This window comes from Capricornis sumatraensis, chromosome 3 (genome assembly GCF_032405125.1).
Source record: "Capricornis sumatraensis isolate serow.1 chromosome 3, serow.2, whole genome shotgun sequence".
NCBI lineage: Eukaryota > Metazoa > Chordata > Mammalia > Artiodactyla > Bovidae > Capricornis > Capricornis sumatraensis.
Genome location: NC_091071.1, coordinates 176,347,189 through 176,417,875, shown reverse-complemented (window position 1 = coordinate 176,417,875; position 70,687 = coordinate 176,347,189). Strand labels below are relative to the sequence as shown.

General features: G+C 50.3%; 3 protein-coding genes across 3 annotated transcripts; all 3 read left to right on the top strand.

Annotated features, from left to right (window-relative positions):
- The first annotated feature begins 6,686 nt into the window (after positions 1-6,686).
- Positions 6,687-7,658, top strand: FAM43B (family with sequence similarity 43 member B). Its single transcript, XM_068966958.1, has one exon. It carries the CDS (start codon positions 6,687-6,689, stop codon positions 7,656-7,658), a length of 972 nt encoding a protein of 323 aa, XP_068823059.1.
- Positions 7,659-17,558: 9,900 nt separating this feature from the next.
- On the top strand, positions 17,559-18,391 carry LOC138076821 (acireductone dioxygenase). Its single transcript, XM_068969146.1, has one exon. It carries the CDS (start codon positions 17,560-17,562, stop codon positions 18,097-18,099), a length of 540 nt encoding a protein of 179 aa, XP_068825247.1. The 5' UTR covers position 17,559; the 3' UTR covers positions 18,100-18,391.
- A 24,725-nt stretch (positions 18,392-43,116) lies between these two features.
- Positions 43,117-70,262, top strand: CDA (cytidine deaminase). The gene is made up of 4 exons (XM_068967738.1): positions 43,117-43,270; positions 54,659-54,770; positions 58,930-58,987; positions 65,875-70,262. The coding sequence occupies exons 1-4, from the start codon at positions 43,117-43,119 to the stop codon at positions 65,989-65,991; spliced, it is 441 nt and encodes a 146-aa protein (XP_068823839.1). The 3' UTR covers positions 65,992-70,262.
- The last annotated feature ends 425 nt before the right edge of the window (positions 70,263-70,687 follow it).

Genomic DNA, 70,687 nt, shown 5'->3' with positions numbered 1-70,687 from the left:
ATAAGAAGGCATATGGCAGAAGTGCCATCTAAAATGTGTAAGAGAGGGGCTGTCTTTGAAAGTGAGACCTGAGATTGGGGAAAGGATGGGGCAAGCGACTGATTTTTTAATTATACGCCTACAATAAGTCAGTTACCTGACTTCTTCAACTAATACAAGTGTAAATATGATAGATGGGTTTCCCTGGTAGCTCAGGGATAAAGAATCCACCTGCCAGTGCAGGAGACACAGAATGGTTCTTCTGGTTTGGAAAGATCCCACAGGCGGCGGAGCAGCCACGCCTGTGGACCACAACACCTGAGTCTGTGCTCTGGAGCCCTGGAGTGGCCACAACTGAGGGTGGGCGCCTAGAGAAGCCACCGCTACGAGCAGCCCATGCAAGCCACTAGAGAGGAGCCCCCACTGGCCACACTAGACAAAAGTCCCTGCAGCAGTGAACACCTGGCACAGCCCAAAATAAGTCAATTATAGAAAGAAATTGAAGGTAGAGATTGCTTTGTAAAAAGTTTAGATGCTCAAGCAGCAGACAGCTGTAAAAACAGTTACTTTTCCTATAAACACTTAGATTATCACTGTCATCTGTAAATCCATTTACAAAAAAGCACACATTACTTTTTTATTGCTTAGAAAATAAAATTATGCTCTATTAAGTACAAAAAATTAAACTGAAAAAAGAAAAAAAATTCCAACTACACGCATGTCTATGAAGCAGTGATGATACTGCTTTGAAACCTGTATGCAGGACAAGAAGCAGCAGTTAGAACCAGACAAGAACAACAGACTGGTTCCAAATGGGGAAAGGAGTACGTCAAGGCTCTATATTGTCACGCTGCCTACTTAACTTCCACGCAGAGTACATCGTGAGAAGTGCTGGGTTGGATGTGTAGCACAAGCTGGAATCAAGATTGCTGGAAGAAATATCAACGACCTCAGATATGCAGATGACACCACCCTAATGGCACAAAGCAAAGAAGGACTAAAGAGCCTCTAGAGGAAGGTGAAAGAGGAGAGTAATAAAAATTGGATTAAAACTCAACATTCAAAAAACTAAGATTATGGCATCTGGTCAGTCACATCACTTCAAAGCAAATAGATGGGAAAATAACGGAAACAGTGACAGGCTTTATTTTCTTGGGCTCCAAAATCACTTTGCACTGTGACTGCAGCCACAAAATCAAAAGATGCTTGCTCCTTGGAAGAAAAGCTATGACAAACCTAGACAGCATATTAAAAAGCATAGACATCACTTTGATGACACAGATCCATAAATCGAAGCTATGGTTTTTTCCAGTAGTCATGTATGGATGTGAGAGTTGGACCATAAAGAAGGCTGTTGTTCTTCAGTCCCTCAGTCATGTCCAACATTTTGCAACCCATGGACTGCAGCACATCAGGCTTCCACTCATGTCCATTGAATCAGTGATGCCATCCAACGAGCTCATCCTCTGTCATCCTGTTCTCCTGCCTTCAATCTTTCCCAGCATGAGAGTCTTTTCCAATGAGTCGGCTCTTCGCATCAGGTGGCCAAAGTACTGAAGCTTCAGCTTCAGCACCAGACCTTCCAATGAATATTCAGGATTGATTTCCTTTAGGATTGACTGGTTTGATCTCTTTGGAGTCCAAGGGACTCGTAAGAGCCTTCTCCTGCACCACAGTTCCAAAGCATCAATTCTTCGGCACTCAGCCTTCTTTATGGTCCAACTCTCACATCCATACATGACTACTGGAAAAACCATAGCTTTGACTACATGGATCTTTGTTGGCAAAGTAACATCTCTGCTTTTGAATATGCTGTCTAGGTTTGTCATAGCTTTTGTTCCAAGGGGCAAGTGTCTTTTAATTTCATGGCTGCAGTCACTGTCTGCAACAATTTTGGAGCCCAAGAAAATAAAGCCTGTCACTGTTTCCATTGTTTCCCTATCTATTTGCCATGAAGTGATGGGACCAGGTTCAATTATCTTAGTTTTTTGAATGTTGAGTTCTAAGGCAGGTTTTCACTCTCCTATTTCACCTTCATTAAGAGGCTCTTTAGTTCCTTTTTGCTTTCTGCCATTTGGCTGGTATCATCTGCATATCTGAGATTATTGTTATGCAGATAAAGAAGGCTGAGCAACAAAGAACTGATGCTTTTAAACTGTGCTGTTGGAGAAGACTCTTGAGAGTCCCTTGGACAACACGGAGATCAAATCAGTCAATCCTAAAGGAAATCAACCCTGAATATTCACTGGAGGTGTTCGGTTCAGTTCAGTCACTCAGTCATGTCCAATTCTTTGCAACCCCATGGACCACAGCACACCAGTCCTCCCTGTCCATCACCAGCTCCTGGAGCTTACTCAAACTCATGTCCATTGAGTCAGTGATGCCATCCAACTGTCTCATCCTCTGTTGTCCCCTTCTCCTCCTGCCCTCAATCTTTCCCAGCATCAGGGTCTTTTCAGATGAGTCAGTTCTTTGCATCAGGTGGCCAAAGTATTGGAGTTTCAGCTTCAACATCAGTCCTTCCAATGAGCACTCAGGACTGATCTCCTTTAGGATGGACTGGCTGGATCTCCTTGCAGTCCAAGGGACTCTCAAGAGTCTTCTCCAACACCACAGTTCAAAAGCACCACTGGAAGTGTAACAGGAGGGAAAGGGGCAGGGCACAACTTTTGGAAGAATGACAAAGCCCAAGGACACAACATAAACTGATTAGGATCAAATGGGACCAAGATGGCAGATAAGACTAGACCTTGGTCCTCAATCAGCAGGTGAAATGACCCACCCAGAGGTGCCAGTTCTAAGGCACTGTCAAAAGACCAAGAAGCGGGTGGTGGCCCAAATCCTGGAAATCTCCACCCCTTCCCCAGAATAGTTGGAATAATCCTCCCACTCACTTGCATATGAAATTACCCAGCTTATTAAAAAAAAAAAAAAAAACCTGTGGCATTGGAGAAGATTCTTGAGAGTCCCTTGGACTGCAAGGAGATCCAACCAGTCCATCTCAAAGGCAATCAGTCCTGAATATTCATTGGAAGGACTGATGTTGAAGCTGAAACTCCAATACTTTGGCCACCTGATGCAAAGAACTGACTCATTCAAAAAGACTCTGATGCTGGCAATGATTGAAGGCAGGAGGAGAAGGGGACAACAAAGGATGAGATGGTTAGATGGCATCACCAACTCTATGGACTTGAGTTTGAGTAAGCTCTGGGAGTTGGTGATGGACAGGGAAGCCTGGCGTGCTGCAGTCCATGGAGTCGCAAAGAGTCGGACACAGCTGAGCGACTGAACTGAACTGATAAAAACTAACCACACTCTGTCTGTGGAGTGTATTTCTCTCTGCATCTGAATAAATCCACATCTTACCTATCACTTTGTCTCTCACCGAATTCTTTCTGTGATGAGATATCAAGAACCTGAGCTTCATTAAGACCTGAAACCAGGTACTGTGGCTTTTGGCTGGGTTCGAGTCCCAGCCAGGTGGGTTCAAGTCTCAAGCAGGGTTTTGTCTGCTGAATCAGCCCAGAATATTCACTGGAAGGACTGATGCTGAAGCTGAAGCTCCAACACTTTGGGCACCTGATGCGAAAAGTCGACTCACTGGAAAAGACTCTGATGCTGAGAAAGACTGAGGGTAGGATAAGAAGGGGACGGCAGAGGATGAGATGGCTGATGGCATCACTGACTCAATGGACATGAGTTGGAACAAACTCCCGAGAGATGGGGAAGGACAGGGAAGCCTGACATGCTGCAGTCCATGGGGTGGCAAAGAGTCAGACACAAATTAGTGACTAAAGAACAACAGCCAGAGACAGGAGAGAAGGGAAGGAAGACTTAAGGGGAGAGACAGCCTTGAACTCTGCCTGGATGAATGGGACCAGGCTGGCCTCTCCAGCCTTCTGAATACAAAGAACGGTGGAAGTTCTTGGGCAACTGAGCCCTTCCAAGGAACAAGTTTAGAGGCGGAAGAGCTGAAGGAGGGAGGCGGGGCGGACACCAAGCTCAAGGGTGTAAGAAGGCCCCTGAAGGGAGGAGAGGTCCCAAGGAGGCTGTGGGAGGAAGGAATCCCAGCCATGGAGGCCAGGGTGAGTTGTGCACAAGGTAGCAAAGTGGCTAGCGATGTCAAATGCTGCTTTGTGGCCCAAGGACTTAACACAGAAACAGAGCACTGCCTCTGTGATCTCACACCAGCCCGGGTGACTCCCCCCCCCGCCCCACAGGAGGCTGTTCCAGAAGCAACGAGAAGGGACAGGACCAGGTGAGGGCGTCTACACTCAGCTCCCAAGCGCAGCACACTTTCGCCTGCAGCGCCCCATTCCTTCTCGGGGAGGCAGGACACTCAGCTACTGGATCAGAGGCAGGCCATGCTTGGGATACACTCAACGTTAAAACAATGGTTGGTTAGAGACCTAAACTGAACTGGGCTTCCCGTGTCACGATAGGGGAACTCCAGCCACCCCAGGAGGCTCTGCCTTCCCCAAAGCCTGTGGAGTCACCAGCCTCCCCGCACAAGTGGAGACTGCTGCCAGCTGCTCCCACCTGCCTCATGATGCTCGTGGGGAAGAGGACCCCAGAGGCAGCGAGGTTCACGGGGTGGCTCCTCCTGTCTCCCAGAGCCTGTTCTCTCACAGAGAAAGGACAGAGGGGGACAGTAGGAGGCTCCCATGTCCTTCTTCAGTGATTTTTTTTTTAACCACAAGCACATTTTACTTTTATAATGAGCAACAAAGAATAAAGACATTTCCAAGTTGAAAATAAAACGAGGCTGCAGGAGACCAGCCCATCTCTGAGGCCCCCTCCAAAGCTAAGATGCTGCAATTCCAAGTAATTTCCTGTTCTTTATTTGCACATCCTGTATGTGAGGAGCATTTGGTGAACCAGTCTTGTGTGGGGGGTGGCGGGTACGCTTGTATTCCCGCCACGGATGCTGAGCCCAGCCGGCTGGCCCCGAATGTATGTTGCCAGGCTGTGGGACATATCATCTTCCCAATGTCCCCACTCTGGGAGGTCACCTGGTGTGACCGGGCCTAGTCCAAAGCTCTGGGCTCATTCCTGGCCTGGAAGATTCCCCAAATGACCTGTTCTAAAAACCACAGAAAGGGCTTGGGGGTGGGCTCTGTGGGAGACTCCTGGACCCTCATTGGAGCAGTCCTGGGGTTCTAGGGAATTTGTTGTGGTTTAACAAATCCTGGAAGAGGGGAGATGTGGCCCCACGCCCAGGGACCACTGCCTCTTTCCCAGTGCAGGAGAACCCCCTCCTTAGTAATAGCCCCCACTGGAGGGTCTCAGGGCAGGATAGAACATCCCCCATCCATATCCAGTATATGATGAACTCACAGAAGAGTGAGGGCCCCCACATGGGTCACTCAAGCCTGAGTGGAACTCTAGTTCCACCTCCTATCAGTCCTGTGACCTTGGGCAAACCGCTTAGCTGAGGCTAGGCTATCCTAAGATAAAGAGGTCATGAATGCAACGCCCACCCACCCACCGTTCCCCCACCCCCACCCCGCCGCCCTGCCCAGGTGGTGGGGAGCAGGAGAGGTGTCACAAACCGCAGTGTAATCTGTTTAATCCTGGGAGGGTCCAGAGGCTGCCCTTTGGCGAAAGGAGCTTTTAATCTGCAATTCCCCCCACAGACCCCGGCCGGCTCTGGAAGGTTCCATACCCGCAAAGCGTACCCTCCGGCCTTAGTCCAGGCGAGGGCCACTACCAGCCGCTGCAGCGGGGGGACTGATCTCCCAGCTCCGGCGCGCCGGGCTGGCCCACGACCTTGGAGGAACCCGGGAGAGAAAGCTTCACCGAGAGACAGTACTTTTCCACTGCACTGCTCGGCCACCTCGGCTGGCTTTCTGCTCTGCAGATAGGCGAAGGGAGCCAGGCCGGCCCCGGGAGGAACCCACCCGAACTCGCGCTCAGAGATTCAGGGAGGCAGGAGTTGAGGGTGAGGGGCAGGGGGCATCCAAGAAAGCGGAGGGAGGTACCGAACCCTCCCAGAGGGGCTGAGAGACCACCAGGGCGGCCTGAGAAACTTGCACTGGCAAAGCCCTTGGGTCGATTTCAAGAGCTTCCTGCTCCTTGATCTCCGACAATAATGATTAAACCCGATCCACCGCGCCTGTGCTGGGTCTCGGGCGAAGAGCCCCGCTAGCCGGCGCGGGGGGAGGAGACAGAGGAGGGGACGAGAGAGCTAGCGGTCCCGCCCGGTGATGTAGGCAGCCGGGGGAGGTGGAGCCGCGACGCCTGGAGGAGTCCCCACCGCAGTCGCGGCTCTCGGTCTACCCCTCCGAGCAGCCAGCCTCCAGCCCCGGCTCCGGCGACCTCCCTGCCGCCGCAGTTTGGGCGGCAGGGAACCGCGGGGTGCCCCTCTATTCGGATCTGGAGGGGGCGCGTCTCCACCCCGCCCAGCCCCTGCCCCTCCTGGCTTCCCGGACGGCTGGAGAGACTCCCGGGGGAAGCTGTTCCCGGAGGCTCGGGGCCGTCGCCCGGGCATCTCGGCTGCCAGCCCGGCTGGGCACCGGGCATCTGCGAAGCCAGCTAGCCCTGCCTGGCACTGGGGATCTGCGGGCACCGATTGTCCCCGGCGCCGCCCAGCTTCTCGAACGCCCTGGGCCGCGGGCTTCTGGGCGCGCTCCCCTCCCCCGGCCGCTGGGCCGGCCGCCCGCGAGCTCCCGGCGCCCCCAGCCCCTCGGGCCGCCGCCGCCGCCGCTATGCTGCCCTGGAGGCGTAACAAATTCGTGCTGGTGGAGGACGACGCCAAGCGCAAGGCCAAGAGCCTGAGCCCGGGGCTCGCCTACACGTCGCTGCTCTCCAGTTTCCTGCGCTCCTGCCCGGACCTGCTGCCCGACTGGCCGCTGGAGCGCCTGGGCCGCGTGTTCCGCAGCCGGCGCCAGAAAGTGGAGCTCAACAAAGAGGACCCGACCTACACCGTGTGGTACCTGGGCAACGCCGTCACCCTGCACGCCAAGGGCGACGGCTGCACCGACGACGCCGTGGGCAAGATCTGGGCGCGCTGCGGGCCGGGCGGGGGCACCAAGATGAAGCTGACGCTGGGGCCGCACGGCCTCCGCATGCAGCCGTGCGAGCGCAGCAGCTCAGGGGGCTCCGGGGGCCGCCGGCCGGCGCACGCCTACCTGCTGCCGCGCATCACCTACTGCGCGGCGGACGCGCGCCACCCGCGCGTCTTCGCCTGGGTCTACCGCCACCAGGCGCGCCACAAGGCCGTGGTGCTGCGCTGCCACGCCGTGCTGCTGGCGCGGGCGCACAAGGCGCGCGCCCTGGCCCGCCTGCTCCGCCAGACCGCGCTGGCGGCCTTCAGCGACTTCAAGCGCCTGCAGCGCCAGAGCGACGCGCGCCACGTGCGCCAGCAGCATCTCCGCGCAGGGGGCGCCCCCGCCGCCTCGCTGCCCCGCGCCCCGCTGCGCCGGCTCCTCAACGCCAAGTGCGCCTACCGGCCGCCCCCCGCCGCCGAGCGCGGCCGCGGGGCGCCGCGCCTCAGCAGCATCCAGGAGGAGGACGAGGACCAGGACGAGGACGCGGGGCCGCGCGAGCGGCCGGAGGTGCTCAGCCTGGCCCGCGAGCTGAGGACGTGCAGCCTGCGGGCCGCCCCGGCGCCTCCGCCGCCCTCGCAGCCCCGCCGCTGGAAGGCCGGCCCCCGGGAGCGAGCGGGCCAGGCGCGCTGAGAGCCGAGGTGGGGGCGCGGGGGAAATGGACAGGCCTAGGCCCCAGAGCCGGCCGGCCTGACGTAGAGCCTCCGGCCTCGGCCCTGCCCGCTAGGGCTCCCCCGTGGTCCCCTCACCCGGCCCTTGCCTCCCTCGTGGTCTCTGTGGCTGTCCGCCCCGCGCCTCATCCTGGCTCAGGGTGACGCCTGACATGCCCTTGAGTATGCGAGGCGGCGAGCTGGGGGAGCAGCAGTATTCCGTGTTCGACCCCTACCCCCGGAGCCTGTCGGTGCCCTCCACTGTGGAATTGCCCCTGATGCTTAACACCAAGTTGCTTTGCCCATAGGCCACGCCCTCCCTCCCCAAACATCCTCTCTAGAGAAGGGGACTTGGGGAGGAGACTCTTCCAGAAAACCAGGAGGGTGGCCTTGGATCTTGGCCCCTGGGGAAGACAGTGGGTCTGCCTGTAGCCAGGCTAGCCTTCCTGGGGAGACCAGCCCTGGGCAGGCATTCTTACAGCGGGAAGAATAGTCGCCCCGGAGAGCTGAGGCCAGGCCCCAAGTGGCATCTGAGTCTACTGCCAATCCACATAAGGAAGAGTGCCCAGCCTCTACGCCTGGCCTCTCCACCCCTTGGAGGACTTCTGGGACTTCGCTGCTCTGCCTGTGGAGAAAACAGGGATGTTCCTACCACCCCCAACAACAGATGGCCCGGGGAACAGCTCTCTGCACAAGGCCGCTGCCCAAGCCTGTGTCCTGGCACCCGCAGGACTCCTCACCCACTCTGTCTTTCTGCATACAAATGTGAGTCCCTGCTTGGTGCCCCACAGCTAGGACCAAGAAGTGGCCTCCAACGGAGGTAAGAGAGCATCTGGCAGGTGTTTGAGGCACTGACCACCCAGCAAATGGACAGGGGAGAGATGTCCCCAAGCCAAGGCTTGTCAGAGCCGGAGGGTCCTGACAGCACCCGTGTTCTCACAGGAAGATGAGGCCCGAGAGTGTGGTGACCCCACCAAGGGAGCGGGCCCCTGCCCATGCGTCTTTTAACAAGGTCACTAAAAGCCCAAAGATCTATGTGTCACCAAATGATCACTGTAAATAAACCATTCCTGCTTTTTCAGCCTGTCACCACTCTTGTGTTGTGCTTGATGCCAGGCCTGCGGACGGTGAAAAGATGATCGTCAGGCCCTTGAAGGGCAGGAGAGGTCCCAGGAACCGTTCCCTGTAGCAGCTGGGGCCAACTCTCAGGTGTGGGGGGGACGAGGGAGTTGCTGCCAGGACGCTGTTCCCCGCATGTCAGGAGAGGAGACAGTAGCAGGTGCCTTGCCTGCAAATCACATGGGCTAAGCCTGGGAGGGGTGTCAGCTGTCTGTCTCGGCCTCCCGGAATGTCTGTCTGCCTGGGCACCAAATGCGAGTGTCTGGAGCATTTGGGCAGGGATGGGGCAGGGGGCCAGGGCCTTCTCATGAGCCGTGTACCTTTGAGAAGATTCGTGTGGGTGTGTGTCTAGGCAAATGGTATTTGCTGGGTCTCCTTGGGGATGTAAAAGAGAGGGGTGAGCAATTCAGTGTGCTTTCAGAGGAGCTGGAGAGGTCTAGCCAGACCTTTAGGACAGCCTGAGTCCTGAGCTTGGATATCTTCTTTATTTCTGTGCTGAGCTGGGCACTGATCCCAGGGTTGTCCAGAGCCGAGACAAGCGGCCTCTGCAGTCACCCACCATCAGGACAGTTCTGTGTCCTGCTGCTGCTGGAACAGAGAGCACCCCTGTCACTTCAGCCTGGCGGGATGCAGGCAGGGTCAAGGGACTTTGAAGGGGCAAGCTGGGCTTGACTTCATAACACGTTTGGGGAGAGACAGGGGCCCGCTGCCACTCACTACATGTTCATTGCTTCCCTCTTATCCACAGCTGAGGATTTGCTGGGGTTTCTCCCCATAAGGGGAAAAAGGAAAGACAGGGGAGTGGAGGAGGGGCTGCAAGGCAGCCTCTGGTGTTGGGCGCACTCTCACCCAGAAACAAGGTCACAAGCACACCCTCTTTAATCAGATGTGTGCAGCAGAAATTTACTGAACGCCTGCCTTGGGACAGACACTGAGCTAGGTCCTAGCGGTCCCTGAGTCCCTCCCCCATGGCTCATACATTCTCAAGTGAAATGCACATAATTAAAGGAACAGTTGCAATGTAATAATTCACAAGCAGACTCCCACCCTTAGCCTCTGCTCCTCCTTTTGTCTCTGGCAGCCTCCCAATTGACACACACACACACACACACACACACACACGCACACACACACACACGACTGCCCTCCTTCCCTCGTTCACGCTCTGTTCTCTAGATCTGGAGTTACAGGACCAGACTGAAAGGACTGTCTCTGCCTCCTTCCAGCTGGGTGATGCTGGGTAACTCATTCAGCCTCTCTGGGCCCCGCCTTTATCGATGGTAAAGTGGGAGGGGGCTGATTCCTACTTCACAGTCTGATTGTAAGAATGAAACAGAATCACGTCTGTAGAAAAGCTTTGGCAAATAAGACAATGGCCATGTGAAGAAGCACCATTTTACCCGTTTCCTGCTGTTCAGTCACTAAGTCGTGTCTGAGTCTCTGAGACCCCAAGGCTCCCTGGCACGCCAGGCCTCCCTTTCCCTCACCATCTCCTGGAGTCTGCTCCACCTTGTGTCTGCTGAGTGGGTGATGCCATCCAACCATCTCATTCCCTGTCGCCCCTTCTCCTCCTGCCCTTAATCTTTCCCAGCATTAGGATCTTTTCCTATTTCACCCATAGGATTCTTCTGTTTAGGTTAGGATTTTTAGTCCCGTCCCGACCCCTACTCCACTCACCCCTGGCGATGGTGATTACAAGTTGTTTTTATTTCTCTCTCTCTCTTTGCCACACTGCATGGCTTGTGACTTCTCAGCTCCCCACAACCAGGGATTGAACCCAGGCCAAGGCAGTGAAAGCACGGAATCCTGACCACTAGGCCACTAGGGAACTCCCACACCTCCACTCCCAGTGTGTGTGATGGAGGAAGGCTCTGGCCCACCTTCCCTCTCCCAGTCGAGGATGAGATAAGCCACAAGCTGGCCAGTACAGTGCCAGCGGCCACCAGGCCACAGAGGGGGTGTTGGGGGCAGCTCTAGCCCCCCAGGCCCCAGGCCCTATTGCTCCCAAGGGAGGGAGATCCAGCCTAGGAAACACCCCCTCCTTCTCTGCACTGACTTTGCCTTCATCCCGTGGGCTTAGATGCAAGCTCAAGAAGATCCCTGAACCGTGGAGCAAGCCACCCAGCGCCCCCGTGTCCCGTTTCCGGCATCCTTTCCCCCGCCTATAAATAAAAATGGGAGTGTTCTCTGAGTTCTGGGTTTCCCAGATGTGCCCGAGGAGCTGCCGTGGGGAGTGATGGGGAGATGGAATGGGGAGGGCACCCCAACCTGCTGTAACTGGAACGTCTTCTCTGTTTTCCCTTTGGGGTTTATGGGGTTCCAGTTGAATAATGAGAGCCCACGTCGCCACATCACGTCCAACTCTTTGCTGCCCCGTGGACTGTAGCACGTCAGGCTTCCCTGTCTCTCGCCATCTCCCAGAGTTTGCCCAAGTTCATGGAACCCTACAGGTTTTTCTCTTCTGAGGTCTTTTTTGGGGGGAGGGGGTGGAGGTTGGCCATACCGTGCAGCATGCGGGATCTTAGTTCCTCAACCAGGGATGGAACCTGTGTCCGCTGCATTGGAACCATGGAGTCCTAACCCCCTGGGCCTGAGAAACAATGCTGGGATGTGAACGTGGCAATAGAGGGCTTTCCAGAAACAACACGCAGTCAGGGACAACTCAGGCAGCATGTCCCACCAGGTCCAGCCTCTTCCCAGGACCTCTGGGGCCTTACCTCCATCTCTCCTGACCCCACTGGGGAGGGGCTGGGTCATGACTGGCGTGACTGGGCCACAGCTCACAGCTCCAGCCACCCGTGCCGTCCTGACTCCTGCTCCTCCCCTTCTTACACAGACGTGCTCCCAGGTCCCCAGACCTCACCGTGTGCACCCACGTCCAGGCCCGGGCCCTGCCATCCTCACCACCTCGAATGTCCTTTCCTTTGCCTGCACGTGTTCAGCCCTACCCTCTCACAGGCTCAATCCCACCTCCTTGGAACTTTCCCTAATGCACACCCCTGCTCCGCTCCTGCCAGAGCCACGGCCACCTCTCCTCTCGGCCGCACAGAACGGGGCCTGCGCTGCGCTCGTGGCCCTCATCAGGTGACGCCTCGGATTCCTGTTTGTACAGAAGCATCTCACCTCTCATGCTGCTTCCTAAATTTGTATTCGTTTCCCCGCCCCTTCAGTACTCCTTGGCAGGAAAGTTATGACCAACCCAGACAGCATATTGAAAAGCAGAGACATTGCTTTGTGAACAAAGGTCCATCTGGTCAAGGCTATGGTTTTTCCAGTGGTCATGTATGGATGTGAGAGTTGGACTGTAAAGAAAGTTGAGTGCTGAAGAATTGATGCTCTAGAACTGTGGTGTTGGAGAAGACTCTTGAGAGTCCCTTGGACTGCAAGGAGATCCAACCAGTCCATTCTAAAGGAGATCAGTCCTGGGTGTTCATTGGAAGGACTGATGCTGAAGCTGAAACTCCAATCCTTTGGCCACCTGATTCGAAGAGCTGACTCATTGGAAAAGACCCTGATGCTGGGAGGGATTGAAGGCAGGAGGAGAAGGGGACAACAGAGGATGAGATGGTTGGATGGCATCACCGACTCAATGGACATGAGTTTGGGTAAGCTCCGGGGGTTGGTGATGGACAGGGAGACCTGCCGTGCTACAGTCCATGGGGTCACAAAGAGTCGGACACGACTGAGCGACTGAACTGAACCTTGTACCACCTTCAGTACCTTGACCACCGCAGAGCAGAGAGTGAGGCTCAATATTAACTTGTTGAATTAATGCGAGAATGAATGAGCCAGATGGAAGAGTCATCACGGGATAGAAGACCGAGTGGGTGGAGGAGCGCTCCTTCTGCCAGGCTTCTGCCTGGGGAGGCTGAAGGGGAGCTATCCTCAGATGCCCTGCTCAGAGGGATGGCTGTTCTTGGGGAGGAAAACCGTGGCCCAAGAGATAAGGCCCATGGAAGAGACTGCAGCCCCTGTCCCTGGGGTCCGCTCTGAGCTCCAAAGCCCCAGGTTGGGGCCTTCTCGCTCTCGGATCTAGTCCAGCCCCGGCAGAGGGCTGCCACTCACAATACAGAGCAGCTCCTGGCAGACACCAGCCACCCTCCGGGTTTGCAGTCTGGGCAGCCGGAAGATGATCCAGACAGATGCCGTCTCTGATTTAACACAGGCGGTCAGACCGGGCTTGGGCACAGGATGGACCTGACTGCCAGTCCCAGAGCTGCCACTTGATGATGGCTTTATAACTTGGAGCAGGTTTCTGAAAGCTTTCGGCGCCTTGATTTTCCATCTGTAAAAACAGGGGTGGGTGAGCTCTAGATTTTAGACAGTTGTTGGGAGAATGAAAGCTTTGCACATTTGAATAATTTAGCACAGAGCCCAATGCATACAATAGGTTGTAACTGCCGCTCTTGTGCTGACTATTGTCATTTTTACCTGGCGCTCTCCTTACTGACAGCCCTGGGATGAGGAGATCAGGTCCCTGAAGCCCTGAATGTGCCGCTTGTTCGTGCCCTGGGGTGGCATCATTTCTATATCAAGGCAGAAGATCCAGCTTCAGCTTGTCTTAGTTTTCATCTCCAGTTGTCCAGCCACATGAGTGTGACTGCCTTAACACTGGATTAGGTCTGATATCTTATGCTTTTGCATCTCCTTCTCGCCTGAGCACCCGGCCCAATGCCAGGCGCACAGAGAGCACGTCAGAGGTCAAAGAATGAATGAATGAATGATTAGCTGCTGCCAACAGCAGTGTTGGCACATAGCCTTCCCAGTTAAGCTCTTCAGAAAGCTGGGATGCCAGTCCTTTGTGGTGATGGGTCAACTTCCCTCCAGCTCCTATCTGCCCTTAGCTATGAGCTGTGGGGCAGAGGAGGGCTTCGCAGGTGGCAGCTAGTGGTAAAGAGCCCACCTACCAATGCAGGAGGCATAAGAGACACGGGTTCGAGCCCTGGGTCAGAAAGATCCCCTGGAGGAAGGCACAGCAACCCACTCCAGTATTCTTGTCTGCAGAATCCCATGGACAGAGGAACCTGGCAGGCTATACAGTCCATGGGGTCACAAAGAGTCCGACACGACTGAAGTGACTTAGGACGCCTGCAAGCATGGAGCAGAGGAAAGTGCTGCTGGCTTAGGGACCAGTGAAAGTGAAAGTGAAAGTGAAGTCGTGTCCGACTCTTTGCGACCCCATGGTCTGTAGCCTACCAGGCTCCTCTGTCCATGGGGTTTTCCAGGCAAGAGTACTGGAGTGGGTTGCTATTTCGGGTAGCTAACAAGGATTGAGGGGTTGACACGTGGATCTGAGGAGTCTCTGAATCAAAACCGTTCTCTCTGTCCCTTTGTTCTACTGCCTGCCTGTCCGCAGAGAATCTATGGGCTTGGCAGCTGATCCGGAATAAAAAAGCCTCCTCACCACTCAATTTAAGAGCGCAAAGGAGGTTGGGTATGCGAGGGATGAAGGGGGCAGGTGGATCCAGCCATCACAAAGGAGACCTCAGCCGGGAAGATTGGGCCGGTCCGGCTGCATGCTGGGGACAAAGGCTGAAGGACTTGGACTGAGCTAGAAAGCACAGGTGGGTCTTGTTTGCGCCTGCCCAGGATTCACTCACCCCTCTTTTAAGGTACAGACTGCCTCCCCTTTCTCCCTGGCACTGACATGTGCCAGGTTATGTGACTAAGCTGTGGCCAGTACAATAGATGAACGCCTCTCCCGGGGCCTGGATTAAACAAAATGTAACCTTTGCTTTATTCTCCCACCAACCTATTGGATATCATCAACCCAGGCTGTCCTTGGAAACTAAGTGTTGAAGGTGACAGAGCCTCCACCAGCCTGGATCCCTGGATGAGCATAAAAAGTAGAGCCCCAGCCCTGACACCAATGGGAGCAAGAAATGAAATTGTATTGTGTTAGCTGCTGACATGTTGGGGTGTTTATTGCAGCACGTGGCTTACCTGGACTAACGCACTGTTGAGACCCACTCCCGTGATGCTCCTGGTAAAACCATCATTCTCTGCTTTTGGTCTCTGGGATTCAGGTGGAGTTTGACTTCACACATATGGGCTCCAGAGAAGGACGTGTGATCCAGGCCTGACCCATCAGAATGTCCCATATCCTTAGCCCCAGAGATCGGTTCTGGGAAGAGCATATGACTGGTCAGAGCCGCTAGAACTTCATCCTGGGACTTCCGTTGGAAACTCGTGGGAAGAGAAACGCTTACTTTCTGCTGGAGTTGCTGAGAGGTAGGGAGAAATGTCTGGTGGTGCTGGCAGCTATCTTGTCACCATGAGGAGAGAGAGAGAGGCGGAGAGGCCAGCAGGGAAAAGCAGAGTGGGCCACAAGCCCCACGGCATTTGTTTGAGGCCCTGGATCTCACCAGGCCTGCCCAGGTCTGCCTCTGGAGTTTCAGTGCCTTGAGCCAATTGTTGTCGATGTTATTCAGTCACCAAGTCATGTCCGAGTCTTTGCGACCCCATGGACTACAGCACTCCCGGTTCCCCTGTCTTTCACTGTCTCCGGGAGTGTGCTCAGATTCATGTCCATTGAGTCAGTGATGCTATCAAGCCACCTCATCCCTTGTCGCCCCCTTCTCCATTAGTCTTCAGTCTTCCCCAGCAACAGGGTCTTTCCCAATGAGCCTGGAACCAATGAGGTCTACTTTTTGCCTAAGCCCGCGGGAGCTGGGCCTTCGCCTGTTGCATCTAAGATGGCTCTGGCCCTGACAGCTGTTCCCTGTTCTCATCAGGTCAGCAGCTCTGGAAACGGGGGAATGTGGAAGAGCTGCAGGGTCTGTCGTGATGCCCGACTGTGTGACATCCAGCCAGCTCACCGGATCCAAACGTTCCTGGCTCTTTCCCTCTCAGGTCACTGGGTCGTCCACCAGGACTGCCCTGTGCGCACCTTCCCAGGCCCCCTCCCCGGAGCAGCCTCCTTTCCTGCTCACAGCGCCTGCCCCTCCGCGCCACCAATCAGCATGTGTCTGACCCTGACCCCACGTGCCGCTGCACTCAGTCTCTCTAGTCTCGGCCTTCATTCAGATCCTAGAGCTCGAGGCTGATCGCTCCAGCCCAGAACGGTCACCCCAGATCTCGAATAAACCCTGGGCCGCTCTCTTGAGACTGGGGAGTCGGCTCATCAGATGTAAGTGTGGCTGATTAAGCCAGTCTCCCAGGGGACCTTCCATGGTAGAGGTTCCTTTCCTATTTTTTTGGCCACACTGTGCGGTTTGTGAGATTGTGAGATCTTAGTCGCCCTATGAGGGATCAAACCTGCATTCCCTGCAGTGAAAGCTTGGAGCCTTAACCACTGGACCTCCAGGGAGGGGGCATCTCTGACAATAGCGCAAGGTCTCAACAGGTTGATCTTTGCAGTCAAAGGCCTGGAAACGCCTATTACTCATTGTGGGACACAGACAAGTCACTTGACTGCTCTGCACCCCCATTTTCTGTGTAACACGGAGGAAACACTCCCAGCCGATCCTGCCGCAGAGGACTATTGCAAGGGGCTGTTCGAGTGGGATGCGGCATGAGAGGGCTTTGAAAAGCGTCAAGTGCCCCGCAAGCGGCAGGGTGCTTCTTTCCTGACGAGTTGGAGGGAGGCCACTCCGCAACATCCAGGCTGAAGGGCTCCTATGTGGGGAGAGAAGCCCACAGCCAAGGAGGTGGACACAGACCGCAGCAAAGGAGATTTAAAGTAGACATCTGCAGGGGTTCCCTGAAGGAGAGAGTGACATAACACGGAAGTGGCTTCTGGAGCCCAGACAATAAGCTACACACACATCTCCCCGCAGGGCAGCCTTGAGGGAAGGCTGGTTCCAATCAGCCTGCAACCAGAGGGGTGGCCGGGGAGGCCCCAGAAGACCCTTACAACCCAAGCTGCCCCTGAAGCCCTTAAGCAGGGGCAGGAAGGAGCAGGAAAGAGCGGGCTGGAGGCATCCGATTCTCGTGGTGTCATCACACCTGTGGTCTCAGATCCCACAGGCCCTGGGCAGCTCCCACGCATCTCCGGGCACCAAAACCAGCTTCAGATTATGAGTGATCAGCAGCCTTTGAAATAGAGGCCCAGATGCCAGGAGAGGAGAGGGACATTCCAAGGTCCAAGTGGATACTGCCCAGGCCTGTCCCTCCCTACCTGCCTCAGTCTCCAAAGGACATAAGCTCAGAGATTGACATCACAGCACCCCTCTGTCAGAATCTCAGTGATATACAGGCTCAGATGGTGGGCTGGGTCCTGAGAGGTGTGCTGTGGTCTTTAAGGAAAATGTGCACACTCATGCGCGTGTGCGCACGCACACACACACACTAGATAACTGATGTTACAGACTGCAGCTTTTTCTCTCCCACCTCTCTCCTGACTTGTGAGCACAAACAAACCCACATATGTACATACAGAGATCTTTGTTGTTTGGTTTTCACAAAAACAGAGTCTTTCTCTAACACGTCCTGCAGCTAGCTTTATCACTTACATCACGCGCCTCCCTCCAGCTCAGTGGCGGGCTTAACTCATTCGTCTTTTAAAAGCTGCACGATGTATCTGAGCACCCCCTGCCAATGTCTGTGCAAGTTGTCTCCTGTTTTCAGAAACATCTAATATATGTCTGCTGTGTGCAGATCCTGGATGAAGGAGCAGATGTGTGCTGAGAAGATCCATAAGTGGGCTGAAAACAGGATCAAGAAGAGTTAACATGAACTCCCGGAGCTGGGCTCTCTCAGCCAGAAAGGCCTTTAGAGCTTGTGGTCCAATCTCCTGGTTTAAAGATGAGAAAGGGGTCCCGGCCATGGTGGAGGCCTGGTACATGGACGAGGCGGCCGACGACCCGCGGCTGCCGCACCGCGCCGAGCCCGCGCGCCCTGTCGGCCTGGAGCAGCTGCGCCGGCTCGGGGTCCTTTACTGGAAGCTGGATGCAGACAAATACGAGAACGATCCAGAATTAGAGAAGATCCGAAAAGAGAGAAACTACTCCTGGATGGACATCATAACCATATGCAAAGACAAACTACCGAACTACGAGGAGAAGATCAAGATGTTCTTTGAGGAGCACTTACACCTGGATGAGGAGATCCGCTACATCCTGGACGGCACCGGGTACTTTGACGTGCGGGACCGGGAGGACCAGTGGATCCGGATCTCCATGGAGAAGGGGGACATGATCACCCTGCCCGCCGGCATCTACCACCGCTTCACGCTGGACGAGAAGAACTATGTGAAGGCCATGCGGCTGTTCGTGGGAGACCCTGTGTGGACGCCGTACAACCGGCCGTCGGACCACCTCGAGGCCCGGACGCGGTACCTGGAGTTCCTGGCGCAGACGGCCTAGCGGCCCCGCGGGCCCCTCATGAGGCAGCGTGGAGTCTGTCCCTTTCCCCTGCTTCAATGCTGCAGGCGCGAGGCTGGGGAGCCTCTGCAAGCTTGTCAGATCAGAACACTATTTTTTTGATCAGAACATGTTTAATGGACGGAGCTATGGAGCTGGTTGGATGTGCAACCAGCTGGAAATTTGGGCAGGTGATTCACTTCTCTGATTCGGGGTCAGGGGTCAGTGGCCCCGCACTAGCTCGAGCCTTCAGCTCTGACCAGTGAGTTTCATCTCCCCAAATACAGCCACTTGCTGCCTGATTCTCGGGCTTTTAAACAGGCGCCAGGCGAGGCCATACCTGCCCTGTGCAGGCATGTGACAGTGGGTGACAGGACGGGTGGAGAAGTCACCCACTTTTCTCCCAAGACACAGGGGTGCTGGGGGGAAGCTGGCATGTTGGGTACACGCACTCGCTTGCACCACTTTCTCGAGCTGCCTTGATGCTCTGCTGGCGGCTGGGAGCCGCCCTATATTCTGGTGCTTGGGGTCCCTTCAAGCCGCCCCGTTCGCCTCCATCACCTGATGCGTGTGCGCAGCTGTGTCTGTGTTTCCTGGGTCAGCGCTGCTCCACGTGTGGTTTCTAGGGTAAACTTGAACAGTAAATGTCTTTTGCAATCAAGCCTTTCAATTTTAACAAGAATTGGTACATCATTTGTATTTTTGATCAACAGTTTTGAGATACAATTATATCTCATTTGTTATAATCATAGAAAAACCCCGAATTAGCCTCAGATTTGGTGGGCAGTTTGCTTTGGGTATTCTTTTAAGCTGGATTAAAAATCTTTATGTGGAAATGGATAAAAAAAAAAAAAGATGAGAAAGGGGATTTGTCCAAAGTCACACCGCTCACTACTGAAAAACCTGAGGCCACAATTCAGGTCTTCTGACTCCCAGACTAATAATATCCTGACTTCTGTACAAAAGCCATTAAAATAAAAATTTGAAATAGGGCCAAGAAAGGTTTGTTTTAGCTTGTTGGTGGACACTCTAAGTTGTGTCCTACTCTTTGTGACCCCCATGAACTGTAGCCCACCAGGCCATCTCTCCATGGGATTTCCCAGGCCAGAATACTGAAGTGGGTTCCATTTCCTTCTCCAGGGGATCTTCCCATCCCAGGGATCAAACTCGCATCTCCTGAATTGGCAGGCGGATTCTTTACCACGGAACCACAAAGTTACAGATGCCTAAAATTTAGGGGTTGAATAAGGAGATAAGACGTACTCAAATCCCTTAGAGATAATGACAGAGTGACAGGGCCTCTTTTTATACTCTGCCTCTTGCCCTTCTCTCCAGGCAAATTTGCCCAAACACAAGCTCATTTCCGCCTCAGGGCCTTTGCACTTGCCACTGCCCAGGGAGGGACCACATTTCCCTCAGATTTTTGCTTGACTGCTGCCTTCTCACACACAGATCTCAGCTCCACCATCCCCTCTTCAGAGAGGCCCTCCTTGTTTCCACCCTCCCCACAACTAACCAAGCTGTTCAGCCATCGTGTATCCCATTATCCTGCTTGCTGTCATCATCTGTAAAGACCTCGGGCGTGTGAGTATTTGTCTGCTCATTAACAGTCTCTTATATTAGAAGAGAAGCCCCATGAGGCAGAGAACTTGCCTGCAGAGGACAATGCCTGGCACGTGACTGGTGATAGTAATGATTTGAATTGACAGAGCCCAAGTCTCCTGGCTGCTTGTCCAGGGATGCTCCCACTGTACCCAGAGGTGTCTGGGCTACATCGGGGCTGCAGAAGCTACTGGCCTTGCCTTCTGGAGAGAGTGCTGGCTGCCAGCTTCTGTGAGGAAGGGCACAGGGATCCTACAAGGATTCAGTTCAGTCCCTCAGTTGTTTCGAGCTCTTTGCGACCCCAGGGACTGTAGCACTTCAGGCCTCCCTGTCCATCACCAACTCCTGGAGCTTGCTCAAACTTATGTCCATTGAGTCAGTGATGCCATCCAACCACTTCATCCTCTATCGTCCCCTTCTCCCGCCTTCAATCCCTTCCAGCATCAGGGTCTTTTTCAATAAGTCAGCTTTTCGAATCAGGTGGCCAAAGGATTGGAGTTTCAGCTTCAACATCAGTCCTTCCAATGAACCCCAAAGACTGATCTCCTTTAGAATGGACTGGTTGGATCTCCTTACAGTCCAAGGGACTCTCAAGAGTCTTCTCCAACATCACAGTTCAAAAGCATCAATTCTTCAATGCTCATCTTTCTTTACAGTCCAACTCTCACATCCATACATGACTACTGGAAAAACCATAGATGGACTTTTGTTGGCAAAGTAACATCTCTGCTTTTTAATATGCTGTCTAGGTTGGTCATAACTTTTCTTCCAAGGAGTAAGTGTCTTTCAACCTTATGGCTGCAGTCACCATCTGCAGTGATTTTGGAGCCCCCAAAATAAAGCCTGTCACTGTTTCCACTGTTTCCCCAACTATTTGCCAGGAAGTGATGGGACCGGATGCCATCATCTTAGTTTTCTGAATGTTGAGCTTTAAGCCAACTTTTTTACTCTCCTCTTTCACTTTCATCAAGAAGCTCTTTAGTTCTTCTTTGCTTTCTGCCATAAAGGTAGTGTCATCTGCATATCTGAGGTTATTGATATTTTCCCCAGCAATCTTGATTCTAGCTTGTGCTTCTTCCAGCCCAGCATTTCTCATGATGTACTCTGCATACAAGTTAAATAAGCAGGGTGACAATAGACAGCCTTGACATACTCCTTTTCCTATTTGGAACCAGTCTGTTGTTCCATGTCCAGTTCTAACAGTTGTTTCGTGAGCTGCATACAAATTTCCCAAGAGGAAGGTCAAGTGGTCTGGTATTCCCATCTCTTTTAGAATTTTCCACAGTTTGTGATGATCCACACAGTCAAAGGCTTTGGCATAGTCAATAAAGCAGAAATAGATGTTTTTCTGGAAATCTCTTGCTTTTTCGATGACCCAGTGGATGTTGGCAATTTGATCTCTGGTTCCTTTGCCTTTTCTAAAACCAGCTTTAACATCTGGAAGTTCATGGTTCACATATTGTTGAAGCCTGGCTTGGAGAATTTTGAGCATTACTTTACTAGCATGTGAGGTGAGTGCAGTTGTGCGGTAGTTTGAGCATTCTTTGGCGTTGCCTCTCTTCAATCCGGCAAGGATTAAAAGGTGACAGATCTGGATGACTTCTCCACCTCCAAAGCCAGGACCAGAGCCCCTCTCTGCTTCCTCTACCCTCCTCTCTGCTTGGTCGCTGACCCCACCACATGCTTCCAGCTGGAGCTCAGAGTGGCCTCTTCCCAAGCCACCTCTTCTTGTCTCTTTGTGCCCCGGCTTCCCATTCTCCTGCTCATGGGCATTCCTGGTGTTGTGCCCAGGGAAGGCGGGAGGTCAGAAGGGGGACCCAGACACCTTGGCCTCTGGGAGTCCTCAGTCCCCAGAACACTGGGCAACCTTGGCCAGGTCTCTTCACCTCTCTGGGCTTTGTGTCCTCCTCTCAAAAATGAGACACAGGAAGGCTCCCAAAGCTGGACATCTCTATCGCCCAGGCGCTCTGAAGTTACCACCAGAGGGACATGTTTGTCCCCCATAACTGGAGAAGAAGAACCGGGCTCCCTTTTGTGGTTTACATTTTTTAAAATCAGGCTCTAGCGAATTCCCTGGCTGTCCAATGGTGAAGACACCGCAATTTCACTGCAGAGGGTGCAGGCTCAATCCCTGGTCTGGGACCTAACATCCCAAAAGCCGTGCAGCACAGTCAAAGAAATTCAGAATTTAAAGTAAAATACATTTTTTTAATTAAGAAAAAATCAAACCTTCCCTGGTGGCTCAGTGGTAAAGAATCCACCTGCCAAATACAGGAGACAGGGGTCCAATCCTCCTTGGTCTAGGAAGATCCCATGTGCCGAGGGGGATCCCAGCTAAGCCCTGAGCCCACATGCCTGGAGCCTGTGCTCCACAGCAAGAGCATCCCCCACAATGAGAAGCCCATGCATAGCAACTCGAGAGTGAACCCACTCACAGCGACCAGAGAAAAGCCTGTGCGGCAATCAAGACCCAGGGAGCCAAAGATAAACAAATAGGGACACCTGATTTTCTAAAAATCAGGTTCTGGCTGGGGAAGCCGACTGGTACAGACCGCCCTGTGCATGAGGACTGCATGACAAGTGACTCAGCAGCCACGGCCTCTTCTTCAGAGGAGTGAACCTCTTGGCCTGAATGGACTCAGGGGTCCAGCATCCTGGGCGTGGACCGTGTCGGGGAACAGGGCCGCTGGCCTGCACAGGTCACCTCCCATGACCCTGGCAAAGTTCACGCACAGCGCCCTTTCCCAGCCAGGCCTGGCCATTCCCCACCCCCAGCACAGGCTTCCCAGTAGGCAGAGGAGAAACTGACCGTCGGTCTAGGGCTGACCGTGCTCTCACCATCAGGCTGCAAGCCAAGGACCCACACCATTCCATGTTCTTCTGATAAATGTCAAGTGCCTTCTGCAGGCCAGGCCCTGTCCAGGATCCTGAGGAGACAGTGATGAACAGAACACCAAAGCTCTGTGCCAGTGAGGAGAGGCCAACAAGAAATAAGAAACATCGGGAATGAATAAATGTCTGTTAGAAGGAGGCATTTGTATGGACAAAAAAAAAAAAAGCAGAGTGGTACAAGGAAAGTGGGTGCTGTGAAATGGAAAATGACAAGGTTATAAAATCTCTGGGCTGGAAATGGTCCTGGCAGACTGGCAAGATGCTCCTCAAAGCCGTCACCTCTCCCTGCAGGGAAGGGGCTACACCTTTCCCAGCTCCCCTTGCTGCTGGGCGCAGCCATGTGACTATGTTCTAGCCAGTGGTGTGAGAGCCTCTTTACCATTCCTGCCCTGAGCAAGCCCTGTTTCTGCTTCCCCATCTGCCAGCTGAACACAGAGGCCACTGAGCACCGAGGAGGGCAGAGCCACAAACCTGGGCATCCCGGAAGAGAGGCAAGCTCCTGCCTCACCTGCTTAGCCTTTCCATGAGGGGCTTCTCCACAGGGCTTAAAGACCAAGGAGGCGGTTTGCAAAAGCTTCCAGGCAGAGAAGCGAATACAGTGCCTTTTCGGTCTTATTTTTTTAAGCTTCTTAAAGCCGTGGCTCTATTCTTTCCTCATATTCTCCTACCTATCCTTCTTTGAATTCCCCATTCATCCATCCATCCACTTATTTGCTCAACAAAGATTTATTGGGAAGCTACTATATTCCAGGGCTTCCTGGGTGGCACCAGTGGTAAAGAACCCACCTGCCAATGTAGGAAACATATGAGATGCCAGTTCGATCCCCAGGCCAGGAAGATCCCCTGGAAGAGGCCATGGCAACTCACTCCAGTATTCTTGATTAGAGAATCCCCATGGACAGAAGAGCCTGGTGGGCTACAGTACATGGGGTCACAAAGAGTCAGACATGACTGAAGCAACTTAGCATGCACTATATTCCAGGAATATTGACTGCAGCACTTTCACAGCATCATCTTTTAGGATTTGAAATAGCTCAACTGAAATTCTATCACCTCCACTAGCTTTGTGTGTAGTGATTCTTCCTAAGGTATTGCCAGCAAATTTGGAAAACTCAGCAGTGGCCACAGGACTGGAAAAAGTCAGTTTTTCATTCCAATCCCAAAGAAAGGCAGTGCCAAAGAATGCTCAGACTACTGAGCAATTGCACTCATCTCACACACTAGCAAAGTAATACTCAAAATTCTCCAAGTCAGGCTTCAACAATACATGAACCACGAACTTCCAGATGTTCAAGCTGGTTTTAGAAAAGGCAAAGGAACCAGAGATCAATTGCCAACATCCACTGGATTATCAAAAAAGGAAGAGATTTCCAGAAAAACATCTATTTCTGCTTTATTGACTATGCCAAAGCCTTTGACTGTGTGGATCACCACAAACTATGGAAAATTCTGAAAGAGATGGGAATACCAGACCACTTGACCTGCCTTTTAAGAAATTTGTATGCAGCTCACGAAACAACTGTTAGAACTGGACATGGAACAACAGACTGGTTCCAAATAGGAAAAATACATCAAGGCTGTCTATTGTCACCCTGCTTATTTAACTTGTATGCAGAGTACATCATGAGAAATGCTGGGCTGGAAGAAGCACAAGCTGGAATCAAGATTGCTGGGAGAAATATCAATAACCTCAGATATGCAGATGACACCACCCTTATGGCAGAAAGTGAAGAGGAGCTAAAAGAACCTCTTGATGAAAGTGAAAGAGGAGAGTGAAAAAGTTGGCTTAAAGCTCAACATTCAGAAAACGAAGATCATGGCATCTGGTCCCATCACTTCATGGCAAATAGATGGGGAAACAGTGGAAATAATGACAGACTTTATTTTCTTGGGCTCCAAAATCACTGCAGATGGTAACTGTAGTCATAAAATTAAAAGACGGTTGCTCCTTGGAAGAAAAGTTATGACCAACCTAGACAGCGTATTAAAAAGCAGAGACATTAATTTGCCATCTAGTCAAGGCTATGATTTTTCCAGTAGTCATGTATGGATGTGAGAGTTGACCTATAAAGAAAGCTGAGTGCCAAAGAATTGATGCTTTTGAACTGTGGTGTTGGAGAAGACTCTTGAGAGTTCCTTGGACTGCGAGGAGATCCAACCAGTCCATTCTAAAGGAGATCAGTCCTGGGTGTTCATTGGAAGGACTGATGTTGGAGCTGAAACTCCAATCCTTTGGCCACCTGATTCGAAGAGCTGACTCACTGGAAAAGACCCTGATGCTGGGAGGGATTGAAGGCAGGAGGAGAAGGGGACAACAGAGGATAAGATGGTTGGATGGCATCACCGACTCAATGGACGTGAGCCTGGGTAAACTCCAGGAGTTGGTGATGGACAGGGAGGCCTGGCATGCTGTAGTCCATGGCGGTCACAAAGAGTCGGACACGACTGAGTGACTGAACTGAACTGAATATTCCAAGCGCTGTTCTAGGCGCTGGGGTTAGAGCAGCAAAGAGCACAGACCAAGATCCCACCCCTCTGGCCTCTCTCGCTTTCTGAGATGGCCGAACTCTATCTGAGAAGTGTGTTTCTTTCTAAATACATCTGCTTCTTACCTATCAAACAACAACAACAGAACCCCACCCCTCAAGGGGCTTACATTCTAGCAAGGCAAGAACAGAAAATAAACAAACCAGTAAGAAAAGGGAGTTCTGTTACTAGACCCATGTTACAGCTGAGCAGCCTGAGGAGCAGAGGTTAAATAACTTCAGCTGGTTTGATTCTGACTGATAAAAGGAGAATATCTGGGAGCTTGGTGAAGATGAACTTAACATCATTTTCCTTGGTGGGAGCTTGGTTCCTCACGGTGGGGACTTAACTGGCTTTTGCAAAAAAAAAAAAAAATCTCTGAGGCCTGTGAGCCAGAGATATATGTTCCACTCTGCCTCTTTGTAGCTGTGTGATCTGGAGCGTGTTTCTTACCTTTTCTGAACCTCGGTCTCCTCACCTGAAAACCATGGATAAGAACATGCTAACCTCTCTGATGGATGGTTCAGCAATGGCCTCTGATGAATTCTCTCTCCTTGCGTAAGTCCCCTCTCACCTTGACTCTGGGCTTGGCTGTGTGACTTCCTCTGGCAATGGCAAACGTGACTCAAGCAAAGGCTTGAAAAATGCTGCACTTTGGGGCTTGGTGTCCTGGAACTCTGCCAGCCCCTGAAAGAAGCCCAAGCTGGGCTGCTGGAGACACGTGGCCCGGTCGACCGTTCAGCCTTTAGACATGTGAGCGAGGCCACTGTAATCCTCTTGAACCCATTTGTTCCCTTGGATGATTGCACGTGAGTGACCCCAGGCAAGACCAGCAAATGAACAGCCCAGCCGAGTCCAGTCCAAATTGCTGGGCTGCAGAATTGTGAGCAAATAAAATGGTTGTTCCCTTAAACCACTCCGTGTTAAGGTGGATTGTTACACGGCAATAGGTAACTACTGATGCAACAGCCTCAAACTGTTTCTCTGAGGATTGAATGAGAAAATGTCTGGGAAGCATGTGAAAGTGTGTATGGCATGAAATGATAGCTCAGTCAAATATAGTCCTTGTTATTATCAAATGACGGAGCCACGTTTCTTAGTTCGTGGAACCCTCTCTGTTGGCCTTTCTAGTTACCTAAGCATAGAGTGCGCTGACACTGGACAATTCTGTGAGGTCACCTTAAACCTGCCTGTGGTGGCGGCAGATGGCGAGGTTAAGGGCTGCCTTGGGTGGACTTCAGCCTGACCACTCTTGAACGGGAAGAGAAGGGGATTTCGGTTGGGTGGCCCCAACCGGCAGTTATTTAAGGTTAAGTAACCAAGACTGACAAATCTATTATGGACTCTGGGGTCCTTTCTGGAGCTCCAGAGTTTGCTCTGACCTGTACTTTGGGCGGGAGGGGGTGGTGATGCCCAGGTGGCTCAGTGGTAGAGAATCCACCAGCCAATGCAGGAGCCACAGGACGTGTGGGTTCGACCCCTGGGTCCAGAAGATCCCCTGGAGGAGGAAATTGGGATAATCCTACGGATAGAGGAGCCTGGCAGGCTACAGTCCATGGGGCTGCAAAGAGTCGGACGCAAATGAGTGATTGAGCACAGGTGCAGCTGCTTTGGGGGCTTCCTCCTTCCTTTCACATGTATGTTTTCAAAACCTCTGCTGTGTACCAGGCACTGGGTGCCCAGGAGGCAAGATAGACATTCATCTGTCATTCTAGACAGACGGACAATCAACTCAGAACTGATACTATCAGATAGCAATAGGCCCTCTGAAGGGAAGAAGGGTAACAAGAGAGTGAAGGGGAGATGCAGTCAGGACAAGCTCTCAAAGCAGATGCTGCTTGAAGACCCCCAGGAAGAGACACTGAGGAGAGAGAACAACCTGGGCAAAGGTCTTACGATGAGAGCATGGCTCTTGTGTTGGATGCGACAAGCCTGTGATAGAGATTCACTGGGCAGGAGGCCAGAGAGCGGACTGCCTAAGTCGTGGGGAAGGCTTTGGGTTCCATTCCAAGCAGCGGAAACTCGTGGGTGGTGTGTGTTTTCAAAAGCTCACTCGGACCACTATTTAAAGGATGGAAGGGAGAGGGAGTCAGAGAGGAAGGAGGAGAACTGATCAGCAGTCTAGCTGTGAACCAGTGGTGCCTTAGACCAGGGCTGCAGTGGTGCAGATGGGAGGCATGGCTGGATTCAGAACAGATTTTGAAGATAGAGCCAGAGCCTGGTGAGTGAATGGGGGATGAAGGAAAGTGAGGCTTCGAGGGTCGCTTCTAGGTTTGTGATCTGAATCACTGATCAGACCTTTAACTGAGGCACAGACCAGGGCCAAGGCAGGGACAGGTTGGGGGTCAGTTGAGGATAGAGGTTTTATTTCAGATCTCCTCAAATCACGAGGCTAATAAACATCCAAGTGGAGAGGCTAAGTGGGCAGCTGGATGTACAAGACTGTTTCCAAGAACAAGGCAGGTAAGTTTGGAAGTCATGACTCTCATGGGAATTTCAAGTCATAATCCTGGGTGCATGACCTGGGAGAGGAGAGGAGTCAGTGTAGACAGGCAGAGACCACTGTGCTTGTTAGATGAGCAGGAAAGAAGCCAAGAATGGGGACAGCAAAGTGGGGGGAAATCGGGAGAATGTGGTCTCCCTGCAGCGTGGAGGCTGCAGGCAGTTTGCGTCCTGGGCCCCCTAGCTGGTGTAGCACAAGGACCCTCTGCACCCCAGAGCCCACCCCAGGGAGAGTAGGAAGCCCCTCCCTTTGAAGAATCAACCCTGCTATGGAAACAGCCCAAGCTCCACTGAGCTGCCCAGGAGCAGGAGAAAAATGCAGCTGCATTTTTGACAAATGTTTTGTTTTCCTCTCCTGTTCTCCTCTCCCTGGATGGCATTTAGAGTCATAACAATGTTGGGTCAAATCTTGGTTCCGCCATTGTGCTGCTCATTGAAGGGCCCCGCACCACTAATTTCACCTCTCAGAGCCTCTCCGTCCTCATCTGTACAATGGGGAGCCCTCTTTCCTTGCAAGGTGACTGTGAAGATGGTAGATTGTCACAGCAGGCAGAGCAGGACCTCACACTTGACGTGCACTCATCAAACTGGGAGGCCCCCCTTTCACAGTTGCCTGTTTCAATCTATCATTTGGGGTGTGTTTGACCTTCAGCTGGCCAGGGCTTAGAATACCCTCCCCAGTCTCCTCTTCTGCAGTCCCCAGAGCAAACCCACACACGTGGCACTTTAAAGAGTTTACCATTAAGGACTTCCCTAGCAGTCCAGTGGCTAGGGCTCCTAGCTTCCACTGCAGGAGACACGGTTTCCGTCCCTGGTCAAGGAACTAAGATCCCACATGCTCAGCAGCATTGCCAGAAACAAAAGATTTTACCGATAATTGCTGTAGGGAAACAGAAGTGGACGGCATCTTTGAGCCGCTGCTCAAGCTGTTCCCTCTTCTCAGAGACGGAGTTCTGGGTGAAGTAGAAAAAGTTTTATTGCTTTGCCGAGCAAAGGGAGACCCCGCAGGCTAAAACCCTCAAAACCATGGCCCAACTTGGGGAAGATAGTGACAAGCTTTATTATAAAGGAGGGTGTGATCAGCTCGTGGACAGTCTTCTGATGGGGTTGCAGTGAGGTTTGTAGGAGTCAACCTCAGGTTTAACTGGTCTGAGGTCTACGTGCTTGTGGACAGCAGACCACAGCTTCTGCCACGTGGACGGGCTTTCAGTATCTGAAAAGCAGCTCAAAGATGCCGTTGTGTGTATCCATTGGTGGAGAAACAGGACCTTGCCCCAAGGCTGCTCTTGACTCTTTCTCCCTGGTCTCGCATCCCCTTCCTTCCCTCATTAGCAGCTGCTTGCATCTGCCCATCGGAACTCAGGGAAGTTCACAGAGGCTGAATGAAGGCTGTTTCCTATAATTAAAGAAATGGGGGCACAGCAGCCTTGAGCTCAGAGCCCTGCACGGTGTCAGCCTCCTACAAGATCCGGCTGCGGTGTTGGGTCCTCTCTGGGGCTTTACCCAGTGCCCCTCCAGGGGCAGACAGACTCCTCCTCCCCTTGGCCTCGCGGCTGTGACCAGTGAAGGCAGGCAGACACCGCAGATGCAATCTGGCACATCTTGGTCAGAGGTGCATGGAGGGGCCCCGCAGAGGGTGCACCCGGGGGTCCTGCGCTCCTGCCGCCTCCCCTGCAGGCCACCCTCGGCCCCTCCCAGAGACCCCTGAAGGGAATGGGATCTCATGATCTCAGGGGCGGGAACTCAGCCCTTTGGACTCCCCTGGGCCACGTTAAAAATTAATCTGCAAGTGCCTGGTGCTACCCGGAGTAGGCCACTGTGCAGAACGTTCCAGAAGGAGTTGTCCCTCCTGCACCAGCGCTGCCCTCAACCCCCCTGTCCCTGGGCTCCCAGCAGGGAAAGACTGGCCTGAGAGCTCCCCTGGGATGTTTGGAGCTTTGGGTCTGTTGTCCCTGGGCCCCAGGTTAGGAAGGATAGGGACTCAAGAAAGGATCAGGTGGGGGCTTCCCTGGTGGCTCAGTGGTAAAGAATCCACCTGCCAATGCAGGAGACACAAGTTCGATCACTGATCCGGGAAGATCCCACACGCCGAGCCCACATGTGGCAACTAGTGAGCATGAGCTCTAGGGCCTGGCTCTGCAACGACAGAAGCACTGAACTGTAAGCTTCACCACCAACAACCACACCTTACAAAATGGCCCAAGTGTACTTCCCTGACGGTACAGTGGATAAGAGTCCACCTGCCAGTCAGGGGACACAGGTTCAGTCCCTGGTCCAGGAAGATCCCACATGCCTCGGTGCAACTAAGCCCGTGCACCCCAACTACTGAAGCCCGCATGCCTAGAGCCTGTGCTCCACAGCAAGAGAAGCCACGTCAGCGAGAAGTCTGCACACCGCAGCGGAGAGTAGACCCCACTCACCACAGCTAGAGGAAGCCTGTGCACAGCAACAAAGACTCAGCACACCAAAAATAACCAAAGTAAATGGTAGAAGAAGAAAGACAATTACCACCACCACGAACTATATGCATGACACAGCAAGGAAGGAAGAATATATAGATAAGCGATATCCTTCTCATCTCTGCTGTGGGTCATGAGGCATTTATTACATCCTTCCTCTGCTATCCATTCCATTTTTCCTTTGCCTTCACCAAGCAGCTCATGTGGTCAAAAGTTTTTCCCTGGTGGGATCACTTGAGCTTCATTCAGGAGGAAACTGAGCCCACGTTGTCCTACTCATCCTGAGCTGCTGGCATCTCCCGTTACTTTTGACCACTGACCATGGAATTAGAAGGCAGCCCCAGAGGGCTTCACGGGACCCAGGGACACACTTCTCCCTGTCCCCCTGTGCAGCAGCAAGTGTATTTCCCCTTGATAACTGGAGTCGATCGCTCCAGTCAACACAAACCCTCACCCACCCACCTTTTCCTCCCTGCTCATCCAGGGCATGAGGAATCTGAAACTGCCAGATAGTCTCAATTTCTGGGCTTCCCAGGTGTTGCTAGTGGTAAAGAACCTCCCTGCCAATGCAGACGCTGGTTCGATCCCTGGGTCAGAAACATCCCCTGGAGGAGGTGATGGCAACCCACTCCGCTATTCTTGTCTGGAGAATCCCATGGACAGAGGAGCCTGGTGGCCTGCAGTCTATGGGGTCACAAAGAGTCGGACACAGCTGAAGTGACTTGGCACTCACAGTCCCAATTTCCAAATCAATGGGACTTCTGTGATATCCTGATAGAAACACTCTTCCTTTGCATACCAAGACCTCTAAACTAGCAGAGTCCACACTCTTGGGAAAGTGGAGCGAAAATTTTTTGTCATCCAGCCCAAGATTCCCTGACCCATGGATTCTGGGAAAGAAAGAAACATCAGCTTGCATTAGTTGCTGAGTCAGGGCATATGCCAACTTGGGCCAGCACTTCAGATTCACACAAGGTTGCCTTCTGGTCAGTGCTAACCAAGTCCCAGGAGGCCACGTCACCCACTCATAAAGCTAGATGATTCTGGTGATAAGAGTGTGTGGTAACACCAGTGAATCTCATATTCATTTGCCAATTTCTTTATTTCTCTTGCTGAAAAATGAGGTCTCTGGTCAAAAGCAATACTCTCTAGACTACCGTGGTTATTTTTTTTATATTATTTTTTTAATTGGAGGCTAGTTACTTTACAATATTGTGGTGGTTTTTGCCATACACTGACATGAATCAGCCACTGGTGTACGTGTATCCCCCATCCAGAACCCCCCTCCCCCCTCCCTCCCCATCCCATCCCTCAGGGTCGTCCCAGTGCACCGGCCCTGAGCGCCCTGTCTCATGCATCAAACCTGGACTGGTGATCTATTTGACATATAATATTATACATGTTTCAGTGCTTCTCTCCCAAATCATCCCATCCTTGCCTTCTCCCAGAGTCCAAAAGTCTGTTCTTTACATCTGTGTCTCTTTTGCTGTCTCACATACAGGGTCATCATTACCATCTTTCTAAATTCCATATCTATGCATCAATGTACTGTACTGGTGTTTTTCTTTCTGACTCACTTCACTCTGTATAATAGCACAGTGGTTATTAATAAGACACGCAGTAAATCTACTAATGAAGCTGCTAGCAGAAGCATGGCCAGCAGAGAATGTAAAACCTTAGCTGGAATAAATGTCTGTTGTGCTGGGGCAAGTCTAGGCTACTTGTGTGATGAAAGGAATCCAGTGTAACCAACCTGCCACCAGATGGCAGGCCGGGCGTCTCTGGGTCAAGTACCATGTTTGAAGGTTCAGCGCCACTGCTCTTGACAGCTGGACTCACCTGTGGCTGGGAGACTAAAGTAGAGACTGCTAATAGCTGCTCAATGGCCACCATCCTCTTCTTCCTTAGTATTAATGAAATAACCCTAATGCCATTCGGGTCATCACTGTGCCCAGCCAAAAGGAGGCATTTCATAGTTTCCTCTGCTGCTGCTGCTGCTGCGAAGTCGCTTCAGTCGTGTGCGACTCTGTGTGACCCCATAGACGGCAGCCCACCAGGCTCCCACGTCCCTGGAATTCTCCGGCCAAGAACACTGGAGTGGGTTGCCAGTTCCTTCTCCAATGCAGGAAAGTGAAAAGTGAAAGTGAAATCACTCAGTCGTGTCCAGCTCTTCGTGACCCCATGGACTGCAGGCTCCTCCTTTGCTACTAGGTGAGACCAAATAACTAGGTTCTGGCTAATGAAGTATAAAGTAGAGGTGTGCCTCTTTTAAATCTTCCACCATCCTTCTTTCTTGCTGCTTGGAATGAGTTTGGGAAGGCTAAAGCTCCAGCGGCAATCTTGAGTCACAAGATAAACTTGAAGATGGAAGTTACAACTAAGAAGGTGGAAACTGAGCTCCTGATGACTGTGGAGTCTTAGACTAAAAGAGAGATAAAATTATATCTTAATTAAACCATTATCATTTGGAGTTTTCTAGAGTATAAGTTAAACTTCATTTTAATTGATATTTATAGTAAATAAGACGGCAGGAAAAATAAAAAATATAACAATAATTACAGTCAGTATAAATGGATTGAAGTATCTGATCAAGAGACAGAGACTTATAGAAGAGATATTGATAACAGACACACAACAAAGGACCAAAATATTAAAAGGCAAGGCAAGGGTTCTTATTGTGAGACGCATAGACCCCACCCCGCCCGTCTACTGAGTCACTGGATAGAATGCAGGGAGTCCATAAACTAGGAAGGAAAAATTATGCCCTTATTTTCACTCACTTATAACTATTAATAAAATTTAGCACTCTCATCATTTATAAAGGCAGACAACAAATCACGGAAGCATTATAGTTCCTGTGACTTTGTCACCAATATAAACCATATATGTTTTCACATCATTTTATTACAATGTTCCCAAATACATCTTATTCCTATCATGACTTCAAAAATGACAATAGCTATTACGTTTACTGTTAGAACTTGCTATTTAATATATTAACTTAAAAGCAAACAAATATTTTAACCATTCTGGTAACTGTATTTCTGGTACCTGTATTTTACAACTAGCTTGCTTTGTGGCTTCCCTGGTGGCTCAGATGGTAAAGAATCTGCCTGCAACACAGGAGACCTGAGTTCGATCCCTGGGTCAGGAAGATCCCATGGAGAAGGAAACGGCAACCCACTCCAGTATTCTCGCCTGGGAAATTGCATGGACAGAGAAGCCTGGTAGGTGATGGTTCATGGGGTCGCAAAGAGTCAGACATGGCTGAGCAACTAACACGTTCACTTTTCAGCTTGCTTATAATTCTAAACATTTAAAACATTTTGAGGAACTTTCCTGGTGGTCCAGTGGCTAAGACTCCATGCTCCCAATGCAGGGGGCCTAGGTTCTAGCCCTGGTCAGGGAACTAGATCCCACACACAACAACTGAAAGGATCTTACATGCTGAAACTAAAGATCCTGGGCAGCCAAATAAATAAACAAATGAAAAAAGAGATTTATGTGGAGTCCTGCCCTGCAAATCCTGCAAGGCCTTGCACCAAAGCCATGGACACAAAGAGCAGAAACAAGGTCTCCTCTGAGGCCGACTCAGCTCCTGTGTCCCCGCTGCCAAAAGCCCCCTGATCCTCACCCACAGGCTTCCTGACCTCATCAGTTCAGTTCAGTTCGGTCGCTCAGTCGTGCCCGACTCTTTGTGACCCCCTGGACTGCAGCATTCCTGAAATTTGCTCAAACTCATGTCCATTGAGTCAGTGATGCCATCCAGCCATCTCATCCTCTGTTGTCCCCTTCTCCTCCTGCCCTCAATCTTTCCCAGCATCAGGGTCTTTTCCAGTGAGTCAGCTCTTCGAATCAGGTGGCCAAAGGATTGGAGTTTCAGCTCCAACATCAGTCCTTCCAATGAACACCCAGGACTGATCTCCTTCAGCATGGACTGGTTGGATCTCCTTGCAGTCCAAGGGACTCTCAAAAGTCTTCTCCAACACCACAGTTCAAAAGCATCAATTCTTTGGCGCTCAGCCTTCTTTATAGTCCAACTCTCATATCAATACGTGACTACTGGAAAAACCATAGCCTTGACTACATGGACCTTTGTTGGCAAAGTAATGTCTCTGCTTTTTAATATGCTATCTAGGTTGGTCATAACTTGCCTTCCAAGGAGTAAACATCTTTTAATTTCATGGCTGCAATCACCATCTGCAGTGATTTTGGAGCCCAAAAAAATAAAAGTCTGTCACTGTTTCCACTGTTTCTCCATCTATTTGCCATGAAGTGATGGGACCAGATGCCATGATCTTAGTTTTCTGAATGTTGAGCTTTAAGCCAATTTTTTTCACTTTCCTCTTTCACTTTCATCAAGAGGCTCTAGTTCTTCTTTGCTTTCTGCCATAAATGTGGCATCATCTGCATATCTGAGGTTATTGATATTTCTCCTGGCAATCTTGATTCCAGCTTGTGCATCATCTAGCCCAGCATTTCTCATGATGCACTCTGCATATAAGTTAAATAAGCAGGGTGACAATATACAGCCTTGACATACTCTATTTTCAATTTGGAACCAGTCTGTTGTTCCATGTCCAGTTCTAACTGTTGCTTCCTGACCTACATACAGATTTCTCAAGAGGGCGATCAGGTGGTCTGGTGTTCCCATCTCTTTCAGAACTTGAGCATTACTTTGCTAGCATGTGAGATGAGTGCAATTGTGCGATAGTTTGAGCATTCTTTGGCATTGCCTTTCTTTGGGATTGGAATGAAAACTGACTTTTTCCAGTCCTGTGGCCACTGCTGAGTTTTCCAAATTTGCTGGCATATTGAGTGCAGCATTTTCACAGCATCATCTTTCAGGATTTGAAAGAGCTCAACTGGAATTCCATCACCTCCACTAGCTTTTTTCATAGTGATGCTTCCTAAGGCCCACTTGACTTCACATTCCAGGATGTCTGGCTCTAGGTGAGTGTGAGTGATCACACCATCATGATTATCTGGGTTGTGAAGATCTTTTTTGTACAGCTCTTCTGTGTATGCTTGCCACCTCTTCATAATATCTTCTGCTTCTGTTAGGTCCCTACCATTTCTGTCCTTTATTGAGCCCATCTTTGCATGAAATGTTTCCTTGGTATCTCTAATTTTCTTGAAGAGCTCTCTAGTCTTTCTCATTCTATTGTTTTCCTCTATTTATTTGCACTGATCACTGAGGAAGGCTTTCTTGTCTCTCCTGACCTCATACTAGGCAAAAATGCCCACCCCAGTACTCACCCTATAGCTCCCTAACCAATCGCCTAATGCCAGCCTTCCTGCGAGAATTTCCTTGGTCTTGAGGCTATAAACATCGGCTACCAGCCCATGAAGAGTGTCGACTCTCCCTGGTCCATCAGGAGGTTGGGCTGCTGCATTCGCAGCGCCTTCACTGTCTTGGCTCCTTTCTCTTAATAAGCTGGCTCCCTTCTGAAACACTCTGTGTCAGGAAGTTCTTTGCCAGCTTGGGTTTGGATGGCCACCACAGTTTGTAGGGAAATTCCCTGGATGACTAGTGGTTAGAATACCAGGCTTTCACTGCCATCACTGCCATGGCCCGGGTCCAGTCTCCAGTCAGGGAGCTGAGGTCCCGTAAACGTGACCAAAGAAGGGGAAAAGAGGTTTACAGACTCACCAGGCTGCCAACGGCATCTACGGCACAGCAAACCTCGAAAATAAGGAGGATCTCTAGAACAGTAACATTAATATCAAGACAAAGGATATACGGTGTTTTTTTAATTATGAGAAACCAAAATGGACATTACACATAAATATGAAATAAATCAAAAAGATATAATGATCACAAATATATATCACCAAAAGATGATATAAGATGCTCCAAAAATAAAGCAAAAACTGATAGGAATATATGAAAAGTATATATAGTAAACACATATATAATGAATAATTGTAGTTAGACCTCTCCCCCAAACTGATAAACCAATTAGACACTAATAAGAAAGGTATAATTTTTTTAAGAGCATGATTAATAAGTCCCAAAAATCATATAGAACTTTGTGTCCAACAAAACCTAAAATACAGAAACTTTCCTGTACCTATGGGACATTCACAAAAATCAACTATGTGCTAAATCACAGACAAAGACTGACAATATCAAAAATTTCAACAATAATAAGAGAATACCATGTGTAACTTTATGCTGACACTTTTGAAAATTTAGATGAAATTGACAAAAGCTTTAAAAAAAACACACACACAGTTTACTAAAACTGACTCAAGAAGCAATAAAAAACCCAGATAGCTCTATATATTTAAAGATACTCAGTTGATGGTTTAATTTTTTTTTTTTAAAGAAAACATGAGGCTCAGTATGGTTTTACAGGAAAATTCTTCCCAAAAGTCAAAGAATACATTACTCCAACTTTTTAGAAATTCCTTCAGAGGCTAGAGTTTTTAGCGGATAATGAAAAATTAATTATAAAATGTATAGAGAAGAGCAAAGGCCCAAATGGCGGGGATGTGGAGGAAGGTGAGGGTATTTGGACTCCAGAAATCTGCAGCTGCTGCTGCTGCTAAGTCACCTCAGTTGTGTCCAACGCTGTGCAACCCCATAGATGGCAGCCCACCAGGCTCCTCTGTCCTTGGGATTCTCTAGGCAAGAATACTGGAGTGGGTTGCCATTTCCTTCTCCAGAAATCAACCTTTATTATAAAATTATATAGTAAAGACAGGTATGATGGAACTTGCCTGGTGGTCCAGTGGATAAGACTCCACGCTCCCAATGCAGGGGGCCTGGGTTTGATCCCTGATTGAGGAACTAGATCCCACATGCTACAATTAAGAGCTCGACTGCCTCAGCTAAACAATCCTGTATGCCGCAACGGAGATGGAAGATCCTGCAACTAAGACCCAGTGCAGGCACACAAATACACACAAAGACAGGTATGGTATGGGAGTCGGAGTGGGAAATTCACCAGTGGAACATAATAGAGAGTCCAAAACCTTTCCTACTCACATATAGAATTGAAATTTGACATGGCTGTCCTTGTGGCTCTTTGGGGAAAGGAAGTGCTTAGTTGCCCAGTCATGTCTGACTCTTTGTCACCTCGTGGACTGTAGCCTGCCAGGCTCCTCTGTCCATGGGGATTCTCCAGGCAAGAATCTGGGGTGGGCTGCCGTGCCCTCCTCCAGGGGATCTGCCCAACCCAGGGATCAAATCCAGGTCTCCCACACTGCAAGCGGATTCTTTACTATCTGAGCCACCAGGGAAGCCCAAGAGTACCGGGGTGGGTAGCCCATCCCTTCTGCAGGGGATCTTCCTGACCCAGGAATCAAACCTGGAGTATTCAATTAGCAGTGTTATGCCCAAGTCGCGAAATCTCCCAATGACCACCAGGGAGCCGATATCTGATGCAAAAGCAAGAGAGTTTTTATTACCAAGCTCGAGCTGGGGCTCCCACCGATACCGACGCAGCAGCTATAGGGAGGAGCCCTGAGCTCTGGGTTACATTGCTTATATAGGGTATTATCGCGGGAAAAAATTCAAAAAACGAGAGTCTCCGGGTCTGATTGGTCACCTTCTGGTGAAGGGTTAGGTGTTGAGTTCTGATTGGTTCTCCTTTCCCGGGCTTGACTCGAATTTTCCCGGGCTGGCCAAGGGTTCTGATTGGTTCGCAGGTGGTGGGGTGAGGTCAGGGGATTTCCAAAGGCTCTTTTCCCTGGAACCTTACAAAATGGAGTAGCTTAGATTCTTCAGCAGTACTGGCATCACAGGGCATCCATATGGCAAAAAGTTAGATTGGACCTCTACCTCACAAGAGAACTAATAACAATTTTAATTCCTGAAGAATAAAAGACTCGAAAGTGAAAAGTAACACTTTATGATTTTTCAGAAAATATCCTAATACATATCCCTTTATGGGTGCATATGAGAGTGTCTCAGTTCACCTAGGGGTGAGATCAACGAATCTCAAGGTTGAACTCACACATAATTTCGTTAAGTCCTGCTAGATTGCTCTCCAGAAGTATCAGTAGTTTGAAATTCCAGCAACAACACCAGAGAGGCCCAGTCTCACCTTATCTTTACCAATACTTCTCCTTCTACTACTTTATTTTTCCTTTTTGCCATTTTGATGGATGTAAAGTAACATCTCGTTATGTCAATTTCATTTTTGTGACTCTAAGAAGGTTGAGCAAACACTTCCTGGCCATGTTCTGTTCCCTTTCTGTAAATTGCCTAGTCATAATTTTTGTCCATCTTTCCACAGAATTTCCCGTCTTTTTCTTGTTAATTTGCCATGATTTTGTCACACAATCACTGTGTTATTCATTTGTTACCATCTAGCCATGGAAAGGCAACAGCAACCCACTTCAGTACTCTTGCCTGGAAAATCCCATGGGCGGAGGAGCCTGGTGGGCTGCAATCCATGGGGTTGCTACGAGTCGGACACGACTGAGTGACTTCGCTTTGACTTTTCACTTTCATGCATTGGAGAAGGAACTGGCAACACACTCCAGTGTTCTTGCCTGGAGTTCCCAGGGACTGGGGAGCTTGGTGGGCTGCAGTCTATGGGGTTGCACAGAGTCTGACACAACTGAAGCAACTTAGCAACTTAGTAGCAGCCATGGAAAAGATAGTTCTTTCCCACCTTTTTTCTTTTTTTTCTTTCCCAGTTTTTTATCTTCTGATAGCCTTGTCTACGGAATTAATTGAAAAAAACTCTTCAATTTCTTAAAAAAGATTTGCTTAATTATTTTTGGCTGTGCTTTTAAAAAAGTTAAATAAATAAATCTTTTTTAAAAATTAAGGAGTTTTGTTCAGTTAACTTCATAGACAAGACCGTCAGAAGGCTTTTGGCTGTGCCGGGCTTCCCTTGTGGCTCAGATGGTAAAGCGTCTGCCCATAATGTGGGAGACCCCTGTTCGATCCCTGCATCAGGAAGATCCCCTGGAGAAGGAAATGGCAACCCACTTCAGTATTCTTGCCTGGAAAATTCCATGGATGGAAGAGCTGGGTCTTTGCTGTTGCTCACAGGCCTTCTCTAATTGCGGTGAGCAGGGGCTTCCCATTGCAGTGGTTTCTCTTGCTGTACAGCACAGGCTCTAGGCATGCAGGCTCAGTAGCTATGGTGTGCTGGCTTCATTGCCCTACCGTATGTGGAATCTTCCCGGACCAGGGATCGACCTGCTGCAGGCAGATCCTTAACCTCTGGACCACCAGGGAAGCCCCCAGTTAATTTGTACAATGATGAAACTGAAGCATCAATATTTTGGCCACCTGATGAGAAGAGCCGACTCATTAGAAAAGACCCTGATGCTGGGAAAGATTGAAGGCAGGAGGAGAAGGGGAGGACAGAGGATGAGATGGTTGGATGGCATCACCGACTCGATGGACATGAGTTTGAGCAAGCTCCAGGAGTTGGTGATAGACAGGGAAGCCTGGTGTGCTGCAGTCCATGGGGTCGCAAAGAGTCGGACACGACTGAGCGACTGAACCAAACTGAACAGAAATCTTAGAAACGTATAGACTTTTCACCCCCATTTCTTCTGTAAAATTGTTCAAGTCTTCTGCATACTATCTTACTATCTTGAAACATTCATCTTTTTCTTACTGATTTTAGGGATCCTTGATAAATTATGGATCCTAATCCCTCTAAGGGTGCTAATTCCCTAACATTTCTTAAGGTGTTGAGTATAGGCTGAGCCCAGGGTATGCTTACGCTTGGCAGCCAGGACCTCTCCACTAAAGCTGGAGGTGACCTTCGGGGCGGCTAAGTAGGGGAAGCACTGGCAGCATTTCCTATACCCTGCTATTAGTTTCCTAGGGCCACCATCACAAAGTACCAGAAACTGGGCGGCTTAAAACAAAGGAAATGCAACCCTTCACACTTCTGGAGGCTAGAAGTCCAAACTCAAGGTGTCAGCAGTGTTGGTTCCTTTGAGGGCTAGGATGAAGAATCTGTTCCATGCCTCTCTCCCACCTTCTGGTGATGCCCAGCAATCCCTGGCTTGTAGGAGCCTTACTCCAATCTCTGTCTCCATCTATACGTGGTATTCTCCATGTGTCTCTGTATCTTCACATGATCAGCTTCTTATAAGAAGACCAGTCATTTTAGAACTTCCCTAAAATGGTCCAGTGATTTAAGAATACACCTATGTCAATGCAGGGGACACAGGTTCGATTCCTGGCCCAGGAAGACTCCACCTGCCGCAGAGCAACTAAGCCCCTGCATCGCAACGACTGCACCTGCGCTCTAGAGCCTGTGGCCTGCAACAAGAGGAGCCGCCACAGGGAGACGCCCTCACACCGCAACTGGAGGAGCAGCCCGCTGTCCACAACCAGAGAGAGCTCGCTCGCAGCAACAAAGACCCAGCGCAGCCAAAAATAAATAAATAAACACAATTTGAAAAAAAGAATGCCAGTCATTTTGGATTAGGAGTCCACCCTACTCTGGTACAGCCTTGTTGTTTAGGCACTCAGTCGTGTCTGACTCTTTGCGACCCCATGGACTGCAGCACGCCAGGCCTCCCTGTCCATCTCCAACTCCCAGAGTTTACCCAAACTCATGTCCACTGAGTCGTGATGTCATCCAACCATCTCATCCTCTGTCATCCCCCTCTCCTTCTGCCCTCAATCTTTCCCAGCATCAGGGTCTTTTCAAATGAGTTGGCTCTTCACATCAGGTGGCCAAAGTATTGGAGTTTCAGCTTCAGCATCAGTCCTTCCAATGAATATTCAGGACAGATTTCTTTTAGGATGGACTGGTTGGATCTCCTTGCAGTCCAAGGGACTCTCAAGAGTCTTCTCCAACATCACAGTTCAAAAGTATCAATTCTTTGGTGCTCAGCTTTCTTTATGGCCAGCTCTCACATCCATACATGACTACTGGAAAAACCATAGCTTTGACTAGATGGATAAAGTAATATCTTTACTTTTTAATGTGCTGTCTAGGTTGTTCACAGCTTTTCTTCCAAGCACAGTGGTTAGGACTCAGCATTTTCACTGCCAGGGCCCTGGGTTCGATCTCTGGTTGAGGAGCAAAGATCCTGCAACCTCTGTGGCACAGTCAAAAACATATATTGTTGATCTAGAACTTAACTCTAAGCAAATTTCCAGTCCTACTCCCCGCTTCTATCTAGTTGATCACCCCAAGCCCCTTCTATAAGGAATTCTAGAACCGCCAAGCTCCACACAGCTGGGTATGAATGGTCACTGACTCCGTTTATGACCATGGGTAGGCAATGAGCTTTGGAGGCTCCAAGAGCCATAAGTAGCTGGAGGTCATCCATGGTCTCTTGGAACTGTGGAGCCTAGGAGTCCAGCCCCTGGCCTGGGTAGGGCCAAAAACGCTGAGCTGGGGTGAGTTAAGACAGGGTGGGGGACAGGAACAGGGATGAGGTCTCTGACAGGCCTGGCAGGCCAGCAGGACGCATAACTCTTTTCCCAATAGGGATTCTACTTGGCCACCACAAGTTTTAGAATTACTCCCACATCAAGTGGGCACACATGGTCTCAGAACAGCTTTGCTTTCTTCCCTCCAGCCTTGAGGGCAGGGCCTTGGGGTGCCTGGGCTGCACAGGGATATAGGGGGCACGGGAGCCCACCTGCTCTTTTCTCTGGGCCAGCCCTGGCTCAGATCTAGAGGCCACTCCAGATGCAAAGGTGGATGTGTGGGAGGGGGTGGGGGACCAGAAGAAGGGGAGGGGGAGGGGAAGAGGAGTCCCTGCGCCTGGGGGTCCTGGGGGTCCTGTGCTTTCATGAGGCTGAGCGCCCCAGACCTAGGACACAGAGATGCTGGGCCACAGAACCAGATATGTCAGCAGGCGGAGCGTGAAGATGCTGCCTCATGTCCCCCCTCCCCTCCCCTTTCCTTTTCCTTTTCCCCACACCACCCATCTCAGCTGAGAGAAGACGCAGATTCACTCCTGTTTGCTGGGGGTCTGGGGACACGTGAATGCCTCTGGATGCCCCAGCTGCATTCTGCCCCTCCTGTGTCATCCTGATCAAATCACTTAAGGATAGAAACCCAGTTTGCATGGGTGTTCACATCATGACCTCATGGGGTCCTCCAGCCATGCTCACCGTAACACATTCTATCTCATTCAATCCTCATTACAACTCTACAAGATTCTGTTAGTGCACCCAGTTTACAGAGGAGAAAACTGAGACTTAGATGGGGTTAACTTCTCAAGGTCATACAGCTGATTAATGGCAGAGCTGGAATTCAACTCAGCTCCAGAATGTGAGCTCTGCTATAACCCCAGAATGGAGGAAAGAGATGATCACTATCCTCACCGTACAGATGAGGAAACTGATTCGGAGAGATCGAGTCACTGCCAGTGGTTGTACAAATGGGAAGTGGTGGAGCCAGGATGCAAACTCACTTCTTTTACCAGCAGCCCGATGTCTATTTTGCCAACAACAACCAAAAAGTGAGGCATCCTAAGTAGATGAGCTCAGAGGTTCTCTCCAGCTGAGATCTTCTTACATCCTGGGTTGAGACAAAGAGGAATTGGAAGGAGGATGAGGGTAAATAAAGGAGCAACTTGGCCTTATGGCTGCGCCTCACACTCCCTGACTCAGGAAGCCAGTGGGGCTGCCCCAGCCCTGACCTTTCAGTCTCACCACACCCCTCATTGAGGGGGTTATTCAACAAACAGGGTGGTCAACACTTGGAGCTTGGATTTCCCAGACCACAAACTGACCACTCCAGGGCCTCTTCCCTGAAGCCAGAGTGCCCACAGTCACGTCCTACACAGTGGCACCCGTCCCCTGACCCTCTGACTCATCAGTGCGTGCCAGCAGTGGGAGTGGTCCCCAAGGGAGCGTATAAAGCACTCGTGGACCCTGGGCATCCACGCTGGGACGAACACACACACACACACACCCTGTCCCCAGCCCTCTCCCTCACCCGCCCCGCCCAGCACCCCCAGGGGCGCGCACCTGGCCGCCTCCCGGCAAGGACACACCCCGCGGGGAGGAGCTGCCGTCGCGGTGGGGCCCAGCCCACACCGGCGGCGAGCTCGCTTTCCGCTTCTCCGCCGGCCCCGGGGGATCGACATGGCCCAGGAGCGTCCCAGCCTCTCCCTGGAGCCCCAGCACGTCCAGCGGTTGCTGCTGTCCTGCCAAGAGGCCAAGAAGTCCGCCTACTGCCCCTACAGCCGCTTCCCCGTGGGAGCTGCTCTCCTCACCGGGGACGGCAGGATCTTCTCCGGTAAGGGCGGCGCCTGGGGGTCCCCTTCGCGGCAGCCTGGGCGGGAGGTCAGAGGAGGACGCGGACGGGCGACAGGGGTGCTCCGTCTCCCCCCTCCGCTGGGCAAGGCCGCCACACCCCCCGGCCCTGCCTGCTGTTCCAGACGGCCGGGATGAATATACTGCTCAAGCCCATGGCTTTCCATTCCTTGGGGGCCTGGGAAGCGGAGGCAAGATGGGGAAGGAAGCGGGGAAGGGGAGGCCACACAGGCAGAGCCTCGGGCACCTCCCGCTGGAGCCGGGAGGGAGAGGGTTAACACTTCCTGAGCCCCTCCTCTGTGTCTGACACCCTGCACAGACTTCAAGGCTACATCAGCAAGTCCTCACCACCCCAGCCCCCACTCATCAACCTAGGAGTTATGCCTATTTTTTGTAGTGAAGAAACTGAGGTCCAGAGAGGCGACATGGTTTGCTCGAGGTCTCACGGGTTTCGGTGACCAGGGCTAAGGGCGCCCCAAACCCTGCTTTTTTCCTGTCACCCACCACCCAGGGGGCTGGCTGGGCGTGAGATAGAGGAATCCAGGGCTGACTCCTTAGTCGAGCGTGGGCCTTGCAGAAAAGGAGCCAGGTGGGGTTCGGGTGGCCAGTATTGAATGCCTGCCTGGGGAGAGAGAGACAGGAATCTGAGCCGGCACTAATCTGTTCCTAAGCGACTTTTCTTTGGTTTGCTGGCTTCATAGAAAAACTAACTTGAACAATAATTCAGACTTGTTTTTGCTAAGCTTAGGGACATCCCCTTTAATGACAGTGGGGAACGGGGCGTGGAGGTGGCGGTAAGTGGAAACGCCAGTTGCCCCTCCCCCCACTTTCCCACCGCAGCCCCACACAGATGAGGACTGGTCCAGACAATAGATGCGAATCCCCAGTCCTGCCGCCCAGACTCCCTCTTCCACCTGGCAGCAGCCATTTGAAGGACCAGAGGCTCACATGTGTATTCTCATTGGTAGCCCACACCCACCCCGAGCACCCCCCGGGTCAAATGTGAGCCCCTTGCCCCCACCGCTGTTCAGCTGGGAGCCTGGCTGGAGACCCACACCTCCCCCTCTATGGTGGCCCTTCTGGGCTGTCCTTGGAGTTCATCTCATCCCTTCCCTTTTGAGATTGGAACTTAGAGTTTCCCTGACTCCCAAGTTTGCTTTCCTGTGGGGGATACAAAAATCTCTGAATATCATGTGGAAATTCAGGCCTGGCCCAGTGGCTCAGATGAGCATTAAACATTAACCGCTACCTCAAACAACACTGCAACCCACAGGCTCAGGGCCTTGAACGTGCAATCCGCTATTGATTCCCCCAGCACCTCCATATCCCCTCTGGATGGTGTACAGAGAGGGGCCCTCCCCATCCTTGCATTGATCTATTCATTCAACACATGTTTGCCAAGCACCAATTATGTGCTAGGTAATGTATCAGGTGCTAGAGATGCCCCTGGGAGCAGAAATGACGGTCCCTGCCCCCACAGAGGTCTCCCCTCCTCTTGTACAGGCCACGGCTCCAAGCGGGAGCCTCAGCCAATGACTGTAGGAGAGAACAGATGAAGTGAGCAGAGGTGTGACCTGTTTAAATGGCAGGGAAGGAGCTGACGCCACCAGGAAAAGGGTGGTGCGGTGGGCATTCATGGAAGCATCATGGGATGGGGTACAGGCCCTGGAGGAGTTAGAGACTCCTGAGTTTACATCCTGGCACTGCTGTTTCTTGGCTATGTGTGACCCTGGGCTAACCCTCCTGAGTCTCAGCTTACACATCTGTAAATGGAGGATCACAGGGCCTGCCTTTCAGGATGGCTGTGAGCAGAGCTGGTGTTCCTGGCCCAGCGGTCCTCCCTGATGGGTGGCGCCCCTGCCGCCTCAGTCACAAAGGATGTCGGATTTCACCCCTGGGTGTGAAGCTTTCCATGAGCTAATGCCTTTAAGGGAGCGAAAGTGCTTAGCACACAGTTTCTGGCTCACAATAGGACTGTCACCACTGGTGACTGCTTCTACTACTACTACCATTAATGGCATGATGGTGACGGTTTAGAGGCAGATTGTGGAGGGCTTGGGAAGGCCAAGTGGAGACACTGAGATTTGATGAGGTAGAAAGTAGGGAGCCAAGAAAAGTAACATGAAAGTGGGGTTTGAGGACAGTGCGTCTGACAGGTACCCAAGGAGGACGGGGGCAGAGGAAAGAGTGTCAAGGGGGTGATGTATGTCTTGCTCGCTGACTGCATGTTGCCTGGCCTGTGGTTCAGGTTCGTTGAATGTATGAGAGAGTGGTTTGGCCTAGGTCACTGGCAAGTGGGGTGAAGAGGAAGGAATTATCTGGGAGGGTTGTACGGGGCACATGGACTGCACCTAGGGTGGGCCATATGAGAATAAAAGGAAAAAATAGCATTCTAGGGTTTCCAGCCAGGGAGACCAGGGGAAGGATGAGACAGAGTTCAGTGGTGCTCAGGACATCATGGGCAGGAACCAACAGTCATATTAATAACTACAGTGGATTAAGCCTTCTCTAAGTACTTCTATGGGGCTTCCCAGGTGGCTTAGGGGTAAAGAATCTGCCTGCCAGTGCAAGAGATGCAGGAGAGGTGGGTTCTATCCCTGTGTCAGGAAGATCCCTAGAGGAGGAAATGGCAACCTACTCCAGTATTCTTGCCTGGAAAATCCCATGGACAGAGGAGCCTGGTGGGCTACAGTCCATGGGGTCACAAAGAGTCAGACCCAACTGAGTGACTGAGCACACACACACACTCACACACAAACACTTCTATGAAAGATCTTTTGCAATTCCATAGCCACCACACGAGAGGAGACAATGAGTGTTGCATGCATTAGAGTACTTTGAGTTGCAAATGCCAGAAACCAACCAGAACCATAATGGGCACAAGTAGATCCTGCCTCAGGGACAGATGGATCCAGGAACTCAAATGCCACCATGCTCTTCTTTCTCCTGGATGCTGGTTTCTTTCTCTCATCTAAAGGTAGGCTTTCTCCAGGCATCAGGGAACATGAGCTCAGGCATCCCTAGTTTACATTCTTCCAGTCTTAAAAGCAGAGAGGGAAGAATTCTTTCCCACTAGCTCAAGATGGAAAAATTCCAGGGAAGGGCTCTGATTGGTCCCTCTCCAGTCACATGCACATCCCTGGGCCAATCACTGTTGTCACAGTGGGATAGTATGATGGGGCCAGCTTTTTCATACACACTTTCCTCCTCGATGCAGAGGGGGTGATCTGTTACTACAAGGAGTGTGGAGGTAACAAGCAGACCTAACCAAGAGCCAAATGCACATTTATAAATGGGATAACTTAGGATCAGTTTTATCTGTTTCCAAATTCCTTGCTCCTTCTGCTGCCCCTCACTGCAGCATGGATGTGCAGAAGGGGGCAGAGACAATTGTGCTGAGGAGAGGGGACCGATGGAGGGGATTCACCAGAACCCCTGGGTCTCCTTACTTAGAAGGAAAGGGAGAGCAGATGGCAGGAAGGCCGGGCTTGGAGAGGAGGGGACCTTGAACAACCAGAGGAAACCTGGTAGGGCATCAGGGGGTGAATCAGAGATGACTGGGACACAGACGCTGAAGCTCCAATACTTTGGCCACCTGATGTGAAGAGCTGACTCTTTGGAAAAGACCCTGATGCTGGGAAAGACTGAAGGCAGGCGGAGAAGGGGATGACAGAGGATGAGATGGTTGGATGGCATCACCGACTCACTGGACATGGGTTTGAGCAAGCTCTGGGAGTTGGTGGTGGACAGGGAAGCCCGGTGTGCTGCTGTCCATGGGGTCACGGAGAGTCAGACAGGACTGAGCGACTGAACTGAGAAGACAGGGCACAGCTGAACTCTGACGCTGTGAGTTTATAGCTCAGAGCGGGATGGGTCGGACCAGTTCTGTGACTTTCTCCAGCCTCACAAAAGACTAGCCCTCCGTGGAGTTACCACCCTCAGGGGCACCCGGTGTCTTGGCCAACTCAAAAGCAAGTCTGATAGCCTTGCCATCACGATCTCGTCATTATGGCTTTATTTCCTCTGTTACACCTGACCCCGGCCAGGGCCTTGTGCCCCTTGCAGCTGGGCCACCAGGATGGTAATTAATTACTCCAACAATTACCTTCTGTCGTTGCCATGGGGAGAGGAGAGGAGGAGGTGCTCGTCGGGGAGAGAGCTGCTGGAGGACTGGGGCAGTGAGGACCCGGAGAAGAGCTAGGATGGAACACAAGGGGCGGGGCTGGGGCCAGCCAGGGCTGCCCTGGAGTTGAGTGCTCAGCCAGCGTTTGTGGCTGGCCAGGCGGGAGGGGCTGGGGGAGACTCACGGAGGACCACCCTGCGGGCACCACCCAACGGATGGGGGACTTCCTCTTCTTCAGCTTAAGCTCTTGGAATGACGGTCTGCCCCTCCCTTTCCTCCTCTCTTAGAGCGACTGTAGCACTCTGTATGTTTCGTTGCTGTGGATGGAGGCGGGGAGGTCATGGAGTCACTTTACTGGATCAGCTGTAATTAATTTGGGAGGGACAAACCATGTTAAAAAAAAAAAACTTAAGGACATTCTGGTTAACTGCTGAATGCAGCTTGTCTTGACTTAACCTTCAAACCTGATCCTTCATCTGTCTTCCCCCATCCAGTCCCTGCCCTCCGGATTCCCTCCCGGGGCTCCCTTTCTCCCTCAGGACCACTCTTTATGCTTTACACCGCCCTGCTCCGCAGGCCTCCGGGTTCCCTAACCAGCTTTCTCTCTGTATAGCCCTGCTCACCCGTTCCCATCCCAGCCTCATCCACTGGTCCTTTCCACTGTCACTCAAAAGCAGCTTATCACAAAGACAGGCTTGGCTAACACCCCTCAGCTCTCTGGTTGAGTTAGGACAGAATTCATTAGTGAAACCGCCGCGTTGCATTTGCAGTGGGCAGGGAGGCGGGAACACGGAGAGAGAGGAGTGCGCAAACACGTGGCCGTGACACTTGTCGAGTGCAGCGGTTCTCACGCGTGGACCAGACCCACAGCCTCTGACACCTCCTGGGACTTTGTTAGAAGTTTCAGTTCATGGGCTCTGATCAAGAACTGCTAAAGCAGAAATTCAAGGGGTGGGGCTCAGAAATCTTCTTGTTTTTTAATTAAAAAAAAATGTTTATTTGTTTGGCTGTGCAGGGTCTTAGTTGCAGCTCGTGGAATCTTTGCTCTTCCTCCCGACATGTGGGATCTAGTTCCCTGACCAGGGATTGAACCCGGGTCCCTGCACCGGGAGCACAAGAGCCTTAGCCACCAGACCCCCAGGGAAATCCCTCAGAAATCTTTTAGGAAGCCCTCCAGGAGATGCCCACTTGCTTGAATGTGGGAAGCCCTGCTCTAATCTGAAGATTCCTCAGAAGGCAGAGCGGAGAGAGTGGGGACAGTACTCGCTTCTCTGGGGACTGGTCCCAGCCACCTCCTTGTGAATTATTTTCCCTGCTGTTGTCTTGATGATATCCAACCCCAGCTCTACCTTAAGTACCAAAGTACCAAAACACCTCAGAACACAGCCTCACTGAAATACCACAAGGAAAAAGAACACTCTCTGCGTCTGTCAGGCCAGGACATGAGTTGGCTTCCTGCCCCTAGTCTCAGCTTTTACCTTCTGTAAAATGGGGTTGTAATTGCATTTGCCCTACAGAACTGTTAAAAATTCCACGGAGTGCCTGGCAGATAAAGTGAAAGTCCCTTAGTCGTGTCTGACTCTTTGCGACCCCATGGACTACACAGTTCATGGAATTCTCCAGGCTAGAATACTGGAGTGGGTAGCCTGTCCCTTCTTCAGGGGATCTTCCCAACCCAGGGATCGAACCCAGGTCTCCCTCATTGCAGGCGGATTCTTCACCAGCTGTGCCACCAGGGAAGCCCAAAGGAAAGCAATAAAAGAAAAGATTAAAAGAAAGCAATTAGTAGTAATAGCGCTATCTTCATAGTATTATTTTTGGTACAATCTTTTCTAAGTATGGATCCCTAACTTGGCACCATCCCAGGCCGTCTCTCCTCTATTTTTGAGTCAGTGAGGCGAACACCAGGAATGGAGTTGGTTTGCCTGGATAGATGACATTTTTGTTCTTTGGGCTCAGGGAAGCAAAACAAAATCGTCTGGCCTTTCAGGATTGCAGTTCACAGCCAAGGATTTCCTTCCTCCCTTCCTCCTCTTTTTGTTTCTTAAAGCAAGACTGGGAAATTACACTTGAACTTGCTAGAGGCCTCAAATACACTTATTCCTTTGGACCTCAGAGACTTAGCATCAAAGTGCGAAAATCCAGTCCTTGGATCGTAAGTAACTGAGCATCCCTGTTTTAGGCTCTGGGCCCAGTGACTGTTCCAGGGCCTGATCGTACTGTAATGCACTATACAGACCAAGTCCGTGCCCTCGAGAATTTACACTTGGGGAGTAATGGGGATATTAGACAGCAGAGACACTCCAGGAAAGTTAAGTGTTAAAGCAGGAGAAATGGATTGAGAGAGCTGGAGGTGGTAGAGGGAGGAAGCAATTTTAGATAGAGTAATCAGGGAAGGCTTCTCTGAGGAGGTGACATTTAAGCAGAGACCTAGGTAGAGTGAGCCATGTGCTTAGAGCAGGGAAGAGAGTCCCAGGCAGTTGGAATAGCCAGTGCAAAGGCCCTGTAGCAGGTGTATACTTGGGAAACAGCTGGCAAGCAAAAGGAGATGAAGTCCAAGAGGTTAGGCAGGTTGGCACCAGATGACGAGGGACTTTTGTAATCATGGAAAGCATTTCAAAGTGGCCTGAAGGGCAGAGACACGGTAACTGTCACACCTTGAGAAGAAGCGGCAGAAACTCAGTCGCACCACCACCGGAGCCTTGACGTTCATGTGATTAGGAATAGCAGCTCCAGTTGCTGGGCGTTTACTCTGTGCCAAAGCTTGTGCTCATTGCTTTGCTTGCATGAACTCAGCTCATTCCCACTAGAGGCCTGCGAGGAGGGTGCTGTCATTTTCATTGTACAAACTGAAAATGAGACACTCAAGGAGGTGCAGTCCCTTTCCCAAATTCTCAGAGCCAGAGGGCAAAGGGTCCCAAGGCGGAACAGAACCCACGGACTCTTTCTACAAAATCCTATTTGAACAGTAGGGTATGTGAGCACGCTCCCTTCTAAAACACTCTCTCCATCTCCTTAACTGGATTGTTGACATTTTCACACACAGCGAAGAAAAGGTTCTCTATAAGAGGTCATTCTGAACTTCAAAAGCAGACGCAGGCAATTGTCTTCAGAGTCTGGACCTCCGGCAGTCTGGCAATTTACTTTAAGAGCACCTCAGCAAAACCCAAGATTTATGTGAATCACGTCTCATGGGAAGAGTGTTCCTGAGTCAGGGACAAGGCAAGGGCTGGGAAGGTTGCTAGACCGAAGTGGAGTGGGGAGAAATTCTTCTGCTTCTAGGAGCAGCAAACGTCAAACACAAGGGAGCCAACTCTCAACCCGGCCTGACAGACACAAGGAGTGGTTCTTTTTCTTTGTGGCATTTCAGTGAGGCGGTGTTTTAAGGTGAGTTGGTGTTTAAACAAGGTCACAGGTCACAAAGGTGGGAGGGACAGGCAGGTGCGAGCAGGCAAGGATACCTTTAAAGGAAGTCATTTCCAGCAGGCATCAGAAACCTGGCTGGGGAGAGACTAGGTAGGGAGCAAGAAAGACTCAGTCATTTATTCACTGCCCTAGCAGAGCGGCTGAGCATTCAGGTGCCCGCTTTCCAGGCTGCAGTAACTCACATGTGAATATGAACACGTGCTTTGCCAAATCAGGCAGTCCATAAATATCAACCGCTCCTTTCAGGGTTACAACTCCCTGGCTGCTCTCTGTCCTGTATCCCAACTGTATTAATTGATTTCTGCGCAGTTGCAAATGATACTAAGGCATGTAAACTGTTTTAGGTAGAAGGAGGCTACGTTGGTTCCGATAGCTAAACGGTGGCAGAGCTGGAGTGTTTCTGTACTTCAGGGGCAACCGGTCGCAGAAGGCCAGACTCTTCTGCCACCATCTCTCATCTGAGTTGATTCTCATTTCACCGCCTCCTATTGGTCTCCTCTGTAAACAACAGAAACTAGGCCGCCAACAGGACCCAGGCCCAACTCGCCATGTTAGAGAACAACTGAAATTCCCTCACAGAAGCATAGTCTGATTGGCCCAGGGTAGGTCAGGTGCTCAGCTCTGATTGGCCCAGGGTAGGTCAGGTGCTCAGCTCTGATTGGCCCAGTGTGGGTCAATTGCTCTGCTCTGATTGATCCAATGCGGGTCAGGTTTCATCCAACACTTGCACTCACATCCCATTGGCTAAACCTATAGGACTCTACGAAGCTTCCAGGGAGGCTGGGAAAGCAGTTTCTAGCTAGGTAGGGATGTGCCCAACTAAACTCCAGTAGATTTTTTTTATTTTTTTGGCCTCACCTCCTGGCCTGTGGGATCTTAGTTTCCCAGCCAGGGATCGAACCCATCCCCCCTGCATTGGAAGTGCCGAATCTTAACCACAGGACTGCCAGAGAGAAATCCCTAAACTTCAGTGGGTTCTACTGGGAATGTGAACACTGAGAACAATTAAGTCTTTGCCATAAAACCCCCTGTGGCTTGTGAGTATCTGTGTACTTCTTTCTTCATACACATTGGACCCACTTACAACTTCCTGAGGGTGACAACCCAAAGTTCACCCAGCCGCTGCGTCCATCCCTAGTAGCAGGATCCCTTGGTGGTGCACAGTCCCCCTTCTCAGGTTGAGATGTGGCCCTGATAATCCAGGGGCCTGAAAACTAAGAAATAGTCATCTACCCCTCACTTCATACCCGCTCAGGCACCACACAATGTGGAGTAGGAAAGACTAACCGTCATCAAATCTCCCATTAGGCAAACAGAACACCTGTGGACCACCAGTCCATGCAGTTACCAAGTCTGTGGGGCAAGAAGTGTGAAGACTGGTGTACTGGAGTACACCTTGCATCCCTTTTCCGTCCTGGGGATAACTCCCTTGTCCACTGAGGCTGCTGGCTTTGCCCTCTGGGAGCTTCTTCCTTGACCATTTATCATCCTCGGCCATACAGCCAAAGTGGGTGTCCAAGAGAATGCCCTCCTGGAGGGCACACAGCTGTCTCAGCTTACTTCTGATGGTAGGGTCTGGGGGGGCCCTGGATTTCTCTAGGGATTGAACAATCGCAGGCTTTTATAGGCCAGACCTTTGGCTTCGTTGGCTATTCAATTCTGTCTCACCCAAAGAATCTGTGCAATAATAGTTCTTCAGCCTGCCAACTCCCCTGTTTTACTAACTGGTTTCCCTGCCCAGCCCTACCCTGCTGCCTCATTTGAACGATGGCTACCTTGAAGCACCCGAAACAATGGCTAGGTGGAAATGACAGCCTTAATCAGATCTTTGCCACAGGGCTGTCTCACGTTGCCAGGTAGAAAAATCTTCTGAGTCAGTAATATAGTTTGCCTTCTAGTTTATTGGAGGTTGGGGCTTTATCAAATAATCTGCCAGGAGTATCAAGGGCCATCAGCCTTCCTTCTTGCCATATGTTTGTTTTCCTTCACATTGGTTTAGTTGCTAAGTCGTGTCCAACTCTCGTGACCCCACGGACTGTAGCCTGACAGGCTCCTCTGTCCATGGGGGGCTCCAGAGAAGAATACTGGAGTGGGTCACCATTTCCTTCTCCAGGGGATCTTCCCAACCCAGGGATCAAACCCAGGCCTTCTGCATTACAGGCAGATTCTTTACCAACTGAGCTACAAGGAAAGTCCCATTCCCAACTGCTAAGCCAAGGCCACTTAGTTTTGGTTTTGTTCTTTTTGTCAAAGCTACATCTTATTTTTACTGCAAATTTCTGTTTTAGCTGGATATAGGTTAAGTTACTATAACCAAAAGATCCCCAAATGCAGAGACTCGAATTCTTTTTCTCTCCCATAAGGAGAGCTGGTCCAGGGCAAGTTACGGCTTCCCAGGTGGCGCTAGTAGTAAAGAACCCGCCGGCCAATGCAGGAGACATAAGAGACGTGGGTTCGATCCCTAGGTCCGGACGGTCCCCCTGGAAGAAGGCATGGCAACCCACTCCAGTATTCTTGCCTGGAGAATCCCCATGGACAGAGGAGCCTGGCGGGCTGCAGTCCATGGGGTCGCAGAGTCGGACACGACTGAAGCAACTGGGCACACACGCACCAGGGCAAGCAGGCAACTCAACCCTGGTCCAGGAGTTGACCAGGTTTCCAAGGTCCTTCTGTTTTGTTGCCATTCCATCCTCATGAGCATGAGCATAAAGCACATGGTCAAAGCTGTCCCACCCCACCCCAGTCTCTGCAGGAGAGAAGAGAGGACGAGGCAAGCAGTCTCTTTACAAAAGATGTGATCCAGGAGTTTCCCACCTCACTTTGTGCCACATCCTATTAGGCAAAATGCTGCAAGGGAGGCTGGGAAATGTAGTCTCTGAGGGGCCATGGGGTCAGCCATATTGGAATGGGAATCACCTGTATTACTTAAAGGAAGAAGGAGAAAATGAATACTGAGGAACAGTGAATATCCTGCCTCAGGGAGAAGGGCAAGCTGTGAAGGGTGACATACTGCCTATCTCCCTGATGGTCCGGGGAGAGTCCAGCTCCTGTGGCCATCGGTTCATGGCCTCACCTGCCTGCAAAGGGGGAGTCTACTGGTCAGCCACTCTGGCTATGCCAGTGTTTTGTCTCCTGGGAAGAGCCCTTGTCCATTTGTCCCCAGGGACACTCCACAGAGGGCCACCAGGGAGGACTCCCTTACTCCGGACTGTGCCACCCTGGCAGCCCACCTTTCACTGGAGGAAATTGATGGCCTTAAGGCTTGTATAATCACAGACATCCTTTGCAAAGCCTGGGAGCTTTTTGTTTCTTAGTTTGTTGCTTTTGACACTTCCGTTTTGCAAATCAACTCACAGAGAACCCTGGTTGAACTTTGAAAGCTGGTATCCACATCAAAAATTTGACCCAGGCCCGATCTTTGAATCAGCATCGCCACCATGCCCCATACTGTGGTTTCTGTCTCTGAGACCCAGGCTGGGGCTCTGCTCACCTACTTAAGCCTCAGCATCTCCCTTGGCCCTGACCTCTGCTGGGAAAATGAGGGTGGGTTCATCAGCCCTGTGAGGCTGCGCCTGCTCCCAGGTTCTGCTTCAAAATGCCAGCACTGAGGAAGTGATGAGAGTGGGAATTCCTTGGGCAAAGCCACCACACCAGTGAGTCACAAGCCTCCCAGGGCTTCTGGTCAAATTGCCCTCTCCTTCCCCTACCTTGTTCTGAGTAGCGGGTCCCTCCCAGCTCTGGAATGGGGCAAGCTTCTTACTCAACACATGCAGCAGGAAGTGGTTTTGCTGGTAACACAACTGGGCTCTCCTCTCTTCCCAGGGTGCAACATAGAAAATGCCTGCTACCCGCTGAGCGTCTGTGCTGAACGAACTGCCATCCAGAAGGCCATCTCGGAAGGGTACAAAGAGTTCAGGGCAATCGCTATTGCCAGGTGAGTGAGAAAGGCCAGTCGTGGCAATATTCATTCATCTATTCAGCCAGCGTCCACCACACACCTGTTACTCATTCATTCATTCATCTGTGGTGTTTATTCTGAACTTCCTATGTGCCAGGCACTCTAGGGGCTGGGCTAAAAGTAGAAGATAAATAAGAAACAGACTCTGCCCTTGGTAAGCCTAAAGAGCAGGTAAACAATCAGGACAACTCTAAGACAAAGGGAGGTGTGTTCTTGTTCTGATAGTAGTGCAAAGTACAATAGCATCCCTACAAGATACAATAAGAAGGCCACTAAGAAACCTAAAGCGAGAGGGACCTAAAAGTCACCTGATTAGACTTCCTGGCCACTGTACCGATTTTACAGTTGAAGAAACTGAGATCCAGAGAGGATGAGTAGCTTTCCTAGGAATTAGTGGCAAAGCTGGGACAGATAGATCTCTAGAGGCTGACTCCAGAGCTCATTCTACTTTGCTGTGCTGTGATGGGAAAGGAAACCCTCTTCCCTGCTCTCGTTGAGCCGATCCAGGGATCCTGTCTTCACTGTGCGAGGTGACACCTTTGCTTAGCATCAGTCACCCCTAGGTGCAAGAACCAGGATAAAAGGACAGGCTGGTGGGGTGACAGCCAGACAACCCAGGTTATGGTCTAAACTGATCAGATTCCAGCCTGAGTTCTGGCTGAACAAGAGCACTTATCAACTCTCTCTACATGCCCCAAACAGAAATATCCAAGTTCCCGCTTGTGCCCTCAAAGGGAATTCTTTGAGTTCTGGCTATGGACCCAGACTCAGTGGCTTCAGGATTCAAGTGATATGAATGGGCTGTTTTATTAATTCAGACCCCATTACACTTCTGATTTAATGATAAATTGTTCTTGTGTGTACCATTGCATTGTCTGTGAGAGAGAGTTCTCTTAGCAAGATAACAGTACAGGGAAAATAGGTAGGAAATGTTGAATCTACCCAGAAAGAGACTACAAGGCTGACCCGGTGTTGGTCTTTAGAGACATCTGGGTGTATGGGTCATGGACTAGGAGTAAATGATCTCTTCGTTGTCGGGGAGATGCAGGCCTTTTCTGGCAGAAATATGAGGACCAGGAGCAAGGCTGATGGGGTCTGCATGACAGAAACCAGCCTCCATTTCTTTGATAAGATCCTCAGTGGGGCTTGGTCTGGCCCCTGAGGTGATCCACTTTATTGAAGGTTTCTTGCCCTGAGTAACTGGAGCCAAGGAAGCGCTTTTGGAGGAGGGCCCCAGCTTCCAAGAGCTCTCCCTGGGACCAAGGTCTGTCCTGACTTCCCTCCGGCTTTGGAAGGAATAAATGAGGCCACCCTGGGAACATTCTGTGCGGATGAGCAGAGATCAGGATGTGAATTACACTTCAGGGGGAAAAAAAGAGGTGGGGGGAATAACTCAATTTCAAAGCTGATCCAAGAAAATAATGATATTCTGTGGAAAAGGAGGCCAAAGTCAACGAAAGGAGAATGGCGAGGTGGCCCTGCTCTGTTTAGAATGTTCCAGTTGAAAGACTTTTTCTCTTGGTCATTGTCTGCTCTTCAACATGACTGGGTTTTGTTTGTGATGATTAGTAAATGTCCTTGTTGACACAAAAACTGCATTTTTTCCAGCGCCCAACCGCTCCTCTCTGGGCGCTCAGCCTGCACTGGCATCCCCAAGCCGGAAAAGCAGTCATTATTGCGCTAATGATTTGTTAAATTGAGAGTGTGGATTTAGAGAGTGAATGGGAAGTGCCAGCTCCCTTGTTAGCGCTGATGGGCGTGCACCGTCTCAGAGAGCCCCCTCGAGATCTGTGAAATGCGATGTGCGCAGCTCAGGGGGGATTTGGCTAACGAGGTGATGAGCTTGCCCCCCTGGGGTCCCCGCTGTCATCATCAAAGTCGATAGGTTTCCAGCCCGTCAGGTCTGATGAGCTGGCCTCAGTGTGTGCCCAAGGTCAGCACAAACCACAGGAAACTGTCAGTACCCAGCAGGAGGCAGGGGAGGCAGAGGGTGGAGGAAAGGGGTGGAGGATGAGAGGAAGGAAGGTCCCTGTGTGCCCAGCACCTTCCGGGATGCTTCTTGTCCCACCTCTCCCCTGAGCCTAACCACTGTCTGCCTGTAGTTGTGACATTTACACACAGATTTGATCTCCCTTTGAGACATCAAGGTCCCTGCAGGCTGGGATTCTCTGACAGGTCTTTGTTGCTCCCTCCCAGGCTTGCCTAGCGTAGAGCAAGCTCTCAGCCAACATGCGTGCAATGAAATAAAAAGCAGAGACTTCCCTGGTTGTCTAGTAACTAAGACTCTGTGCTCCCAATGCAGGGGGCCTGGATTTGATCCCTGGTCAGGGAACTTCCCTGGTGGCTCAGACGGTAAAACGTCTGCCTACAATGCGGGAGACCCGGGTTCAATCCCTGGGTCGGGAAGATATCCTGGAGAAGGAAATGGCAACCCATTCCAGTGTTCTTGCCTGGAAAATCCCATGGACGGAGGACCCTGGTTACGGTCTATAGACCCCAGTCCATGGGGCCGCAGAGTCGGTTAAATAAAGCAGCAGCCCTCCACTCTCTCTCCCCTCAGCTGCTTTATTCAATTCACAGTATCTGTCTCTAGCTGTAATTGGTACGTGGTTGGCTGATAGGCTGATGGTTTTGCTGGTTATCTGGTTCACCTGATTAGTCAAAACCTCCCGAGTGCAGTGAATTTCACCTGTTTTGCTCACCACTCTATCCCCGGCACAGTCCCTGATGTATAGTAGGTGCTAAGTAAATAACTGTTTGTCAGTTAACATGAGAAACACTATAAGATGCTTTGGAGGGATTCTGGCACATTCTAGGCATCTATTAAACAGTATGATAATTATTATTAATACAAAATAGGTAAATTAATTATATAATATTATACCACGTAAAGCACATAGTGTATAAAAAACTGCATATGACAAGGTACGAAATTTATGACAGAGCTTATCTATCTAAAGGAATAATGCCCAGAGACTAGTATAGGCAGTAATAATGTGTGTATAGCATTCTAAAGTTTAGGAAGTTCTTTGCACATCTTAGTTCATTTTATCCTAGCATTTCTACAATGTGGATGACATTCCCCACATTTTATAGGCAAAGAAATGACCCTTGCATGGGTTAAACTGACTTGGTCAAAATCACACATAATTAACAAAAGGAGGAACTGATCAAGAACTGGATTTTAAATCCTGCGATCTTCCAGAGACATCAGAGAACTGTGGGTCTTAGAAGCGCAAAGGTGATGGTGACCACTGGCTTAACCTCTGATGCTTCATCAGGCTTGGAGGTTCCTACAGTTTCCTCTTTCTTTAAACACCATCCTTTGTCCTGCTCAGAACTGGAGGGCTGCCTGCGGGTGCCTTCATTCTCAGAGACAACCCCTTGGCTGTAAGCCTCTCTTCTCCAACTGTCTCAGATGCAGGCTGCCCAGTTCTTTCAAGGACTCGCATGTGTCTTATTTTATGCCTCAGGGCCTTTACTACATCCTGTCTGCAACAGAGGACAACCCAGAGCTTCCGAATAGCACTGTTGCTTCATCTTAGTGAACCTGTGTCCTTGATGATGAAATGGTCATCTGGATGTTCAGGTTATACTGAGAATTAAATGAGATAATGTCTGTAAGTGCCTGGTCCAGAGCTTGGAGCAGATCAGGTGCTCACTAATGATGACTTACGAACTCTGCGCTTCCTCCAAGGACCAGGTCAATGTCACCTCCTCCATGGAATACTCTCTCTCCCTCCCTAGTCAAGAATCATCTCCTGCTTACCGTGTGTTCTTACCGCGTGTTGTTTGAAATGATAACTCATCTAGTTTTCTTTGTCACCCACTGGACTGAAGGCCAGAGACAAATTCGCTTTAACCTTTGTGTCCCTGGGTTGTGGGTGACAGTAAGTGTTCACTAAACATTCATTGAACACACCAATGGAAAGAATAGTCCTACCCATGGTCTTGCCTCTTGCAAGTGTGGAAAGTTCTGTCTACTTCTTCTCAGCCTCTAGGCCACGGCTCATCTGTGAACCAGGAACTGCCTGGAGGGATTTGACTTAATCTGCAGGCAGGCAGGACTCCTGAATTTAAGCAATCATTCTCATGTTTCCAAAGAGACTGATCCATGCTTTCTCTGCTTCCGCAGTGACTTGCAAGATGATTTTATCTCACCCTGCGGGGCTTGCAGACAGGTCATGAGAGAGGTAAGCAACTTCTCTTTCTTTCTGGAATGGATCTCCCAGACTCTTCCCTGTTCTTCCGGGCCCTGGGAGCCAAGCCAGGCCAAGTGAAGAGACACAGCGACTTTCCTATTAGCTGGGTTGGCTGACTCCTAAGGCCTTCCCAAGCTTGCATGAATCACTGGAAATTATTCTTTCATTCAGCAAATACTTCCTGAGTGAGTGTCTGTTCTGTGCTAGGCATTGACCTTGCTCTGGCGAGACAGGAGTGAAAAGACAGGCCAAGCCCTACACTCACAGGCATTATTATAGTCTAGTGTAGAAGACAGACGAATAAGGAGCAAAATAAATCAACAGTTAGAGTTGCTGAGAGTGATGAGGGCTACAGAGGAAAAAAATGCAGAAGAAAGGAGCTGAGAGTGACTGAAGGTGGAGCTGACTCTAGGTCAGAGTCAAAGGTCAGCAAACAACAGCCCACAGGCAAATCCAGACTTCTGCTTACAAATAGTGTTTCTGGCATGCATCCACACACACCAATTCACACGTTCCCTCTGGCTGCTTGGGTCCTACCACGGGAGAGAGAGGGGTTACAACATGGACCTAAAGGCATAAAATATTTACTCTCTGGCCCTTGATGGGAAAAAGCTTGCCAACCCCTGCTTTTAGATGGCCGAGAAGGGCCTCTCTTTGAAGATAACATTTGATCAGAGATATAATTAAGGAGAAAAGATGAGGCAGACCAAGAGCTCGAGATTTGCAGGTGGAGGGAGCAGCAAGTTTAATGCCCACACGCCTGGTGAGTTGCATGAGCAGCATGAAAGCCAAAGAGGCTGGAACACGGGGCAAGGCTGGGGGGTGGTGACGGGTGAAGACAGAGAGGCGGTCAGGGCCGCATCACGCAGGCTCCAGTGGTCCGTGAATGGGGGGTATATTTCATCCAGGAATAAAGGGAACTGAATCGTACACTTAAAAACGGTCAGAATTGTTAGGCAGGCTGGTCGGCTCAATGAGGTACATAACAGCGCCGGGGATCTGAGTCATGTTTCTTGTTTTCTTGAAGAACATTCCTTAACCAAATAAGGAAAAATTTCTATACACGATAGCATAAGGAAGGCGGTGCATGAGCTCATTCTGCCTGTCCAATCAGGTATCGCCACGTACCCTGTAACTGAGACAAAGAGCTGACTGTATATAAACCACCATACTGCTTTGTTCGGGGCTCTCGTCTGATTCCGCTGCGTCGGATGAGGCTTGAGCCCTAGCGCGCTAGAAATAAACAATTCCCTTCTTGCCTTTGCATTACCACTGTGGACTTGTTCGCTCTCTCGGTTGGTTTGGAGATACGGGCTCGGTGCATAACATTTGGGGGCTCGTCCGGGATCTCCGGCCTACCGGGGAGGACAACTCTCCTGGTAGAAGGGAATAATCTCGTTAGGAGTTGAGAGCTCTGAGCACCGGTGCTAGCAGTGCAGAGGCCTAGATTAAGTCCGGGGCCCAGTATTGTACTGGGGAGGCATCTAGGTGTAAGGTGAAGAGGCAAGTCCAGCGTAAGGCTGGGTCCCCGGTAGCGAACCGGGAGGGCAGCTGGCACTGAGGACGTCCTGACAGTAAGACACTTGCAAGTAGAGAAGGGGTCTCCAGTGCTATCAAGGAGACTGAAAGTAATATTGAGAGTTGGAATCTGTTTGTGTCGTTTTTGTGACTCTGTGTGCCGGCACTGTCCGTGTGAGCCTTGTTGTCATTGTCCGTGTTCTCTGTACCCATGGGGCAATCTACTTCTACTCCGCTGTCTCTGATGACTGACCATTTTTCTGATTTTAAGTCTAGAGCTCAGAATCTTTCGTTACTGGTGAAGAAGAGCAAATTGGTGACTTTCTGTTCCGCCGAGTGGCCCACCTTTGACGTCGGATGGCCACAAGAGGGAACCTTCAATCCCCAAATTATCCAGGCAGTTAAAGAGAGGGTGCTTACCCCTAGTCCTGCCGGGCACCCAGACCAGACTCCCTACATTCTGGTCTGGCAGGATCTAGTGAGAAACCCGCCGGAATGGCTTAAACCCTTTGTTCTCGCTCCTTCTAAACCTCCTAAACCCCCCCTGTCCCTCTTCCCCGACTCCAGCCTCGCTAAACCCACAGGTGTTAGTCATGAAAGCTTCTGAAGAAAAAGAAGAAAAACAGAACGGAAAGTAGGCCTTACAATGAGAGACGTGTGGGGAAAGGGACTATGTATGGGCAAAGTGCCGCCAGACAGATCCTCATTGTGTGCCCTTACCGTTGAACTCATGAGTTTGCCTGTAGCCGGGTGGTCAGCTCCACAGATGGGAGGATGGTGGGTGTGCTCTCACACTGGGTTGACTCCCTGTGTACATAGCTCCATTTTTGATCCTAAAAAAAGGAATTTTGTGTTATGGTGGCTGTGATACCAAAGATACTGTATCGACCAGAAGAAGCTGTATATGATTATTGGGCCCACAAATTGACTCTTAATCAACAAGAAAGAGCTTATAAAGTTAAGAGAGAGCCCATTACTGCCATAACCATAGCAACTATGTTCGGTCTGGGAATAGCCGGGGCCGGAACTGGAATAACAGCTTTGTCCATGCAAAGTCAAGGATTTAACTCTTTAAGAGCAGCCATAGATGAAGACATCACTCGTATAGAACAGTCTATTAGCCATTTAAAGTCATCTTTAACTTCCCTGTCTGAAGTAGTTTTGCAAAATAGAAGAGGGCTAGATCTGCTATTTCTGCAACAGGGGGGACTTTGTGCCGCCCTAGGAGAAGAATGTTGTTTTTATGCAGACCATACTGGAATAGTTAGGGAATCCATGGCCAAAGTGAGAGAGGGGCTAGCCCAGCGTAAACGAGAGCATGAGGCTCAACAGGGATGGTTTGAGTCCTGGTTTCAACAATCCCCCTGGCTGACTACTTTAATCTCTACCTTGCTAGGACCCCTGATAATCCTTCTAATAATGCTTACGTTCGGCCCTTGTATTATCAATAGACTTGTAGCCTTTGTAAAAGAGCACATTAATACAGTACAGCTGTTCGTGCTTCAGCAGCAATATCAAACAGTATCTCAGGACCCAGAGGAGGATTCCTCTGTATGATCTAAGAGCAGGGGGGAATGTTAGGCAGGCTGGTCGGCTCAATGAGGTGCATAACAGCGCCGGGGATCTGAGTCATGTTTCTTATTTTCTTGAAGAACACTCCTTAACCAAATAAGGAAAGATTTCTATATGCAATAGCATAAGGAAGGCGTTGCATGAGCTCATTCTGCCTGTCCAATCAGGTATCGCCAAGTACCCTGTAACTGAGACAAAGAGCTGACTGTATATAAACCGCCATACTGCTTTGTTCGGGGCTCTCATCTGATTCCGCTGCGTCGGATGAGGCTTGAGCCCTAGCGCGCTAGAGATAAAAAATTCCCTTCTTGCCTTTGCATTACCACGGTGGACTTGTTCGCTCTCTCGGTTGGTTTGGAGATACGGGCTCGGTGCATAAAAAGAATGATAAATCTCATGTATATTTTGTGATATTAAAACACAAACTGGGGGAAGAAAAGAATAAAGGGAATTCAGTGGCTATTTTTAAGAAGAGACTCAAAGGATCTGATGTACTTTTTACAAAGATCTTGGTTGGAAGCCTTCAGTCTCTTCAATTCTAAAAACCAAGGGGCTGAATTCAACCCTTTCTGCTGAATCTGGGCTCAGTGAGGTTTTTGATGTGTATACATACATCTGAGGAAGAGGGATGTCAATAGCTCTAGTGGACTCTCGAGGGGTCTGTGCCCACCAGAGCCCCCAAAGGCTAAAGCCACCAACTTGAAGAGTCCCCAGGCCTTGAGCTCTGATGAGACATCCTTGATCCCTCTAAATATAGCATCTCATTTAATCCCTACGCCCTGCATGGAGGGAAGTGTGGGTCATTGCCCCCATTTGTCAGAGAAGCAAGTGACCTGCAGAAGGACACACAGCCAGCCGGTCAGTGGCAAGCTGGCACTCACGATAGCCATTCCGGCCAACGCAAAGCCCACACTCCCCTCGTAAAGGGCCCCTCCCTCCCTTTACGGTCCTACAAAAGGGACGAATTATTTTTGGCCACAGTGGAGATAAATTGATGCTGTGCAGAATCGGAGTGGCTTGTTCCACGGGGGTTTCTGCTTTGGGAGCTGCTGAAATTTGGGGGGAGGCAGGGGGTGTTTCAGTTTTGCTGTTGTGTCTTGAGGGGTTACTAGCATCTCTAGAACACACAGACATCTTCATCCTCCTGCTGCTCGCCAGGCCTGCAAATCAGGCACAGTTAGCAGGACTCATTTCCCAAATCTAAATGAAAAGTGCCACTAGGAAGGCTCTGAATTCACATTAGGGACTTGATTCACCCCTCATTAGAGACTTGATTCACCCCTCATTAGAGGGGCGCAAATGGCCGCTCAGCACCACGGCGTGTCCCAGGCCACAGACAGCAAGCACATCAGGACGCCAGCTCCCTGAGTCCCCAGGCCCTGCCTCTATCTAATCGCTCAAGGCTGTTTTCTCCATGCAGATCAGATGTTGGCAAATGAGAGATGGCAAATGGAAAAGCTGAAGGAGAGAGAAGCAAAACGGAAACCAAAATGCAAATAATAAGAGCTGAAGCTTGGGGGCTGGAGGCCTGGCACTTAAATCGCCTCCACTCAACTTTCACCCACACCCTCAGGCAGAGCCCGCCTAGCAGAAAAATTACTTCCTTAAAACATTAGCTTTAAAAAGATGGATTGTGCCCAATAATAACTTGGTGATTCAGGCCAAAGCATCAACAGCAGGCTGCAGACCTGAGCAATCACTAGGGACTGCTAGTTGTCAGTAAAAATGGCTTCCATTGGGTATTTACTATGTGCCAGGCACTTCGTGCAGGCCCTTTCCACCCATTACCTCCAGTATTCACAGCATCTAGCCAGACAGAGCCTCAGGCTGTTGACTCCAACTCCCCAGGATACTCTCCATTCCACTGCTAACTTAACTCTCCACCCAGGACACCTATCTTCCTGCCTGATAAGTCTTTTGTCTCTAAAGCCATTTCACATATCAAAAGACAGTGAGACCCAAAGAGTTTCATCATTTACCCTATGTTACTCTGCAAAGCCTGAGTTTTTTTTTTTTTTTTTTTGTATTTTTTTTTTTTATTAAATTTTAAAATCTTTAATTCTTACATGTGTTCCCAAACATGAAACCCCCTCCCACCTCCCTCCCCATAACATCTCTGTGGGTGATCCCCATGCACCAGCCCCAATCATGCTGTATCCTGCGTCAGACATAGACTGGCGATTCAATTCTTACATGATAGTATACATGATAGAATGCCATTCTCCCAAATCATCCCGCCCTCTCCCTCTCTCTCTGAGTCCAAAAGTCCATTATACACAGCTGTGTCTTTTTTCCTGTCTTGCATACAGGGTCGTCATTGCCATCTTTCTAAATTCCATATATATGTGTTAGTATACTGTATTGGTGTTTTTCTTTCTGGCTTACTTCACTCTGTATAATTGGCTCCAGTTTCATCCATCTCATCAGAACTGATTCAAATGAATTCTTTTTAACGGCTGAGTAATACTCCATCGTGTATATGTACCAAAGCTTCCTTATCCATTCATCTGCTGATGGACATCTAGGTTGTTTCCATGTCCTGGCTATTATAAACAGTGCTGCGATGAACATTGGGGTACATGTGTCTCTTTCAATTCTGGTTTCCTCGGTGTGTATACCCAGCAGTGGGATTGCTGGGTCATAAGGTAGTTCTATTTGCAATTTTTTAAGGAATCTCCACACTGTTCTCCATAGTGGCTGTACTAGTTTGCATTCCCACCAACAGTGTAGGAGGGTTCCCTTTTCTCCACACCCTCTCCAGCATTTGTTGCTTGCAGATTTTTGGATCGCAGCCATTCTGACTGGTGTGAAGTGGTACCTCATTGTGGTTTTGATTTGCATTTCTCTGATAATGAGTGATGTTGAGCATCTTTTCATGTGTTTGTTAGCCATCCGTATGTCTTCTTTGGAGAAATGTCTATTTAGTTCTTTGGCCCATTTTTTGATTGGGTCGTTTATTTTTCTGGAATTGAGCTGCATAAGTTGCTTGTATATTTTTGAGATTAGTTGTTTGTCAGTTGCTTCATTTGCTATTATTTTCTCCCATTCAGAAGGCTGTCTTTTCACCAAAGCCTGAGTTTTCTTATCCGTGAAATGGGAATAATATCCACCTGCCTCAAAGGGCAAATGGTACAATCCTGCATGTTCACTGTACAGTGTGTGACGGGGCAGGCATGCAGCCTCTCCAGGTTCTCAGGAGTTATCGAGAGGCCCCAAGGGAGGAAGATATGAGTTGTTTTTTGTCACAACAAGAGGGGATCTGGCCCCAGGGGTTAGATACTGTTCTTATAAAGCCCTATTGTTGTTCAGTTGCTAAATCGAATCAGACTTTTTGTGACCCCATGACTGCAGCACACCAGGCTTCCCTGTCCTTCACTATGTCCCAGAGTTTGCTCAAACTCATGTCCATTGAGTCGGTGATACTATTTAGCCATTTCATCCTCTGCCACCCACTTCACCTTTTTCTTCAGGGTCTTTTCCAATGAGTCAATTCTTCATATCAGGTGGCCAAAGTATTGAGTCCTAATCACAGAACAGAGCATTTACTGCCCCTTAGCAATGTGCCAAGCACTGTGCTAACTGCTTATGCCATCTTTCACTGGCTCCTCCCTCAGGCCCTATCAACCAGGTATGATTATTGTCATTCCCATTTTACAGGAGAGAAAACTGAGGCACAGAGAGGCACATTAGACAGTAAGAGGCACTCAATCCAGGCCAGATTCACGCCAGGGCAGCCCTCACCCCTCAGCCACACCGCCTCCCTCACGCTGGCTTTGCCTCTTTTCCAGTTTGGCACCGACTGGGCTGTCTACATGACCAAGCTGGACGGCACGTATGTTGTCAGGACAGTCCGGGAGCTGCTGCCTGAATCTTTTGGGCCCGAAGACCTGCAGAAGATCCAGTGAGGGACGGAGAGCACCCTCTGCCCAGGAGCCCCTGCATTCCTACACGGGCTAAAGGGGACAACCACCTGGAGGACTTCATGAAGACATTCTCACAGACCTGGGGCACCTGCCAAATGGGCCCCAACCCCCCAGGCACTGGGCGGAGACTATTTTTCCAGTTAACACTGGAACACCAGGTTTCTATTGAAGTGATACAGGGTTTCCATTCCAGCCCTCCTTGCAACCCGTCTCGTCCTCCCCAGAACTCAGGGCACCCCGTCCCTCTCTTTCCTTCCCGTGGGCCCTCTTTCAAATTACAACCTAGTCTGGACGGCTTCACCATCTGCCTTCCCAAGGTTCTGTCCTGCTCTGGGTGACTTTTCTAATGATAAACATCACAAAACATTCCAGAGAGGCATTTAGCTCCATCTCAGTCCTTGCTGTAGCTCTCAGGAGGGGCAGTCTTTATATTAAATAGAAAGACCTGGACTCTTTCTGCCAGGAAAAGAAGCAGGCACCTTGGATCTGTGTAGCTGGTGTGGAGAGATGAGTGTTTAGGTCTCTCGTTCGTGCCTTCTTCCGATGGGGGGCCGCTGGGCTGGGTCTTACTGCAAACAGCCATTTCTAGAATCTGTTCTGGGCCAAGTCAGACCTGGGCCCTGCAGGCCATCACCCCCCCACGTATAAAGGGGGGTGCTGTTTGTCTAGATGGCAGAGCAAACATCTCTATGAGGACCCACTGTGTGTCCAGTGTTTTTACCTGGATTATTTTGTATTTAAAGTACTCAGTAAAGTAGCTATCTCCCCCTTCTTACAGTTGGGGGCCCTGGGCCTCAGAGAGGTTGAGTAACTTGCTTTAGGACCACAGCAAAGTTTAAACCAAAATCCAGGTCCCATCACTTCCCCTTTGTAAGGTATAGTTCGGGCCGAGGCAGAAAAGGAAAGATGACCTCAACGGAAGTAGGTTACCTTTATTAGGCAAGGAGGGGCGACAGTCGACCAGGCTGAGCCCCGAGAGGGATCAGGGAGGCTCCGTATTTATAGGGAGGTTTGTGGAAGCGATAAGGGAAACGTTAATCAGGCGGGATGTTTTGGGTATTCTTTAGTTGAGGTGGCACTTGTAGTTGGGCAGGGGGTGATAAGTCTTCTGGGCAGGTGTAGGGGGTGGAAGGTTTCTGGACAGGGGGTGATAAGTCCCAGATAGATATAACCGGCCTGGAGCATCAGGGCGGGACCTGAAGTTCTGTTTTGTTTTCTCCGAAGTTAGATGATTCAGCAAGGGCCTTTGAGACTGTTGTTTTCTTTTCTAGGCCCAAAGACTCCTTCACCCCTAGGATCTAGAAACAGGGCCTGCTGTTTGCCATGTGCTGTGATGTAGCAAACCTGGAATCTGAAGCAGGCCTGACTATGAGTGTCTTTTCCCGCTTTTCCCACAGCTGACGTCTGGCTGTCTTTATTTACTGAGTCTTTTCTACATGCCAAGTACTACAGAGAAAGATGTATGAGAAACAGTCTCTGCCTTTGAGGAATTTGCAATCTGATAGGGAGAGAGGTGTAAACAGGACTCACGCCAGAAATTACACTGTGATCTAGGCTGGTAGCAAGTGCAGGGGGGCAGCACACTGCCTTCTGGGGAGTGAAGAGGGTCAGAGAGGGAGTCTGTTTCGTTAGTGCAATTAGGAAGGTGAGGACTGAAAAGGGAAGGAACTGGGCTGGCTCTGTAAAGGGGGCTGGCAGCTCTGGGTGTCCTCCCTGGAGGAACTGGCCTTGGGGCCAGCCTTTGTGGCTGGGGTAAGAATCCAGCATGGGTTTCCTGTTTCACCCCTTCCCTGGGAGTCCTTTCTTTTGAGATCAGAGCATCTGCAGGGATTACTGGTGCATGCGTGCTAAGTCATTTCCATCGTGTCTGACTCTTTGTGACCCCATGGACTATAGCCCACCAGGCTCCTCTGTCCATGGGATTCTCCGGGCAAGAATACTGGAGTGGGTTGCCATGCCCGCCTCCAGGGGATCTTCCCAATCCAGGGATCGAACCCGTGTCTCTTACGCCTGCCTATATTGGCAAGCTAGTTCTTTACCACTAGCGCCACCTAGGAAGCCCTACTGTCTGGTAAGACTGGCTTTTCCATTACCCACCCAGACTTACCTGCTGCCATCTCGAGAGACAGAAAAGTCATATTTCCAACATTCTGCATGATGCAAGACTGCACCCTGCCTTTCTCTAGAAATGGTTGCCGAGAACTTCAGCACACTCTTCTGAATGTTCTCAACCAGAAGTGAAGAAAGAAAAAGAAGAGAGGAAGCAGGAAGAAAACGGGCCAAGACATTAACATCAGTTAAAATTCTGATCAATGGGAATCTAGAGTAGTGGGTTATTTTCCTTTGTATATATCTAGATTTTTCAAATTCCCCAAATATTTCTTTTTCATTTAACAAAAACAACAAAAAGATGGTATGGCATAATGGAGTTAAACAGCCTCCAAACCGTGTGACCACCAAACTGTGTGATTTCATTACCCCGAGTCTCAATTTCCTCATCTGTAAATCAGCGGTGACAGCTCCCAGGGAACAGCATTGTCTATGGATCAAAGGAAAGAATGCCTTATTGAGAGCCCTGTGCTGGGCCCTCCGTAAGCTCTTGATACATGCCAGCTGTTCCTCTTATGAAGGGTGACAAACCTGGGTCCTTTGCAGATGGACGTGATTTTTGCAAACAGGCTTTTACACTCGTTTAATAATTTTTAAAATGAGTTCCTACTGTGTTGGAGGGCTGGGGCCACACCCTGGGGTTGCAGCAGTAAAGACAGATAAAATCACTGTCCCCACGGGGCTCTGACTACCTGTGGGAAAGACATCTAAGTCAGTGGTTCCCAACCTTTCAGGCACCAGGGACCGGTTTCGTGGAAGACAGTTCTTCCCTGGACCAGGGGGTAGGGGGGTGGGAGATGGGCCAAGCCCGTTACATTTACTGTGCACTTTATTTCGATTGGGAATTCCCAGATAGGGCAGTGGTCAAGAAACTGCCTTCGATTGCCAGGAGACGCAAGAGATTCGGGTTCAATCCCTGGGTCGAGAAGATCCCCTGGAGTAGAAAATGGCAACCCACTCCAGAATTCTTGCCTGGAAAATCTCATGGACAGAGGATCTTGGTGGGCTACAGTTCATGGGGTCGGATACAACTGAGCAGGCATGCACAGCACTTATTTCTGTTATTATTACATCAGTTTCACTTCAGATCATTAGGCATTAGATCCCTGATCTAAATGATTCCAGGGACTTTCCTGGTGATCCAGTGGTTAAGACTTCACCTTCCAGTGTAAGGGGTGCAAGTTCAGTCCTTGGTTGGGGAGCTGAGATTCCCACATGCCTTGCAGCCAAAAAAAACAAACCATAAACAAAGATACAATATTGTAACAAATTTAAAAAAAATACTTTTAAAAATCCGTCCACATTTTTAAAAAATCTTTAAAAAATAAATGATTCTGTCCATCATGACAAGGGCCACCCAAGGGGAAGTAAGTGCTCTGGGAGCAAGTCGCAGGGGCAATGGAGCTAGCCTGAGAATGGGCAGGGCAACCCTAAGGAGGAGATATTTCAGTGGGGGTACAAGAAAGGTGAGCCAGTTAGGGAGTGAGATAGGAGGGGAGGCAAAGAATGAAGACTGGAGGACCAAGCCTAGTGTTCTTTTGTGGGTACGTGCATGCTAAGTCGCTTCAGTCGTGTCCACCTCTTTGCAACCCCGTGGACTGTAGCCCATCAGGCTCCCCTGTCCGTGGGACTCTTCAGGCAAGGATACTGGAGTGGGTTGCCACGCCCTCCTCCAGCAGAGTTTCCTGACCCAGGGATCGGAGCCTCATCTCTCACATCTGCTGCATCGGCAGGCAGGTTCTTTACCACTTCATGGGAACACACTGGGGAAAGCACTTTGCAAAGGATTCCAGAAATTGTTCGAACAGTGTCCCCTTGGAAGAATGACACTCATTTGGCTGCAGAGAGGCTGGGATGTTTGTTTTAAATAAAAGCACTTTCATTTTGCAGTCTTGCTGTCCTGAGGGCTGTGATTTCAGAGCAGCACATATTCTATTGTTTAAGGCTGTCTGTGTTTTTTAGGACCCTAAAGCTAAGTCCCAGATTCCTGTGGACATAAATAGAAGCATGTATGTCTCTGCTGCTCTTGCCAGCTTCTGCTAACTGCTTATGTAAACTACAAGGTTCTTTAGGATTTCCTTTTGGCAGGGAGGAGGGAATAAACGGGATTCCCAGGTGCCAGGGGTACTTCGGGTGCCTGTGTCTGAAATGAAAGCCAGAAAATGCTGTTCAAGAATAAATAATGGAATGACCTAATAAGTCTCACATGCATGAGTGCATGCTAAGCACTTCAGTCGAGTCTGACTCTGTGTGACCCTATGAACTGCAGCCCACTAGGCTCCACTGTCCATGGGATTTTCCAGGCAAGAAGGTAGGTTGCTGTGCCCTCCTCCAGAGGATCTCCTTGACCCAGGGATCAAACCCACATCTCCTACATCTAACCTGCATTGGCAGGTGGGTTCTTTACCACTAGTACTACCTGGGAAGTCCAGTAAGTCTCACGCATATATAATATTTTTTATTGGATTATATGAACACAGAAAATACTTGGAAGGAATGCCTAGTCTGTTAATAGTTGTTGAGGGGTATGGGAAGGGGAAGTTAAGGGAGGACAAATTAAAAGCTCTAT

What these genes read in the sequence shown, in the direction of transcription:
- FAM43B (XM_068966958.1), top strand. Translation starts at nt 6,687, where the DNA reads ATGCTGCCCTGGAGGCGTAACAAATTCGTGCTGGTGGAGGACGACGCC.
- LOC138076821 (XM_068969146.1), top strand. Translation starts at nt 17,560, where the DNA reads ATGGTGGAGGCCTGGTACATGGACGAGGCGGCCGACGACCCGCGGCTG.
- CDA (XM_068967738.1), top strand. Translation starts at nt 43,117, where the DNA reads ATGGCCCAGGAGCGTCCCAGCCTCTCCCTGGAGCCCCAGCACGTCCAG. An exon ending in AGGGCAATCGCTATTGCCAG is followed by an intron (nt 54,771 to 58,929) that starts GTGAGTGAGAAA and finishes CTGCTTCCGCAG; the next exon opens with TGACTTGCAAGATGATTTTA. An exon ending in GCAGACAGGTCATGAGAGAG is followed by an intron (nt 58,988 to 65,874) that starts GTAAGCAACTTC and finishes CCTCTTTTCCAG; the next exon opens with TTTGGCACCGACTGGGCTGT.